The following is a 72,089-nucleotide window of genomic DNA, read 5'->3' as shown; positions in this document are numbered from 1 at the left end:
CGCTCTCTTCAAGCTCCGCGGGTCTCACTGCTTTTTTTTCTTCCACAAACTGCCATTCTCTCACTCGTCCTTTTTCCCCGCCTTTGTTTAATTTCTTCTGTAAGCACATGAAGATTAATTGGGCCTCCCTTTCAACTTTTCCCGGACACCTTTCCTCTCGCCCCGCTCTCTCTCGTAGGAATGTCTCTCATCATCTTTTCATTAGTGCTACCTCTGCCCTTATACATTATTCAGCCCGGAGTCTCAGTGCAGAGCTTGTCCTTTATTAGACCGTCGCCAGAGTGCATTCCACAAACTCATTAAAAAACTATTAAAGGCCGACGATTTCTTCTGATAAAGCGGAGTGGGCTTCAGGTTTGGTTTGCTGAGTGATCTGGTGATGGGATCAGACGATGTTGAGGCTCTGAGTCAAAAGGAACATCTGCACGACGGCTCGGGCTCACGCTTCTGTTTAACCTTTCCAAACAGACATTTAATCCAGGACGGATCTTTGAAGACAGTCACGACACCCACATACATTACCACCACCTCCCAGCGTACATGTACTGCAGACCTTTAAGTCCTTCCCTGCTGGTGGATCTCAATGAAACATAACAGGTAGCCAGGTTGTCAGTGAGTTCTGCTTTTGTTTCCACTGTTTCTGGAACTATATTTGGGCTTTGCTGTTTGCACCACAGCGACCAAACGACCTGTAGGCTGGAGCTTTACTGTAAAGCTTTAGGATGTTTTGAATGTACATCATAAGAAGCCCACTGTTATGCTAAATGCACTGTTTTATAACATTTTCTCATTATCCTAGCACTACCTCCACCTGTAATAATCACACCCCCATATACTCCTGAAGCTAACTAGCAGTACAATTCAAACCGGCAGTTAGATTCAGGGCCAATCAGAACAGACTGGGCTTTTTGGAAGGCGGAACTTAAAAGAGACAGTCTCTCAAAAGGAGTGTTTCAGACAGAGGCTGAAAAGAGGAGATTCAGCAATGGCGCTGTGAGAAATATGTTTTTTTTTGGACACTACACCATGAAAACAGTTGTTTTTTTCGTAGAGATCCAAATTAAGTTTTTGAACCTGAAAATGAGCATTAGCATATTTTTGTGTGCAGGCACTTTCTGTTATTCATCTGTACGCAACCTTTTGAATTGAATCCAGCAAATGAAGCCCCAGGACTGTGATGAAAAAGGTTCAAGAGCAGTAGCCATTTTATGTTGGTCTTTTTTTGGCGCTTGTGCAAAAAAGACTTGTTAACAGAAGCCTTCCAGCTTGGTTTGTGCACAATCTAAAATCCCTGTTTTTATTTGATATAATTGCATTTAAAGGTTCTTTAATGGTGTTACTGATACCTTTACTCACTCTCAGTGATAGATGGCAACCGTTCACAGTGAGGGCCCTTTATAGAAAATCCAATGAGAGATTGTGGAGCTGTTTTATTTCCACAGGGGGTATTGGAGTATTTTGGAGATACATACAGTTCTTCTACCTCATCTGACATGTTAATTGATGCTTTCTTTCTTTTTTTTTGGCGGTTCTGTTCTCTCAGCTCGTTCTCTGGGGAGTTGCTTCCTCTCTGTGATTTGCCGTGGGAGTTTAACAGCGACTGTGATCACAGGAGCACAGATAAGACGAGAGCACACGCACAACAATCAGGCTCGCGGGGCGCCGGCTGATTCATTTTCTCCAGTGAAAAACTAAGCGGAGGTGTCAAGTGTATGGAAGCCAAGCGGAGAGAGCATCTCTTCTTCCCCACTACAAACTGAAACATCTTTCGTTGCTTAAATCTTCTTAATGTATCCATTAAAATAACTGCTGCTGTTGCTTTAAACAGAAGACTTGGTCTCGTGGTTTTTGCAAGGAATTTTCTCATGTGTTTTATTCAAGTATTACGTCATTGCTTCATTAATTCTAAGTTGTTCAGTTTTAGGGCAACATCATAACTATGCATTCAACCAAACAAGATGTCCCAAATATGTTAACATCTAAACATTAAGTCACAAGTCAGTTGTAGGATTGAACTAAATGTATTGGTAAATTTAAGGACCGTGTGATGTCTACTCAAGTAAAATTCAAATGTGTTCATCCATGACTAAAACTCTTATAGGTGCAAATAAGGAACAGATGGATGCGAATGTGAGTTTATTCTAAGGCACCTGTGTTTGTGGAGGTAGTTGTTGGGTGTTTTGTGTTGCTGCTGAAAGCCTTTTTTTATGCACTAAGCTTCATATTATGTATATAGGAAACAGAAGGAAACTCGTCTTGACATGAAATTTCGAGCCGGCGGATGCATACAGTGCCGCGAGAAATAAGCGTCTGCTTGAGGTGTCAAATAAGAGGATTACCTCGTTTGCGGGCTTTCAAAAGATAAGTGGATGTCTGAGCGCTCATTCGGTCGCACCGTGTGAACCCTGACCTTTTTTGCAGATGGCGTGGGGGGCGGGGCCGGTAGTTGGTCCATCAAGGGAGATGACATTTCCTTTGTCCGAGAAAGATCCAACCCGCGGTCTCATTCATATGGAAAATTTGATGCTAACCTTTTCAGCTGGGCGCTAATCAAGACGACTCCGGATTATCTTTGTGTAATCACCTCGGCAGGTCCCATGCCTCAATGGAGACGGAAGTGTGGATCCATCTAATCTGTCGGCATTAAATGAGATCCATCACAGATGTGGATAATGGCCCCTGCAGATTGTGTGCAAAAATCTGCATTAATAATTCAACTCCGATTTTATTATTCAGGAGTGGGAGCATGAGAGGGGAGCGGTGCGGGGCGAGCTCTGAGGACTGGATGTAGATTCAACTGCTTCCACTTTATAGGAGCTGACTGCTACTTTAAGGCAGCAGCTGAACAAACCTGTTGCACCCATCCACACACACACACACACAGTAACAGGAGGGATTTCATGAAGAAAATGATAACAATGAGGTAATAAGATAAACAAATAACAAAAAACATACAAAAAACATGTAGTATAAAATGACTAATGCTGCAATATGGACAAATGACAATTGTCTGGTTTTGTTGTGACATATCAGCGGGGGCATGTAAACTGTGCTTCACAAGGAATTCTGTCCAGAGGAAGTATTTTAATGTGAAGCAACAGTAGCAGTGGGAAATGTTAGAATGTGTTGGATTCATACGTTATGGCATCCTAAGGGGGTATGCCAGGCCATCTCCCCCTCTCCCCCCCCCCCCTCAATACCAACCTTACTTAGCACTGCCTCCACTTATTATAAGCATAACCCCAGATACCACTGAATCTAACTGGCAATTAGATTCAAATTGATAGTTAGATTCAGGGCCAATCAGAGCAGGCTGGGCTTTTTGGAAGGGGGGTTTAAAGAGAAGAGAGGCTTTAAAACGGAGCATTTTAGACACAGGTTGAAAAGAGGAGATTTACCAATGGCACTGTGAGAAATAGAAAGGGATTTTGGGGTTCTACAACATTAAAACATTTTCATGAAACCGACATTTCAATTTTGTCCTGAAAATGAGCATAACATGTTATCTTTAACAAAGTAAAATAATGAGCATTGTTTTGCATAGAAAATGTTACAGATCCCAGGAAAGACTCCATAAACCCAATGCCCTTCCGAAGTAATTTCTCCAACTTTTTAGCTGTAATCTGCTGTCAAAAATTGTTCAGTCACCTCTGTTCTAGAGTTCCAGACACTGAACTAACCACAGGCACTGGACTCGCTCATGGACTTGGCAGCAAAACAACCTGCAGCGATCAACTGATCTCCATGTTTTGATGAGTCCGGAACCAGAAACACAGTGTTCTCATTACACACACAGACACAAACAGCTCATTTTTGAAAAAGCACGAGTCAGACCGGACAGCCAGCATGTAGGCATCAATGTTCCCTCGTCTCTTTGTTTTTTGTGGTCGGCCTGGCGACCGGTTAAGGGGGCGGGGCTGAGGGTCTGTGTTGTTGTTTCTGGAGGGCGCACTAGTTTGACTTAACGAGAGGCCGAGGAGGAACACACAGCCGGCTCATTAGGAGGGTGACAACAACAGGAAGTTGTTTCAGAAATCACCCGAGGATGGTTCTTACACCACCGCTGCTGCTACGAACAATAACAGAACAATAACATAGAAATCTAATGAGTAGATTTCCCCACAAACACTGGGCACAGAGGTGTAAACGGGACTGATGTGAGAATAGACTGTTTGTCTGGCGGTGTACGGGGAAACAGCTCGTCCTCTCCCAGTCCTGTCCGGAGGCAGCGATGGAGCTGGAGATGATAATCCTAGCCAGTTGTGTGGTCGAACCACACACACGCTCAGTGAAAGCCACATCACATCGCCACATCTTATGAAACCCATGTGTTGTTTTATCATGAGAGAGCTTCTTTGAAGGCCACAGCCTTTGAGAAAATACTGCTTTTTATCTTATTGTCTTTGGGCAACGTTTGATGTCAGTTCTCTTCCTGTTTCCTTTATGAACAGAATAAAAAGCTTGGCAAGTTTTGGCCTAATTAAAACTTTCTTCTTGGTGTACTTTCTGACTACAGGTGCATGGATGTTTAAAGACTGCCGAGTGGAACCGACAAAGGCAGAGCTATCTGGAAATCCGGCCCTCGGATTAAAACCATCACACCTAAGCGCAGAGGCAGAGAGTTGGTGTTAACTCGGTTTTAATGCTTTCTGTTTAATCTGTGTGGCAGCAGCCTCTCACCTTCATCTGCCTCCTGTGAAGTTTCTCCTTAAAATATTCAGAAAGCGAACTGAGGCAGGCACACGTCTGTGTTTAAACTTTAAAACCGGTGACTCTCAGCAAGATGTCAGCAAAACTCAAGTGAGAAGAGCCCCAGCTTTGAGGCTCAGATTCACAGAGCCGCATTTCAATGATATGACTTGTGTTATAAGACTGGCTGCGATGGAAAATGTCACTTATTGACAGAGATGGAAGTGTGTGTGTGTGTGTGTGTGTGTGTGTGTGTGTGTGTGTGTGTGTGTGTGTGTGTGTGTGTGTGTGTGTGTGTGTGTGTGTGTGTGTGTGTGTGTGTGTGTGTGCGTGTGTGTGTGCGTGCATGGATGTGTATGTTCTCTGGGAGGAGACCTTGAGAAACAACCTGTCACAGACAAACATTACAATTGCTGATCCTTCCTTTAAAAGGACCACACCTCTGTGTTTTCATGATTTATTAATTTTGTACTATTTAACTTTGATGCTGATCGTTCTCCAAACTCATTTTTTTAAGATCAGCATCAGACATTATTTCACCTTTCATGTAAGTCTCTTTCATGGTGTGTTCAAGGACTTTCCAATGACTTTCCAAGAACGTACACTGGGCTGCTATTTTTTGTCTCAAAATAAACTCCAGAAGACGAATGACAAGCAGACTCAAAAGCAGTAATAAGAAAAAGATTGGTTGTTGTTTTGTGCTGACTCTTAAATGTGTTATAAAGTGCTCTGAATGTGTTTCTGCAGGTGTATTTCCATAGAAACATACTGACATTCTGTTTGTCTAGATTTTCTGTTCATGAAAACTGAATTACAACTAGTTTGCTGGGGCCGCAATTATAAACGTGGCGTACGCCCAGAAGAGGGCACACGCCAATTTCTACGCAAACATTGGGATTTATAAAAAGCAAACTTGACGGGAAGATGTGCGGTCCTCCACGCAAACTCTGACCCATGCGTACACACAGAAAGTGGAGAAAGGAGAAACGGCGACTCCGTCGGCACATGTATGAAGTGCGAGAACGAATGTGTTTGTGTAAAATGAATCCAGATAGGCCTATTACAAGCCATGTAGGTCTATCATATAGGGAGTTCCTTTGCTAAACGGATGAAGCCATTCAAACAACTAATAAAAAAATGCCTCCACGGATTTTTCCATGGAGTGATACCAACAAAAAACAAAACGAATTAGGATCTTAAATAGCCTACAAAGCTAAGCTCTGCATGTTATTGGATTCATTCTGATAATGGAATACAACCTATTACTTTTACACTGACGCTGTTCTCGATGCCTCAGGGGCACTTTACACGACAACACGAAACGGTGCAAACGCGGAAAAATTCCCGCGGTTGCACTATATCATTTACAGGAAAACAGCAAACGCAGGCATGAAACCGCAGGTTTTTGAGATCACCTCCGAGGGAGGATTTGTTGGAAAACTTAACGGTTTTGGTTTCCTGTAAACACCGAAACCATTTCCCCTGATAACGCTGACGTCACGGCTCCACCCTCACACATGCGTAGTCTATAACATTTGCTGTCAAAATACCCACAAGCGAGTTATAAAGTTAGAAGACAACATGAACGGTGTCTCCACGGCACCATCACTGTGATCAGCGGAGAGTGTCGTGCAGCGCTAAAATATAGGCTAACACTCGCCAATTTAGTCCAAGCGATTACCGCAGTAAGTTATAGAGACCACCCGCCACTTTGGCTGGGGAAAGATTTGTGCTCTGCCAGTTTTTCTAGCTAAATAAACGTGTGTCACTTCTATATGCCAGGGACACGGCTCTCTCTACATTAAAAACACTATCAGCGTGCAGCGGTTAAGCTAGCGGCTACTGTTCAACAAAAGGAGCATTAAGGCTACGGCTTCAAAGTAAAAGCATTTCACTGGCTAAACATTAATAGCATTTCACTGGACACACGTGAGTTGACTTTTATTTTGAAGTACGCCTAACAGGAAGGTATCCGCTCACGAAGCCCCTTCACTATCAGCAAGTCTTCTGTTTTTACGAGTTCAATGCGGTGAAATAAGAGGACAGAAAGCTTGTCTTTTACAATATTTGTAACCCCAAGCTTACACCAACCGCTTTATGAACGTTAGTGGCATTAATTTTCGGTTACAGTAAGGTTTTATGCATCAAATTGTACCGGAAGAGCTATCTACTAGGCTGTGTCACCGCTGACTATTGGCTTGGCACTGCTGCTACAGCGATTTTAGTCCGTTTTATCTGTGTGTTTTTCTTTGTGTTTAAGCACGTCTGTGTTTTGAAAGGGACTGTGAAGTTTATTATTAACCCTCCGCCGCCCGTCACTGCACCGGGATGAGTGTCTTCCGCTCGTGGCACAAACACTGCCGTGTGAGGATATGCACTTTTTTGCGTCCACTTTTATGTCGGATCGCTTCTTTTTATTTCGACCCCAGCGTTCACAGAGATCTCCACAGGCTGCACTCTGACGCCTTTACCCTCACACTGTGCCACCAAACTAAATTTTCCCCGGTCGACACTTCTCCAACGGGTACTTCGGCGTGACCGCAGTGATCCACACCGTGTGGAGTCTATTTTTCCATTTCCCTTTCAGTCGGCGATTGCCACTACCGCCTTCATGCACTCAGTAAATTATATTAATTCGGGCGTGTCAATGAGTATGGGTAAATATGGGCGTTACGTGAAGCCCGCAAAGGCTGCGCCACATTTAGAGTTGATTGTGATTTATAAAGGGAAACAGGCGTAGGACGTGAGTGCGCACTGTTTTATGAATCAGAATATTTTTGTTCGCACGTACATCCTACATTTCTTCTGTGCGCCAGCTTCCACGTGAATCCCACGCAAAGCTTTATAAATGAGGCCCCTGGCCTTCAGCTCTGAATGAAGTCAAATCTTTCAAGCCACAACTTGTGATTCAAATTTAATCTTTAAAAAGTCAAACCTTTAGAGGGACGACTTGTTACAAAAAAAAACTAAAACTAAAGCTCCATCCAGCAAACCATACGGCCATACCATCCTTGGGATTTATCTCACCATACAGTACTTTGGGGTTATTTTTCTTTAACCAATAGCCGGTGAGGAGACAGTAACGTCCCTCACACTAATACGTCATACTTCCACCATGTTTCCCACAGGGTTTTCCACATTGAACTCTTTGACGTAAACTCATTTTGTTCCTTTCTTCTAAGAGTGTTCATTGGCTCTGTGACCAGCTGAACTGACATCATAACCATCTTAAAAAATACATTCATATCCTGTGGTCCTGGCCGTAACTTCAGAAATATATTGACTTATAGTCCTGTTGCATCTTTGTTATTGTCTTCTTGTTGCCCAGATACGTCTTCATACAATGTAAATACAGGTGAAGAAATGTACTGAATGTACTTTCAGCTCTTATTGGATTCCTCCACAGTGCACCTTCCTTTCCTCTGAGCTCGAGACGCTGAGATCCCGGGAGAGATATGTCCATCAGCCCAGGAAAGCACGGCTGGCGTGTGTGCAGAAAATATAATAAAGCTTTGGAGAGATTGAGAGGCTTTGGTAGGTTTGTGAGCCGCCGTCGTCCATATGTGAGTGACGGAGGAGGCGGCGTGGATCGAATGGAGGGATCTGAGGGTCCTCTGGGAAGATCACTGCTGCTGCCAAGCAAACCAGGTGGAAAAAAGGGTTTCAAAACCAAAAGATCTTCTCCTCCTTCGCCCATTTTTTCCCTAGTTTCCTTCACTCTCTCCTCCTTGTTCATCTCCTCTTGCTCTACCTTTTCTTCCTCTCCAACTGCAGAAATAGACCTGTGAGTCCATCTGCAGTTGGAGATTTTTTTTCAACTCTACCAAATACAGTGTACAAAAGGGGACATCAAAATAACTTGATTTAATTAAACGGATAACTTTACAAGTAACAAAGCACAATTGATATTATCATTTTTTAATAAACTGGGATACAATTGGTAAATAAATAAAAAATTTAATGTAATGGGTTTCTTTGAGTCATTATCTGATTATTGATAAAGAAACTTCTATTTCTGACAGAAAAGGAGGCAAATTGGTGGGAATTTATTTAATTTGCAGCAGTGAATGTATAATTTAGCAATCAAAATGTAAAAAGGGAAAATTACTGAGAAGAGTTATTCTTGTAATAGGAAAAATACACTGTGAGTTGAAGCATGAGTTGTGTTAATACAAAAGAAAATATGAGGAAAAAATGATCATGAGCAGTTTATTTCTGTTAATTAAAAATACAAATATCTGCTAGATCCACATGTTTCCAGATGAAAAACAAATACAGCATGGAGACAATTTCAAAAAGAAGGGCTTCTGAAAGAATACATTTACTAAACTAAAGGATTGCATTATGAAGGATAGATGTACACTGTCAAAGCTGCAATGCAAACTTATTCTCATTAAAACAGCCTTGCCCGTATCAATGACACGTGTAATCTAAATGTAACCACGCTCTACCTGTGATATCTTAGGACTTTGACTTTGACGGGGAGGGCCGCACATGCTTCCAGATCCTGTGGTGGCTTGTGGCCTTGAGATTGTTTTTGGCGATTCCAATAATGATGCTCATTTGTAGAAAACTTCTGAAACAAGAGTAGCTGCAGCAGCGGGAGGAAATTGAATTATCCAATCAGATTCTTAAAGACTGAATTTTTCTATGTTTTTTTTTTTGCAGTGATCACGTGACGTGGTTTCTGTTTGTTGTTATGAAACAGAATGTTGTAAGGTCACCTCCCTCTCTGGCTCTGCCTCCTGCATTGACTACAGCGTTTATAAAACTGATTGAGGTGCGTCTGACAGTGTTATCAGCAGGCAGAGAGCCAGCTCTGAATACCTGCAGATATGCTAATGAGCACATGCTCAATGCAGTTCTGCAGTTCTCTGATTGTTCTAAACCACTAACTTGCCCTAGTGCTTCCTGTCAGCGTCATCCTGGAGTTTCGGTTCATACTCCCGGATAAACTGAGGCTTGGAGCACCTTGTTGGCCAAGTGGTTACTGCACATGCCACGGAATTACAATTTGGCCAGGGTTAGTCCAGCCGGCAAGCTTTTTAGTTTTTTTCACACCCTCTCTTCCCATTAAAACAGCCGTGCCTGCCTCTAAGCTTTTAAACTGTACAATAGACGAGGAAATACTTTCAATAAAATATACAGGTTTGAACCTCCTGTCTTGAAAATATAACTATTATGATGGGGGTGTTCAACAGCACGTCCCATGAGTATCCAATTAACCTCCCAAGAAAAATGCCTGCAGGGATGATTTAACCTGTACGATCACAGAACCAAGAAAGAAATAGATATAAACATTTGTATGACTAAGTGGAAACGTAAGCCGTCTGACTTGACAAAAGCAACGCAATGGTTAAATTTATACCTGCACATTTGTATCAAAAACATACAATATTGACCTGACCTGAGTTCATTGACTACAACACCTGTTAGATGAATGTGTTGTTTGTCCTGCAGACAAAGACTGATCTCAGGTCAGAGTTTGATGCCTCGACTCTGTGCTTCCTGACTCTTTAGTATTCTTCTGAGTTACTGATTCTGGATGAAATAGACATTGTCAGAATCACACGTGCAGGTCCTCAAAGCTCTGACATGTTTTTCTCTCTCTCTTTTTGTCTTTAATTCCTACAGTGGTGAGACTACCGTATGACGACCTGAATACAAATGTCAGCACTGGTTCATTGTTACTGTGTGCTCTGATGATGTGTGAGGAAAGACAACAGGAAGCTTTTAAATATTTGGATTACCATGTGTGGCCACTAGATGGCCAGATACACGATATCTACCTGATTTTTATCCCGATTCAGCATTCGTAGTGCTTTGGGTCCTGTCGGTAACGAGAAAGGGCGACAATTCATTTTGGTATATGACACAGTGACCATCGGAACAGACGTAAACATTGTGTAGTCTGACCCAGTTGTATGGTTCTGGCTAACTTGTGAGTCCAATATTCATTCTTCTTTTAGGTCTGCTTTGGTCTGCAACAAATGCCTCTGAAAGATATCTCTTTAATGACTCTTCAGCTGCTAGATGTTCCTAACAGTGTCTGCCTTCTGTTTTGCAGCTGAACAGGTATTGTACAGTAATGTGTTTTTGAAACTGCTGCCTTTAATTGTATATGACAGACTAAAGAGAACCTCTGGGACTGATCTGTAAAGTGAATGTGCAGCTAGAGGACCCACAATAAAATCTAAAAGAGACAAGCTCTGTGGGTTTGGATCCACAAGACTCCAGTCAAGTCCATTTTATTTATTTAGCCCAATATCAAAAATAACAAATTGTTATCAGGGGACTTTACAGTCTGTACAGCAAACACCAACTTGTGTCCTTAGACCCTCAATTCAGATAATGAGAAACGTCCCCAAAAAGAACCTTTAATGTAGGAAAGAGTGGAGTGGAGGGATCCCTCTCTAAGGATGGACAGACAGGAAGTAGATGTCAAGACAAGCTTTGCCTTCACATCAGCTGAGTCAGTGTTGAGAAAAGTTGGCTGATGGAGCTTAAATGAACTTTGAACTTGCAGACTATGATCAAGGTAGTAAATATAACAGTCCCGCTCGTTCTCCATTGTAGATGTTCTATGATTTTTGAATGACACATATGATAAAATAATGCAACATGTACTGTAGGGTTTGTCACTCCGTCTATCTGAATTAAATCAACCAATTATGGTTTAGACTCTATTTCCTGTGACAAAGACCACACTGGCTGATACGTCCGGCTATTAACACAATGAAAGAGTTTCATATGTTCTGAAAGAGTCTCTTCTTGTTGTCGTCCTTCGTCCCATGAGTTTTATTTTAATCCTCCTTTCTGTGTGAAATACACATTAGCAGCTGCTCTTTGTTGGAGCTGAAATGAAGCTGAGTGAGTCAGACTAGAGGGGGGACATGAATTAAACATCCGTGAGAGACGGAGAGTTATGAGCAGTGTCCGGTCTAATAAGGCTGAGCATTAACGCCACAGTATCTCCACACTCGCTGACTGACTGTGACGTCCATTTTCTCTCTCTAAGGCTCCAATTGAAGAGTGTACCCTTGGGGAGAAGAGAGTGAATAATGTTCCTGAATGAATCGAGGATAAGGACCTTTCCTCCCTCTGCCATTAGTGGTGCTCATGTAGTGGTGCTCTGAGTGGACCGTAGGCGTGTAGTCTAAGGTATATCCAAACACTAATGTCACTAATAAAGTAAGGAGACGAGGACGAAGCAGGTCCTACAATATTATTATTCCTGGTAAATGTCATGTATGTGGGTGATATATTTAAAACGTTACAGCAATTAAAGGAAGAGTTTCATTATTCCTCTAAAGCACCTTTACTATTACCTTCAAAGAGTGTTGGAGGAATGACTCAGATCCTATAACTTAAGTAAAGGATTGTCAGTAGAACCATGAAAATAAAGTATTAAAGCAGGAAAATGTACCTGCGCCTGTTTCTAGAATTCTATATTATCTCATTCAATTAGTATTCCTTATCATTAATGTAAAAGCAGGATTTTACTGTTGGAGTTGGTTGAGGTGGAGCTCATTTTGAACTAGTTAGTATCAGAGTCCAATCTAACGATTATATTCGTTCTGGATTCATCTTCTGATTATCTGCCAAATCAATCGATTGATTGTTTGCTTTTAGCCAGAAACGACACATTCACATTATGCATGTCGTGTCCTCACAACAGTCCAACTGCTCAACATTATTACAAACACATTCATACTTTTCATATGTTTTGGGTGCATACATCCTAATTTGTCATGTAAATTGTAGCTAAACCTGAATGGAAAGAAGAAGGAGAAGAAGACATACTTGATTAATCCCTCAAGAGGAAATTCAATGTTCAGTCCGTTGGAATATTACACACACACAGGCCCGAAATAAATGCTTCTGTGAAGTACAACTTCCTTGAATTTGCACTGTGCTTTAATACGTGAATGTGCTTAGTTACACTGAACCACTTTTTGGCTTTTTAACACAACATCTGGTTATTTTTATTATCTACATCATGTATGTTAAAATATATAGATGGTTTGGCTGTAAAATATATGATTATACTGTGGACATTATCCAGTTCTTACAAATTCTGTTGTGGAAGGAGGGCTTAATTAACCCTTAAAAACACAACATTTCCAATTTTTCCAGAAACAAATCATATAATTTGAGGTGATAAATGAAGTCATTTGTAAGGACACAAGTGACTAAATAAAGGGAACAAAACGGCATTTTGACCACTACAATCAGCAAAGTGAATGAGGTGTAATATGTCTAAAATGTGACACTTATTTTTCCGATACAAAACATTTACGGTGTTTTTATTCTCCAGTTTCTATGCGCATTCAGAATAATGCATTAAACATGTGGCTTGGAACGTGTGTTCAGCTCAGAAACATCACTTTGTTGTTGAGCAGCAGCAGCAGCAGCAGCAGCAGCTCCAGGCAGCGTTTTGTGTTAGGAAATATGTGAAAGGAAGCGAGGTCAGAGGAACAGGCCCTCATTATGTCACTGCTTAAATGCATCTTTCTTTCTTTTCTTACAGATAAAATGGAAGATATACGCACACATACGCTGGAAACATATTGAGCTGGTCATGACTTCAGCAGATGCATCACACAAACCGAGAAAAGGATCCAATGGAGAGACATTGTTCCCAGTGGTGGTGACGGTCTTCCAGAACAAAACAGAAATATTTTATAGAACTTCTTTGAAGAAAAAACCGTTGATTCTGTAAAATTCTAGTTGATTCATGTTGGAAACGGGCAATGCAAATGACCAGGGTTGTTTGTCACAAAACAATGGCAGTGTGCTGTTAAAGCTATACTGTGTAACTTGTGTTGCCCCCATGGGGAATTCTTGGTCATTACTACAACACTGTCGGCTCATCTACATGAGGTTAGCCTTCGGTGATCGAGCATGGATTTTATACCCTCTGCTGTTAGTCTAGGATGTTTCTTAGCAGTAGAATCAACAACTGAAACATTTTCTTGGGCACATCTTTGAATGTGAGTTCCTACGCCAGTGTCAGGGGGCATCACCAGTTTGTAAACGCTGCCATACTGAGAAATAAAGAGAAAGTTTTGAGGAGCTGATCGGCTTAATCAACTTTGTGTCAACTGGTTTGGCAATGATGTGAATGTAGCCAACAATCATTCATATGAAAAAGTTAGTAGCTTTAAAGCAACATAAAACTTGTAGATAGGAGGTTATAATGTAGTGATATAGTCAAAAAGAGACAATTGAGTTGCCTTCACCACTTTAGCTGCATTTTTGGACATACATTGTTTCATAAACCTTTCCACTTTAACTCCCCGTATGGCATTTTTTATACCCACATCATATACAGTAAGTTCTGTATTACCTGCCTCTCCTCCAAACTTCGGTCTCTACCAACTCCCAAAGCAAAGCCACCGTCTCTAGGCTGAGCCGCGGTGATAGCAGCAGGACGTGTTATGTGAGATGAAAGCCACACGCCGAGCAGCTGCTGCTCAGTTCAGAGTCCTGACACCTTTCACCTCCACTGGCTGATTCCCCATTCTTTTTCCTCTGCTTTTAAGAAAATCAGACTTTGAACAACGTATTCAGATTGATATTTTTCATCAGCTCTCAGTGTCTTTTTTTTTTCTTTGTTTGAGTGATTGACAGGATGATCTCTCTCCCCCCCCCTCTCTCTCTCTCTCTCCCTCTCTCTCTCTCTCTATCTATCCATCTTTCTCTGTCTGTCCGTTCATGAGGGCTCCAGCATCTGTGTCATCATTAGTATCATAACCCCTGTAAATGTGCATCTTCCTCCAGCGTTTCTCTCTCTGAATGATCGCATACATTATGGATGCTCTCCGGGCCTCTTCCTCCTCCACCTCCTCATTCTCACTCTTCTCTTTTTTTGTTCTTCTCTTTTTTTACCACATTTCATGACAAATGCGGTCTGCTTTTTCCTCTGGCTCCTAACACGGTTGAATTGCGATGCTTCACTGCCATCAAGTGGCTGCACATTTGAGATCCTCGTGGTAGGCTGCTAAAGTAACTGGTCTTGTCCCTTCCGATCTGATTCGTTCTTGAAGCTCTGCTAATCTCTGGTGGCTCAGTTTTAAACATGCATGCTCTGCAGCAATGTCTTGTTCCAACACTACAACATACTGTACATACAGATGATACATACAGTTTTAATTCTGGCTGATTTGAACTCTCACAGTTGCTGGTAATGTAGGCTATCATTGTATCTAATGTTACACTGAAATACCAACTTCTGTTATATGCACATGGGGATTTTTAGTAAGGCTACTGTAGTAGTAAAAATACTTCATGATATCATAAAAACCTGAAAAAAGTACAGGTTGGACAAAATGCTCCCTTTGACACACACACACACACACACACACACAGATCCCTGCATCTTCTACACCTCTGTCTCTATACCCACTCAGCTTGGTCTCTCATCATCCCTCTTGTACTACTGTTGACAGTACATTAGAATATGATTTCAGGCTACTTCATTTGTTAGTTTTTTTCCTTTTTTTCTTTGTTGCCTGCGCTGCTGTAAACATAAATCACAGTGAGCCGAGCCCAGAGCTCATATAAATGTCAGGATAGACAGCGGAGCTCATAAACCTCTAATTTGATCTTTATTCTTCTGGGACAAGGCATGAATAAAAGCTCACCTAGTAAATCATCATTTTCTGCTTTCTGTCAACACAGCGGAGAGACGAGAGAGAGAGAGAGAGACACATCCGTCCATCTGTCTCTGCTATAGCCCCGCCTCCTGCTGCTCGTTGGGCAGCTTCACTTCTGATTGGCCGGTTCAGCCTCCAAACTTGTTAAGAATATAGTGCTAAAGTGCTAAAGACAATTTTGCACATTAATTATGATTACTGACTAATATGATATGATTTTGAAAATGATTTATAATGCTATTAATTGACCTTGTCTTTAAATGATGGAATTACAATATATTGTGAAATGTGCCAATGAATGATTGTATTTAATTATTCTGTCTTTAATTGATCATAAACCTTGTTGACAGGAAAAACACATTGCTGCAGCTTCCTCCTCCTCTTATTTTGTCTTTCCCTGCATTCCAATCGCCATACTTCCATTTAGTATGCCTGAATGTCAAATTATGGCTCCGTTCCAATACCCATACTTTCTGCTATTTAGTATGGTAGAAAAAGATTTAGGATGTCCCAATTTGTGTGGCTGTTTTAGTAGCGTAAAAATGCCAGGATGCCTATTAGATCCGGACGAGATTTTTAGTTTTGAAAACAGCATCCTATTTGGGCAATTCTGACCCACAATCCAGTTCGTACCAGAAGTGACGTCACATATACTGAGCCTCCGTATGAAACCAACCGGGGGTCCGACGGATATAAAAGCAAGAGGCAAGATCAAGGCGCAATGTTATGATGAAATAAATTAGTAAAAGTATGTCCCAAGTGTATGCCGCATCCTAACTAGATTATTTTTATGATCAGATGCAGTATGTAGAAAAAAAGAAAGAGTGTGTGATTTGGAACGCAGGGCATGTAAGCCTATATGCCTAAAGATACCTGGAGGCCCTTATACATCCAATTGCAGTTTGCAGTATGGAAACCAGCATGTTTTAATACTGTATGTATTATAGTAGAAATAAAAAGTATGTGATTTGGTACTCAGTGTTTCTTTCACTCTCCTCTCTTCTTTTCCACACCTCTTCTTCCTGTCTTACTTTACATGGTTTATTATATACCTCCTCCTGCTCCTGCTTTCTCTATCATTTCCATGTCCTCCTCATCTCTGTCAGCTCTCCTTAAGCTTGAAGGGTTAACAGGTGTTCCTGATGGAGCGGATCTGACTGATGGATCTTCACTGACATCTACTGGTGTGCTCACAGAACTGCAGCTGAACAGGAGACTATACGTACTGAGAAAACCATGAGAGGTTTCGCAGCAGACACAGCAAGGGTGTTGGTTAAAAGCAACTCAAAGCTTTACAACAAATGAGTTATTCACCCTTAATTCTACCTGAATATGTGTGGAGAAAGGGGGGGCAGCATATATAGATGAGTGCTTCCCAACCTGTATTCTCCCACTTCATGCTTTGGTCTCACTCAGTAATGTGAGTGTCACAGTCATCACAATTCACACTCTGTCTGATGAGTTCTGCTGATGTACAGCTCTTTAGAGTAACACTTAAAGACAACTTGATTTTAGCTCACCACCATTGTGTTATCCTGTGGCATTATTTATCGCTGGATGTATATAATACATAGATATACATGTATTTGATATGTGTTTTTATTGTACATGCATGCTTAATTTTTATCCTAGGCATGGACCAATTCTGGATCAAATTAAGTGATTCAATGACACATCACAATCCTCATCAAAGTATATGGAGAGGGAGTTGATGTTTGAAAAGTAGACAACAGAACTTTAGCTGCTGAATTGTTCCTCTTTTGTCTCCGTAGTTTGTCTGCTGTGGCTCTCACAGTTTAAAACCCTCAACATACAAATTTATCCCAAAAAAAATCAAGCTGTATCGTTTCAATCAAATCCTTCAACACATCCCACAGAAATATGTTTGTCAGTGCCTTGTTTCGTAATCAGATATACTGTCATATTTTCACTCCAATGTATACACTTACAAATTGTGTTCTAATCTTGACTCTGTCTACATGATATTGCATTGTCCTGTAGCTCCTTTTGCTGCCAAATATGACCTGAAACACCGAGAGTTAAAAAAAAATTGAAGTTCCCTCAAGCCTTAGGAAAATATGTAAAAATGTAAATCACATGGTGTCCATTGTGACTTTTTTAAGAGGTTTTTGGCGCAGACTGGCAGCTGTAGACTCACAGAGATGAAACTGGAGTTATGAGCAGAGGTCGGTGTTCAACAAAGTGGCACAATTTAATTTGTGTGGCAGGAGCTGCACGGCTGCGATAGACTCAGTAATGAAACCTCTCAGCTTTAAGTTCTGTCTACTTTATATTCACAAAGGGAAACGAGCGAAGGCAGCCATTGTGGAGACATGCAAATACACTGATCTCTTTAATACGGGCTTCACCCAATTGGACGCTGACTTTGACAAGCAGAACAAATGCTGTGCGAGCACAAACATGAGCAGGTCAGGAGGAGCGGCGCTGATGGTCGAGGCAGAATTCAACTTTCTTTATCCTCTTTTCAACGTCACCAGTCACATTCTGCCTGTTCGCCTACTGTTAAATTAGTCATCTGAGATTAGAGACGGCTTAAGGAAGTAAAGTTTTCCCCCTCAAAAGTTGATAAAGCTCTGCAACTTTATGTATACTGATTAAACATATGCAAAAAAACAAAATGTTGAGTTGTTAGTTTGTCTTTGTTGTAAAGTCTAATAAGGTCATGCCAAAATTGAATTAAACAACTGAAATCATTCAAAGATGGTAGCCATCCAAGGATGAAAATAAGTACACTAGGCCTATTAGCTATTGAAGTTTATTTGAGGAGGGCATACTACACCCTCCTCAAATAATAAAATAAATAAATAATATTAAACGACAAAAAGCTCAATAGGCCGGTACACACCTATTGAGCTTTTTATTGTTTAATATTATTTGGGAGCTATTCGATTCACAAATTAGGTTACCTTTAACATTAGCTTTTCGGTCAAATGCAACAACCTGCAACTGTATTCCTCATGTCGGTGTGTAGCCTTTAAGCCACTAGTCCTAATAATCTTGAATTGTTTGTGTAGCATAAAGTAGAGTAAAAGGAGTTGTAGCCTAGTTGTTATGACAAGAACACCATCAGTGCCCTACAATAATATATGTTTGAGTTGATATTTCATAACTTATTTTGTAGTAAAACTGTGTGGAAAATGTGTGTATCAAAATAGATACAGCAGGTATACAACACAAATCCCCAACTTTGTCAATCGTAATTTTTTTTATTTCATACATTATGCATCTCATAAAGCAGCAAACAGTATTTTTATCATTATCAAGTAAACCAATTAAAGGTTGAAATGACATAAGTAGGTATATTAAGAGTAGAACCCTTGTTTTATTTTTACATAAGCATAATTAATAGCAAAATAAAGTGGTTGTGATACAAAAAAGTTGCCAAACTAACTGAAATCCTCTCTGAAATCCTCTTCCAACATACTGGTTCCATCTGTGGGTTTTGTATTGCTGCGTGATAGCTTCATACATATCCTGTATTCTGTATAATGTTGTCATACTCCATTAAAACTGGTATTTTCCTTGTATTAAATACTCAAACAGGTTTTTAAAGTAACTCAAAGTTGAATGTGTTAATGATGATGTCTTTAATATCATGTTATTTTTAGTTTTTTACATAAAACAAAACTGTGACCAATAAATTGCGAAAATGGCGGATGTATCACGTATCACAAATGATACAAATTAAAACTCATATATGGAAATTGCTATTTATTTGTGTAGCCTATTTAGAAGGTCCAATAAGAACTCCAGTTTCAAATAATTAAATGTTCTGTTGTTTATTGTATGGTTCAGGCTTCATGGGGTTAACTTTAAACCAGGAGAGGCTTCCACTTGTAGTTTTTTATTTTAACAGCTGACTGACTGCAACACCCGAGCAGATCTCGCCTCCGCGAAAAGTCTGTAGCAGCCAGAACATGGCGTGTGTCAGACGGATGCATGTATTTGTGTTGACAGTTTTACTTCTCAATTCTTTAAATGTCGTCTCTTCGTTGTACTTTCACATGGGAGAGACCGAGGAGAAATGTTTCATACAGGAGCTCCCGAAAAGCGTAGTGCTAAGCGGTAAGTTTCTTCTGACCGGGTAAGCGCAACAACTTTAGCTAGCTGTACCTTTCTTTATAGGTCCATGACAACTTCCACTTCCGCAAACGAGCGAACGTGTCACGACTTTCTGTGAGAACCAGACAGATTAACAACAACAACAGCAAAGTGTAACTACCCGGCAGCTTCTTTGTAGCCAGGTAGCCTACAATAGTGTTACTCATTTGCTTAATGAGAGTTGCTGAGTTAGCCTAAACAGAATAAACGCAATGATGTTGTAACGTTTACACAAACGTATGTCATACATTTGTCACATGATAGAATCACTGGGTGTGTCTTGTCATAGTCAAATGTTTGATTATTCGTTGAATTTGAAGTAGCCTAGCTTAATGCAGAGTTGCACATTTATTCTTCATGTGTGTGCCTTACTTGGTATTGTGTTGTGTTGAAAATGCTTTAGGTAAAACTTATGCAAGTATAATCATGAACAAATTACTTTTACTGTAAAAGTAATTTGTACAAGTAGGCCTACTGAATTACTCCGGATTTATTTTTTAAATATACAGAGCAACACAAACGGTACAGAATAGACACGAACATAATATAAAACAGCAATGTTCAAATAAAGATATGTTAAATAACATAATTTTAAATAAAACAATAAATAAGGTATTTAAAAATCAAATGAATAACCCTTGAACTCAAACAATAATAAATTAATTATCTGCCCAATTAAATACATCACCCTTCAAATAAAATGATAATAAATTAGGCTTGTCCAAAATTATATTAATTAAAACCAATACACTTATAACACTGTTGCAATTGTTTTGCACATACACATTTTAAAACAAATTCCTACAATATGTCACTGGCCCTGAGAAAATTATCTAGGTTGTGTTTAGCCCAAAAAATATAAAACACACAAAATTAAACTTCGTTACACATCAAAACCTGACTGGCACACTCACTCGACGTATGAAACTACAGAGTGGCTGAACAAAGAGACCACTCTCAGACTGTCACACAGCCAGACTGGGGCATGCGAAGTGAGTAGGCTACAGGGAGAACAGGACATGTGTCAAATAAGAACAGTTTCTCTGTAATTGCGAGTGTGTGGGAGTCTGTGTCACTGTGATTGTGTGATTGTTATTTTGTGAGTTAGTGTGATTGAGAGCTTGTGAGTGTGTGAGTTTGTATTTGAGGCCAGGGGTGTGGCTATTGCTCCTCGGAATCAGCGGTTTCTTCCATTTTCTCGACTCACCCAGATAGTCTGTAAAATCTGCATGGAGCCTACATGGCACGGCCACGGACACAACATCGGTGCGGAACCGCAGCCTTTAAAAAAGTCCGCGGACATTGTTGAGCCCTATGACAACATGACAACACTTGTCATGTGACTGAAGTGGCTGCATTTGATTGGCAAGCTTTTGTAATGTGGTTTTTATTGGTTGAAATAGTCACGTGATAGAGATGTTGGCTGAAGACGTCCCGGGGGAGAGAAATCATGAGAGAAATAGCTCTCGCATGTAATAAATAAAATATATAAAAAAATAAGGTAACGACCGTCACGTAGCCAAATGGAACGGCGTAAAAGTACCGTTCTTTCTTCAAATATTTACTCAAGTAAAAGTAAAAGTATGTTGCAATAAAACTACTCCTAAAATTACAATTTATTCAAAAAGTTACTCAAGTATTTGTAACGGAGTAAATGTAGCGCGTTACGACCCACCTCTGCTTTTACATATAAATGGCAATTGTATTTATAGAGCATATTCCATGCAAAATGAAGACACAATATGATTGACACAAAACGAAAGAACACTAAAAGAACATTACATTTATACATTCTGATACATGAACAATAGCCTACACATGTGCATCCAAAGTATTATTAAGTCATGTTTTTCATTTCTATGTATCAATTGATTGATTGCTTGGTCTGTAGCAGCTAGACTCTGCTAGAGCATTACTAAAACCATTTGGACTAGAGTTTAGTTTAAAATGTGGTTCGACTGTTACGCTTTGTGAAAGGGGCTCACAGAGGTACCAATGTCAAAATGCACAACCTTGCCAAAGTCATGGTTTCTCGTGTGTATGTCTGTGTATTAACATCATGATGCAGGGGAGATTCAACTGAAGCTCGACTAAATAGTACATTTAAAAAGAAAAATACAGTTGCATGATTTCCACAAATCATTCAGCTCTACTTATTGGTGCTTCAAAACATAAGATTATAATATTACACATGACTGCAACTTAAACCTATCAACATCAATTGCCAATTAACCGGAGATTATATGTATGTATTGCTTTATTTAAATGTAAAGTTTAACACCCAATTGAAGACACTGAGGAATAACTCCCCATGCACCTTTTTTAGAAGAACAAAAAAGGCAAATCAAACTATTCCAGGAGGGAAGACTGTATAGCATGTTGCTCAGTCTCCTTCATAGCAACCACACATGTAGTATTCTCCTGTTCTTGCTGGTCCAGTTTAGCCAGACAGCAGGCTCTAAATGTCCAGGGCTCGTGCCTCTAGCAGACCCTTTGACTTTTCCAGGGCAGCTGTGATCTTGCTACTCTCCCCTCTGTGTTCAATGGTAACACCTGGCGTCTTTCCACATTTCCTAGCTTCCTCCTTGGCGTTGGAGGTTGGCTGCTGGAGATCATTTTGAAATGTTCATGCTGAGATTTCAGATCCTCCATCTTTAGCCTGAGCCTTATACAGATATAGGCTTTTCAGGCTGCATGACTGCCTCTGTGTCTCTTTCTCTCCTCGCTTTATCTAATGATGTGCACCTTCCATTGTAACTGCAATAGCCTACTTGTCTGAACCAAACTTGGGTCTGAGTATTTAAAGATTCCCAACACTTGACTAGAATCCTCCGTTGGGATCCAAAGGGCTGGTGCTCTCTCTCTTTCTCTCTCTGCAATGCTAATGTCAATACTTGCCTTGAGAAGCATTAATTAATATATTCAAACAGGTTTTGGTAAATGACTGAATCAATAAATATAGATTTCAAACTTTAAATGTCATCATCTCCCTTATATTTTTTCCAAAATAAATGCAAAACAACAACAGACCAATGTTTTCGACATCTAGTGCAATTTCAAATCCAGGACCTAACATTTTTAAAATTGTCCTCAATTCCTCTATTTCTCCAAAAACTTTTTAGTAGCTACACACCTTTGGACAAAAGCGATGGTGTATTAACGACCAAGCCTGGCACATGCCAGCGACGTGTGCAGTTGTTTAGGCAGCAAGTGAAAGGAAGACTGCACACACACACACACACACACACACACACACACACACACACACACACACACACACACACACACACATATATATATATATATATATATATATATATATATATATATATATATATATATATATATATATATATATATATATATACACACACAGTGCAACAGTACTGTTACACTGGTGTTTATATATATATTTTATTTTATTTATTTTTAACTACGTTGCCTGCAAGTGAGAAAAGTTTCTCACAAGGGACAGAAGTGTGGAGCGCTGGGTATGCTGCAGTAGATGGGGCCCCAGCATGAGTTGCACTGTGCTTTACAGTAGCTCAGACACCTATGTGGCACCATTTCGTCATCTGAGTCTGAATCCACCAGCAGGAGGCTCCTCTTCTTCTCTGCTTGCTCTGAAGTAGCTTCACTGGGTTCTTCTTGGATCAGTGCCTCACGGCTGCTTCACACCTTTCTCTCTCTCTTTCCTCTTTGTAGATACCTAAAGTATGTGAGAAGAAGCCATGTTCAGTCATCCATTATTGATGATAGCTTGCCATTTGCATAGGACCTCTTTTTTTTAAGGCAGTTTTGAACCTCTCCATGTAGACTGGGTCCTCATTGGAGACCTATATGGCTGAATGTCTTTAGCATAGTGAATGCCAATGACTGAAGTTGTGTAACACAAATGACAATATTGGGGGGAAAATTACCCCATAAAAAGCTAACGGTGAGATGATGATTCATGCAACAGAGTCTTACCCTATTAGAATTGGGAATCATTTTACCGAATATGCCACTACTACTTGTGGTACACACTGGTGACACTTTTCATTGTCTACAGGTCATTTTCAGACTCAGCTGTTGGATAAACAACAGAGACCAATGCCGGACACTCAGGACACCGAGATATTAATTGTAGCCAGTGATCCTGATAAGGTTGGTAGAATAATTGAAAAAAAACAAGACACTGGACTGTGTGTTATTTGTTGATATTAGTTAACTATTGATTTGAAAAAAAAATAATTGTCTTTTTGTTTTAAATAAGAAAAAAGGTCTCTAAAGACAATTTATCTCTGTGCTCTGCAGGTGGTTCTGTTTCGACTTTACGCCTCAGAGGGAAGTTTCAATTTCACATCAGAGATACCAGGAGAACACCAGATCTGCCTGCAGTCAAAATCCTCCGCCAGAGGCTTACTGGTTTGAAGACACACATTTCTGCTTGATGTTGTTGCTTTATAGTTGTACTTTTATGCAGTTATTTATTAAATGTCACGTTGCCAACCTCAGCTGGCTGCTGAAAGATACATGTCCTTGCTAATGAACTTCCTTTGTTGTCCTGGTCTAACGGCGCAGACAGTTCACCTGGATCTCAGAGTAGGCAATTACACAAACAAGCTGACCGAGCTGCAGCAGAGATTCCATGATCTGACCAAGTTGGTCCTAAAGATCCAGAGAGAGCACAACCACAAGAAGGTGTGTGTGTGTGTGTGTGTGTGTGTGTGTGTGTGTGTGTGTGTGTGTGTGTGTGTGTGTGTGTGTGTGTGTGTGTGTGTGTGTGTGTGTGTGTGTGTGTGTGTGTGTGTGTGTGTGTGTGTGTGTGTGTGTGTGTGTGTGTGTGTGTGTGTGTGTGTGTGTGTGTGTGTGTGTGGTCACGGCCCGTTTACTTGATCTATTTTTTAGCTTTCCTACACCATCTCTCAGTCGTCATCACTGTAGTTTTCACAGCACAGATGCTGAGACCTAAAACTGAAAAGCTCTGCTGAGGAAGAAATTCTAAAGTGAAAATTGCATGTTCATCTTCATTTTTACCACACCAGAAAGTTGAAAACAAGGTCCAAGGTCAATAACTAATTGACTAACTAAGAACGTTCACACTGGGGCATCACCAAACTGTGATCTACAGTATACAAATAAATAGTTACAATATGTCAGTTACACAAAGAAGAGATATTGGAAAATGGATGTAGGTAAATAACATCAAGAATTGTCCCCTTCAGAAAAAATTATTGGGTAATAAATATGGTGAGATAAATATCTAGGGCTATTTTCTTTCCTTGAATTAGCTTGGACTTTGAGAATAGAGAGATGGAAAAGTGAACCCTGCAAACTGTGGTTAGGCTAGTGAGGATAGAAGGATCTGAATGTAACCCAGCCATTGTTTGTGTTGAAGTTCTATGTCTGTTTGATTCACAGCTCAGGGAGGAATATTTCATTGAGGTGATGCACAACACCGATATGTGGATCTTCTGGTGGCCCGTCATCCGCTCTCTCTACGTGGTGGGCTTCATCATGTGGTTCACCAAATCCTGGTAACATGTCTTATTGTGTTTTATTTAAAAAAGGTTGGGTGGTCCTCTCTTAAAGAAAGACGTGACGCACATTTGCACATTTTTATTTATAAAGCCCTGACCGGGAAGCTACCCCAGTGTTTGACTACAATTCTGCAAATTTCAGATGGGCTTTATCAGACCCGCTCCACTGACATGCTCATGTTATATGTTCCATACGCCCGGTCTGAGCTTGGTAAAACAGCTTTTAGCTTCAGTGCTCCTGACTCCTGGAACAACTTACAACTTCAAATTAAAATAAATACATTCTTATCTTTCAACAAATTTAGAGATATTATTTTGAATCTGCCCCACAATACCTGTTACTGTTTTGGTTTGGCAATGTTCTTCTCCACCCATTTTTGCTCAGAATGTTTTAATTGTGTTTGTCTCTTTGTACGCTTGTTGTGTATTTGTATTGTAATACCGCGAAGTCATTGAAAAAGAGGGTCACCCCTCAATTGATCTTTCGAGGTTAATAAAGGAAAATGAAAATGAAATGTCCCATTCTTCTGCTGACTGTGTTGGACTAAAAGTTTGACCATTCTTGTCTGTCATGTACAGCCCTCAGTAGGATAGTGGTGTCTGTATGCAAACTGTCATGTACCTTCTAATAATTATAGTTATAGGACTAACTTCTGCAGGTTCACATGGTAATTTTTTTCAATTCCCCATTGAAAGACATCCATTTCTGAATCAGGCTGGTCAAAGTACAAAAGTAGAATTATTTTTAAGTTTTTACTCAAATATCCACTTGTCCATTCTAAAAGAACAATAAAGGACTGACAGCCCCCTGTAAGACATTTTATGTCTGACATCACTGCCTGCAGCAACCAAGAGAAAAGATTAAAGACTGCTGTTACAACCGACACCTTTTAACACTAAATCCTCTCTCCATTCTGTTATATATGAGGGCCTTTTCAATAAACATTTGATTACAGAATGTAAATGTACGTTATATTTCCGATGCTCCATTAAAGGAAAATTCCTGTTTATTTCAACTTAGGTCTTATTTACATAGTCTGTACATCATAATCATTTGTAATCAACTAGCATTTATTAACAAAAAAATCCATGATCTCAGGGTTGAGACATTCTTCATACGAACAGTTTGTATAAAACCAACAATAAAAAATATTTGGTGTCGAAACAGATTTACATCTTGACATCACATTTAGCAAAATAGACTTTGTTTTATATTTACAAAATGGCATCTAAAAAAAAAAAAGGATTTGTACATTTTCCTGCATCGGTCCACTGTTGATCCGCCCTGCTGCTCTGTGTTTCAGGTGAAGCCACAAATGGTTCTCCTTCAGTACACCTTGGACCTACAAGAGGGAATCACAAAAGGGATAAACTGAGAATGAACTGAATATTTCCAGAAGTATTATAAAAGATTATATTTTGTACTAAGAATCAAAAGACGAATCAACAGATGAGAGCCTGAGTGGTCACCTGGAGAAGGCGGATATGGAGAGGAGCCCGAGCAGGAACTCGAGGCTGTAGAAGCAGAGCAGGACGGCACAGAGCACAAACTCCAGCCGCAGGACGAAGGTCTGCAGCAGCAGGTAGTAAACAGCCAACGCAGCACAGGGGAACAGGGTGAAGAGAGACACACACGAGGCCAAGGAGCGCTCACACAGGTTCCCCTTCCATCCTGACCAAAGACAGCACTTTACGTTTATATCCAATTCAAATATGCAATAAAACACGGATACATTTTTTTACGATTTAAATAATCCGCAGCTATTGTCTACAGTGAGGCAGCAAAAAAACTAACAGGAAGTAGTGGCCTTACTTCAAATCAAATATGTATATGTGTGCTAATTATGTGCATCCTCATTGTATGCAGTTCAGTTACTTAATAGGCAGAAAAGACCTGGGTCTGTGTTTTCTGCCAGTCAGAATATTTTGTCACCGTAAAAGATCCTGAGAGTCTCCAGGCCGAGGAAGAGCAGCAGCAGCACCACATCCAGAACCAGATTATCAGCCGGGTAGGGGAGTAAAAGCCCTGCACAAAACAACAAAAGAAATACAAGTTTGTTTTACTACATCCCCAAAAAACGGACATCTTACATCTAACAATTAAGATGATATTTGACATTTGTTAAATGTAAGAAGTACTTCTGGAAATGATTGGTCACGCAACTCTACTGTACCTTTGACCTTCTTCACTCAGCCTCTTGTATCTCATTTTCAACAACACACAAAAGTTTGATTGTGAAGGAATACATTTGTGAAATGAGTTGGACCCTGTGATGACATCTGAAGATGTCGGTGCTGCACACTTTACACGTCGTCTAATCTGTCAAAGATTTGTATCAATTTCTGCTGTATGCACTTTGTTTTGTACCATGTACCTCTTGTTGATTTACTTTAATAAATAAAAACTGATTTTTTTTTATAATGCTTGAAACTGCAGTTGGTTTCACACATGAACCAATTTTTGGCCAATGAGATTTCAGTCATGTTTTTTGTAATAACCTTCATCATTACACTAGTAAAGCCCTTAGTGGAACCAGGTGATCCAGAAACATGAGCTCTCACAATATAACACCAAAGGTTAAGAAAAAAAAATTGTTTTGAAGAACTGGTGATAAGAAAAAAAATAATAAAAATCACATACTAAAGTTAGGAATGTTTGTGTAGAAGTTTGGATAAGTATTGGAACAAGAACCGTTTTGTCTATGATTGGTCTAATTCAACTAATCATCTTTTTTTTTTTTGATGGATGGATTAAGTGACTTGGTTACAGTAAGTGTTCTGCATTTCTTAAATCTCATACACAATATACCTGGATGTATCACTATGAGGGAAGGGCCTGCCCTGGATGTATCACTAATAATGAGGGAAGGGCGTGCATCTTCTTACAAACCTTTATAGACAAACATGAGAATCTCTGCCAGGTAGAAGGCAGCAAAGTACCAGCTGTTCAGGTAGAGGAGGACCTGCAGAGGGGTGGACGAGAGCTGAAGAAGACAGAGTTAAGGACAACAGAGGGACACATCAGAAACACACACACTCAGCACTCTGAATCAGTTCCATGTGAAGGATACGATTGGTTGACTCCCTGGAGAAAAGAAGAGTAAATACAGCTGTTAGGGGCAAGCTGTATAGCAAGGTTGCTTAACCTACAAACAGTACGTAGGCATACATGTAATTAGTTAGATTGCAGCACTGATTAACAACAGATCAAAACAGTAGCGTGTTGTTTTAGCTAGCTTTTTATAACAGTAATGTTAGTTTCTGGTTAAAGATTCGGCGTTTCTAGATAACAATGCAAAGTTCCAGGCATGAAAGTGTGCGTGTTATGATAAATACATGTAACTCTGCCTACATTAAAAGCTAAACTTAGCTTACTCAACACGACCGTTATCATCCCAACAGCTTCTGTCACACAGTTTACTCTGGACAGTCACAGCATTTAAATACTTAAAATATTACAACTGTGTAAATTAAATATCTAAAGGTTTATTTGGTTCAAAGAAATGTGACTTACCAGGCGCCATCTTAGATTGCCATGGAAACAGCTTGTGGGGAAATGCCTCTTCTTCTGTTCTTAGCTTAACCGAAGCGGTTTTAACTTTCTGCCCCCTACAGGCTTTATGTGGTGGTACTACTACTGCTACATGTCAATGATGATAGAATTTATGTTGCGATTTTTTTTAAATTGCCTCATTGAAATCCTTTTTAAGTTCAGCACACATGGTTAGAACTCATCCATTCCAACCCTCTGCCACTATACAACAATATTTAACATCAGATGTAATCTTTTATTTCATTTTCTGAAATGACAGTGTTGGAAAACATGTTCAAATTCAAAAAGCACCCAGATGTGTAAATGCAAATTTCCATCTCGTTTTTAGACCATTATATGAAGACATAGGCTAAACATAAATGGCAACGGAATACAACTAACATATGACTCATTACAATTTAGTCTGTTGCAGTTAGCTATATCTTGACATTCTTGTTTACATCAACAGCACAACAGGACAATGTCGAGAAACGAGTTGACGTCTATTCTTATATCGTTAACAAAGGCCTGTAATAAGAGAGCTGAATAGTTTGATCTATGTTGCATTTCATGATTTGATAAAGGGTTTTCTGTTATTTAGGCCTAGGCCTAATTGTATTTATTGGAAAATAAAATGTTGACAAGCTGGCAATTTACCAAGCAGAACCAGTCTGTAGCCTGCGAAGACATCAGAAATCAAAAGAAATGTTAGGAGTGAGTATTTTAGTTCTGTTTAGGTAAATAAATAGTCAAATCCAAAGAAATTAGAACTACAACACCCAGCTGACTTATACAGCGCGCTGATTGGCTAGAGCTGAGCGATGGCTTACGTGGCATTGCTGTCCGCGCAGACTCAGTCGAGTTCTCTCCCGGCAGGAAGATGGTGTCTGTCAGGATGCAGTCGTGTGTGTTGTCAGTTTTACTCCTGAACGTTTTCTACAGCGTTGTCTCTTCTTTGTACTTTCACATCGGAGAGACCGAGAAGAAATGCTTCATAGAGGAAATCCCCGACGAGACTATGATTATCGGTGAGTGTCTGCGACGAAAGGAAGTCATTAGCTAATGCTAACTGCTAGCTCACCAACTTCGGCTAGTTAGCTAACCGGCTAACTGAGCTGAAGTTGGGTGTTTCGTGTCTCTTGAGAAAGTAACACAGAGGGTTCTGCTCTGCTGATGTGTTAATTTACAGATTACTAATAAACATACACAAACACACGCTCTGAGTAACTAGTCACTAACTATTCAAGCACCTCATATATGTATTTTATCTCATTGTATCTTAAAGAGAATGCAGTAGTACTGGTAACATACATACAGCTATGGTATTAGATATCGCACATGACCGAAAGAAAAACGCCTGCCTATTGTAATTGTGTGTGCAAGTACAGCACGGCCTGTATGAATGACACATGGTGACACCTGTCTTATATAGTACCGTCTATGGTTGACAATGACAGGAAGTGACTGGAGTATCTCGCCTTGTGGCGGAGCTTTCAGACAAACAGCTGCTCCGACCGTACACCAGTCGTGTGGTTCGTTGTTGTTGTTCATGAGAGGACAAACAGTACTTTTTAACTTTGGTTATGATTTGAAAGGGTCAATGCATCATTAGTACTGTCACACTTAGTACACGTGTATTTAAGATCATGTCAGCTGCTGTGCGACATAGCTGTGATTGGCCCCAGGGCAAATATGTTTCTTGTGACCCCTCCACCCCAAACACAAGCGCTCGCTAGTGCACAAATAGGCACACAAAGCAGACGATCGCTACGTCAACATGTCACCATGCAATTCCATTCTGGGAAAACAAACAGCGCTGACTATAAGCCAAAGCATCACATTTATCAACAGCTGTCATGAACTTATACCACCACAACCCATTGTATCTAACTAACAAACATCCAAGATAGCATTTGCCAGCCAAGCTTACACTAACAAATCAAGTCAACAGTAACGTATACAGTATGTTCACCCATCAAGAAAAGCACAGCAATTAATTATAAGCCTCCAACGTGAATGTCAAAATCAGTAAATATCTCCTCATGACTCGCTACCTTTCGTCTTCTTACTAACTCAAACCTTCTCAACACTGGCAAACACAAATTATTAACTGATGAGTAGACTGCGGAATGATAAAACCAGGACACGTCTGTCTCTCTCTCTGCAGGTAACTATCGGACTCAGCTGTATGATAAGCAGAGAGAAGAATACCTGCCGGCCACTCAGGGTCTGGGGATGTTTGTGGAAGTCAAAGATCCTGATGACAAGGTGAACAAAAAGAACAAGAACATCAGTTATCATGAGCAGCAGACACATCTGTGTGCAGCCCATCCTGGTTTCTGCAGGACCTAACTGGTTTGTGTGTTGTTGTGTGTTTCCCTTAGGTGATTCTGTCTCGGCAGTACGGCTCGGAGGGAAGGTTCACCTTCACATCACACACACCTGGAGAGCACCAGATCTGCCTGCACTCCAACTCCTCCAAGTTCGCCCTGTTCGCTGGAGGCATGCTGGTGAGGGGACGCTGCATTATGTTTTGTGGAACTCCGTTATTCTCCATCTTTTCCTCCAATCCGTCTCCTTTTTACTCCTTAACAGTCTCTACAATCAAATACATTCATAACCACGAGATATTTGCTGTAATTGAAATATTTTTAGTTGAAACTGTTTGGCTGAAGCCAATTTCTCTACTTAATTAAATGTAATAATGTCCATTGTTGTTTTTTGAAAGAAGCATCTGTCAATGTGTGTGTTATTATCAGTCTGCTGTGTCAGACTGTTAAAATAATGAGATGGGTCCACTTTATTACTTACTACTGAGTTTGTGTTGCAGAGGGTTCACCTGGATATCCAGGTAGGAGAACATGCAAACAACTACGCTGAGATCGCCGCCAAAGACAAACTGACAGAGCTGCAGCTGAGAGTCAGACAGCTGGTGGAGCAGGTCGACCAGATCCAGAAGGAACAGAATTATCAGCGGGTCAGTCTTGTTCTTTAAACGGAGTGCATGTACAGCGAAGGACAAATCTTTTCAGTCATTTCATATGTTCATCATCTTAGATAAATATAAAGGCGTTTTGGGAACATGTCAGAAATCTGATGGGTCAAAAACATTGTTGTTCCCCCCCCCTCCAAACGCATGTTGGGAGTCATTGTGTTAGTGTTTCTAAACCAAGTGAAACCAACACATTTGGTTGGGTGTGCTGGAGTAGAGAGCGGTCAAAGACCCAGCCCGAATTTTAGGTCGAAATAGATGTGCAGACTTGCTGTTTGTATGTTTTTGCCCCATTCATTTTAAAGTGGAAATATATATATATTGATTTTGCATTTAAACATCACAAAATGACACAACCAAATTTTATAAATATTTTCGAGGCAACACACACAAAAAACATGTTTCCATCCATTTTGGAAATCAGAAAATTATACATTTTAATGAAAGTGATGCACCTTTTCACTCACCTGTCAAATGTGTGTGTGTCCTCCTTCAGTACCGCGAGGAGCGTTTCCGTCAGACCAGCGAGAGCACCAACCAGCGCGTCCTCTGGTGGTCCATCGTCCAGACACTCATCCTGGTGGCCATCGGAATCTGGCAGATGAGACACCTCAAGAGTTTCTTTGAAGCCAAGAAACTGGTGTAACTTTTCTGCTGTGTGTGAGTGGGTGTAAGTGTGTGTGTGTGTGTGTGTGTGTGTGTGTGTGTGTGTGTGTGTGTGTGTGTGGTCTCTACTGATTGATGCAGTACTGAGCGTTGAGGGTCACTGCTGTCAGAGGATACACTGCAGAAGAGACGGGAAGCAGAGGAGTCCAGCTGCACGATTCGGTCTGAAAACATCTTTAGATTAACATTATGACAGTTTGCCCCACCAACCATGTTTGTAATGAGCCCCTCTTGTTTGCAGTAAGCTATGAGGTAAAGTGTGACAACTCTATTTATTACACAGATAAGTTGTGTTCTGCATATACAGTTCTTAGTTGTCCTGTTGCCTCCACACATCTAGGTGTCACAGCACTGGGGCAAATTAACTACACCAGGCTACATCCACCAAGCGTATAGAGCCGTGTTTTGTTTTCTTTTTGAATTAATTTCCCCTTTTTTCTGCCTCCTTACTCACTGTGCTGAGTACGTGATATGTTACTGGCCACTAGAGATGTCGAGCATGAAGAAACAACATATTGGTTGATAAAATGTCAGGCAACAGTTTAAAGCTCTGAAAGATGGAATAAATAATGATCTAGACAAATCTGTAAAATAACTGGTTTGTGATACATATTACACATTTTACATGACATACAAACAATTGCTGATTTCTGAGGACACACGTTACTAACGCTAGCACCACAGGATTCATGTGGTGGCCATTATACCCACATTAACTTTTAGTTTAAAAGTATCGAAGGTATAAATTGTGCCAGCAGCTGTTAATTATTGCTACTGTCAAGTGCCCAGACTTATTTCCGGCCTCTGTACAGCTTGTTTTTCACATTACCTAAACTTTGACACAGATACTTGATTGGAAGGCCTAAAGAAGCGGATGCTGCTGCTGCTACGATTGAACAATGAGCAGGAAACGGCTAGTAATTCTACATGGGGTGTCTGCGTACATGGACATGTTTGCACAAAGTATAATTTGGCATGTAGTGAAAATATTCATCAGGTTAAAGGTGAAATGATCAAAGCAAATTCGAGATTGATCATTTTGGTATTTGTGACTCAGCTGTCGAGCCTATCAGATATGTCTCTCTTCTTCACTCAGTGATATCAACCAAATGTGTTAGGTTTCTGCTTGTTACTGTGTGAGAAATAATCTACGTTTTTAATGTGTGTCCAAACTGAATGTATGTTTGTGTTCATCTGATTCTGGCTCGTCGTTGGTTTGCTGGTGGAGGCATAGGAAGAATATTCCTAGGATTGTTTGATTTGTGTCTCTCCTGTTTGAAAAGGGGATTTCAGTGACTAAAACTGAGGACTGGTCAAATTTAAATAAAAAGCTTGAAAGCCAACTGAGTGGATCAGGTGAGGAAAAACCTTACATTTAAAAAAAAAAAAAAAAAAAAAAAAAATGGAACAGGACTGTCATCACTAGCTCCTTAAACTGATAGGATGATCTTTTTTCCACTGTTCACATTTAGAATGACAAGCAGGTGGGCCATTCAACTGGTATTGGATATATATTCCTTTTTTTCCTCCTTGATTTCCTGGTGGTTTGTCTGAAACAGTTTTATGTTGCTGGTAGATTACAGAATGTTTATTTTTTTTCTGGGTTACAATTTGATTTGGAGGGTTTAGGCTGGAAGTGGGGCTTGAAGTTATTTAATTTTTTAGAGAGATTCTGTCCATTTGAAATCTGTCTAAAATTGCACTCGAAATAAAGTTTTGTCACATTTGGTTTAAAAGACAGAGTGAATGATTGACTGTTTATTTTATTCTTGTAATATTATCCGAAAAATATCAGTTAAATTAGTATTACTAAAATAAATGGTAATAATATAGCCTACGTTAATTATTCAACACTTTCCAAAACTTGGTAAAGATAATTAAAAGAATACAAAAATTGTAATAAAATACCCAACAATAATGTAAGATAAAACAGTAATACAAGTCACATTAATACACGGTTTGTTTTCTTCTTTTTTCATTGTAGGCTACACTACCATACTTTAATAATGTGCATTTTAAACGTTTTTATTTTGCACAATATCCCCAGGCTCTGAAATCGGTAGGAACCTTCACTGCTCATTGCCACCGTTGCCGTTCGGACTCATTTACAGGTAGCACAGCATTGCAATTGGCTTGTGTTTGTTATCTCGCAGCGTGAAACGATCGTAAAATAATCCGACAGTCGGTTACCTGTTGCTTTAACGTTTATTTTTCACTGAAGACAAACGTTAGTGGAATCTCGGTGGGACGCGGAACAAGGAAAAGGTGAAAATGTTGAACCCGGAGCGGCGCCGGGTATGAACCGCTATACGCTACGTGTACAGTAACGGAGAGGGAGGCTTTACCTGTACGACCACAGACCCCGACCCAGAGCAAACCGGTACCAGATATGGATGATTTAACTTTGTAATTTCCTCACTGTATCCAGGCTGTAGAAGAAGTGACGTGTCGGAGGGTTTATGCGGTTAAAATAGTTGGCATGGTGATGGAGGACAGTTTGCTCTCCACATGAAAAAAGGATGGAGCAGTGAGAAACAACCTTTAGACTTTATGTAACCTATGGGAACATCAAGCTGCTTCGCCTTCATTTAATCTGAACGAACCCGGCGGCAAACATGATGTATTCGTCGAGAAGAAAGCCTGTCCTCTACTTCAAAGAGGAGAGGAGGTAAGATAGAGATCTGTTTGTATTTCTGTTGGTTTTAAATCGATGTTTTAGCCTGTAACTGTTTGTTCCCTTTTCTCCCGTAAGTTCACACAGTAATAATAGCACTCTTTAAATGGAAGTGAAAGGTAAGAAGTATTCGTATCTTAGTTTTAAGTGACACATTCTGTTTCTTTTGGCCTTCCAAGAAATGAGATCTCTAAGGTTCCCCATCCAGAGGAGAAGTGAGTAGTTACTGAACCTAAATGTGGTTCCCAAACTATGGTCCGTGGACATCAAGAGGTCGTTGAATTCGATGATTTATTTGATGGAATAATGCAGCCATGGAATATAAATCCGAGTCTAAGGTTCACTCAGTAGTAACATCAGACTGTTTCAATGAAAATGATGAACAGGACACAATAAGCTACTTCGTTATAGAAACATTTGGTTTGATTAGATTATTTCATTTATATCGAACAATCAACATGCTGTAAAAGAAGAACAAGAATAACAGTAAACACGATAAAACGCAAACGTAGATAAATCCTTCCTGTGGATAACTGGCCAAATAAATCAAATTATAGAAATAAAATATCCTGCATTCTGAATCTAAAACCACAACCTTCAGCTAGACCAGTTAGGTTTGAAAAGTTCACATACTAGTGTTGATACAGATACCAAAACCGTACTTTACTTGATACTGTACTTTGATAAAATAACTACGTTGTTTTCCAAAGCTGTGCAATGTATACCATTTTCTAACCACAAGCCGTAGCACTGGAACTTTCTCTTAAAAAAAGTGTGTGAGACACAGTTTGGGAACCTCTATTGCTGTCTGGTTTGTCTCAATCACATACTGACTGACTGTGTTGTTGTTTGAGTTCTAACCCTCTGACTACTGCTGGCCTGATGCTGTGTTCATGTCGCATCGTTTGTACCTCAGTTCCGAGCAGAAACTGTCTGCAGTGTGGTGCCACACATTTGTGTGAATTTGTGACAGCTCCGATATCTCCCACTTGGTGTGAAGAGCAACAGAACAAAATGACGGCCACAAATAATCCATATCCAGCTAAATCAATTTCAACAGTGTGTTAATGAACTGCTTGCTCACACGATACAAAAGCTGATGTATCGGGTGCTAATACAAACCTGGCAGTTTGGGCAACCATGGCTACATCGAAGCACATGAACTCTCCCTATAGTGTCGGAATAAAACACTATTTTCTTCCGGGGTTTTTTTCACGTATGGCATGCATGCAGCATTAGCTCTTGTTTGTGTCTCTCATGTAATCATTGGCTTTAGGTGTGAGATGTAATCCACAGAATCACACTGTGGCTTTAATAACAGTATCATGCAAGTAAAAATATATAAAGCAGCACATTTTTAAAGACGTTGTGATGTGTTGGGTAACCAAAACTATGAGCGCACGCAGAGATGCTAAAAGCTGCACAGTAAGTGTCAGTTCTCCTTTGTGTTCATTCATTCATGTAACAGTCTCGCTGGTCACAGGAGAGAGACACTGAATAACACTGACTGTTGCGTCTCGTAAAACGGCCACTTACTCAATTCAATCACATTCCATCACAACTGACACAACTGAACTGTGCTTACCCCCACGGAGGAGACGGGTCTCTTTCTAGACATGAAATGGAGTTGAAGTACAAACAATGATCCATCTGACAGCTGAGTAGCCTACACACATAGGGGGGAAAAAATCAAATGTATATGAATTATGATGATTAAGTCAATTAAGCCTAAAACATGTCGAAAAGTTGTGTCAAATACCCCTCACATTTAACATTACGATGATATGTGTGAAAAGTGTTTAGGATGTTTCCCACTCAGGATGCATGGTGGTGTGTGAGCCTGTATAACCACATATTTGACATGCGTCAAACTTGGCGAGTGTGTTGCTGAGGCCTTGGGGGAGTGCAGTGCATTGTGGGAAGTTATTTGGATCAGCGGTTCTACAGAAAACTGCAACACCTTGGTGACGCTTTTTCCATGTTATTAACAGCACCAGCACTTTGAGCCTCTACCGTAATCAATCAAAATTCCCCTGTGTCTGTGTGTGTTTGTGCAGGTTCCTGTCTAGTAAATGTACGGTCTACAAGCTGTTTGGCCTGTGCATGGTGCTGCTGCTGGTGTCTCTGGTGTGGCTGCAGCTCAGTTGTTCAGGAGACCTCTCCTCCATACCTGAAGACAGAGGGCCGGCCCAGCAGCCTCCACCCTGCCCCGCTGACCACCAGGCGTCCACAGCAGACGAGCCGTCCTGGGGCCCTCACAAACTGGCTCTCATCGTCCCCTTCAGAGAACGCTTTGAGGAGCTGCTGGTGTTTGTTCCCTTCATGCACACCTTTCTCAACAAGAAGAAGATCAGACACAAGATCATCATCATCAACCAGGTGGATCACTACAGGTAAAGAAACCCTTTTAGGATGCTTTCACATTTGGGGACCCAGGACCATTGACGAGCACAATTGCACACCAAATGTCAACTCTGACTCAAATATGAACTGAATAGATTTTGGCGATCAAAACTTTAGGTCACAGTGACCTTCTACCGTATTTTCGCTTCTAATGAGCTTTACCTTCTTTAATTCATTGTCTACCAGCAATGTACTTTCGCCGTTAGGCAATTCTAAGCCTTGCAGAGGCATATAACCGCCAAGCGGTATTTCTGTTTTTTTTTCTACAACTATTTTGAGTTTCTTGTTTCAATTCTGATTTTAGAGTCCTCCTTTTTAAATCAGCTTTGTATCCAAAAAGTGAAATCACTTTAATATTGTTGTTGGCCTACTACGTCTTTATCAGGTTTAACCGAGCGTCCCTCATCAACGTGGGCTACCTGGAGAGCGGTAATGACACAGACTACCTGGCCATGCACGACGTGGACCTGCTGCCTCTGAATGAAGCTCTGGACTACGGCTTCCCTCAAGACGGGCCCTTCCACGTGGCCTCGCCTGAGCTGCACCCGCTCTACCACTACAAGACCTATGTGGGAGGAATCCTGCTGCTCACCAAGAGACATTACAAAATGGTACGGAGCAGCTTCTCCTATGGGCTTTGAAAGGGTCTGTGAATGTTGTTCACTGATAATAACCCTTTCCATCAAGTCATAACGTACTTAAAAGTAAGCAGATGATTTTTTGCAATAACATTCCCCATTGAGATTTCACTGGGACTCAAATGAACTAAGAACACATAGGGTAAACTATACCAATGTAGTATGCTGAAATATGCATAGAGATGGATACATTTTACATTTTTTTTTGTGGACAATGCATTTCTTTAAATGTAAAAAAAAAAAAAAACGTTTCAATTCTGAATTTCTGAACTAAACTTCTGATTGGATCAAATCAAAGAGGTGTTGCTGTGTCCGGCCACCAGATGTCACTGTGTAGCTGCGTTTAATAAAATGAGTTGATTTTTTTTGTTGTGAATTGGAAAATAAAGTGGTTAACTTTTTTGTGTTGCAGTGTAACGGGATGTCCAACCGGTTCTGGGGTTGGGGAAGAGAGGATGACGAGTTCTACAGAAGACTGAGAAAAGCAGAGTTACAGGTACGGGTCTCACAAGCAAAGAATGGCATCGAAGTCAAGGCAAAATAAAATTACCTGTGTAATTCATTAGCTTCATCAATGGCCAAAAAAAGCTGTAACTAGGACCATTTTTGGACTCCAGGCTTGAATAATGTATTCAAATTATCAGAATTACAATCTGAAAAAACTAATTTAAGTGTTTTGTGATACGCAATGATTTTTAATTTCCACTACTTGATCAGTTAGCTATATATGATGTATGTATTTCCTGACCCCATTGGTGTTTGCTGTGTTTGTATGCAGCTGTTCAGGCCGAGTGGAATCACCACAGGATATAAAACCTTCCAACACATCCACGACCCGGCCTGGAGGAAGAGAGACCAGAAGAGGGTCGCAACTCAGAAACAGGTACGCTTCAGAAAGACATTAAGTTGAATCCAGGCTAAACTATGAATAAAGTAGACATTTTTAAACAAAACATATCTATTAGGGCTGAGTGGTATCTAAGTGTTGTAAATGTTTAAGCCTTCCCCAAATTATACCCTGGCAATTGTTATTACCGTCCAGTAATTCCTATTTCTACTTCATCTGTAGCCTATTTGTTTTAGTTTCTTGCCTCTACTTGGAAAGCGTTTGAACACATCAAGATGTGACTCAATACAACTTATGTTCCAAGCGAACAACATCACTGCATGTGATTTACTTGTAAAGTATTTTAAGCTGCATTCTTCTACCTCTGAACTCGACCAAAAGTGCATCCTCTCAGTGATGTGCGGGTTCTGAGATGGGCACGTAGATATCGAAGTATTTCCATCTCTTGCCGTCACCTCCTTCATGCCAATGTTGCAAACGGCCTCGGCTGGTTCTCACTTGCCATTTGGTCGAAACCCAAAATGCTCCTGAACTGCAGCAGTTGTATTTCTTTGGGAGGGGGGGGACCAATGAATATGTCAAATAGAAACAGCCACGGCCAGCTGTAAAAGTCAAGCAAAACAGCTGTACTTTTTTAGGGGAAATACCCTATTCACAACACAACCTCCATTGTCAACCCCTAGAACGTTTGATCATTTGACAAACCATTTGATTTCCTGTAGGAGCAGTTTAAAGTGGATCCCGAGGGGGGGCTGAGTAACCTTGGTTACCAGGTGGAGTCCAGACAGGAGTTGAGCATCAGTGGCGCTCCATGCTCCGTCATCAACACCAAGCTGGAGTGTGACCAGAACCAGACGCCATGGTGTCTAATGGCCTAGAGACGGCTGTGGATTCACTTCTGAGTCCCTGTGATTTAACATGGAGGCCACAGACAGATCTGCAGCTGGAATAAACTTCAGTGAAATCACATGTGGCTGCGCTGAGAAGGCTAAATGGTACAGACACACATAGAGAAATACAGAACCGTGTGTGTAGAGTCAAATAGACTACTGTTCCCTATGATAAGGCACATCGCTACAATAACACTGCTGTCTAACGGTTAAGCTGGGAAGTGTATTCAAATCCAATGATGGTTCCCAACAGCCAAACTAGTCAGTTCAATAACAGAACTTTTAAATGTATCAACATGAAGTGGGAGACTTACTGTTGGACAGTTTGGTGTTTGATGGACTGTGGCACCAAACCAGACTAACATGGCCGAACCTGAGCTGATTTAAATTATAAACTTTTAGTTTTTTGTTGGTACCTGCTGGCATGCTGTGAATGCAAACTAGAAGCCTATTTTTAATTTTTACTCTGGGATTGTGCAAATGTAGCAGGCCAGATATGATAGAGGGAAGGCCCCTCTTCACCAGATATCATCAGGGTTTGGTTTATCTCTCTATCCATGTTGGAGAAAATGATCCATTTTAAAATAATACTTCACAAACAAAAGGATTTTGAAACAGTCTTGACTACTAATATTTAGGTATCATGATATTTTTTTCCTGCTGTTGAACAAAGGTCTAAAAGCTGATTGAAACTCTTACAATATAACAAGCGTATTCATTGATTAAATATTTGCATTTGGATGTCCCTCTAATAGAGGCATGTTGCATTCACCAAATAATTCACTTTTTTCTAATAATTACAAGAAAAGCTGTTATGCAATTTGAATTTTCTAATTATTCTAAAACCCCAGATTTATTTTCTTTGATGGATACAATGCGTAAAGCTGAGCCAAACCAGCCTGAACTGAACTGTAGCATATTCAACATTGAGATGGTTTGTGGTCAGCAGGACCTTCGTATGAACCATAAGCGTGAAACTCTAGTGAACACTTTGAGAAAGTATCAGATTTAAATTAAACAGAAACATTTAGACTTGGAAGAAGCCAAAGTGTCCTACATTTTACTCAGTCACTTGTAGAGCAAGACGACTGCAAACGAAGAATATGTTAATTATCAATTAATTAATCCAATGATGATGATAACAAAAATGAACCTATCATAATAGTGCCAAAACATATGGTGACACTTCACATGGCCTTCCGCAGCAGTGTTTTTCAGTACTGACGTCATTTCCATTTTGGCATTACAAACTAAACTACCAAGCTAAGTTTAGGCCTTGAAAATGACTTGTTTTGTTTGATCAACAGGCAGCGGAGCATCCTCACGTGTACAACTTTTAAAGTTTAAAATGTACCCATACCTCCAAGTATTTCTAATGTAGAAAGAGAGTATAGTGCACTGTCAAGCATTTACCAAAAAGCTAAAAGATGTCTTACAACTTTACCTAATAATGATTTCCTGTTATCACAACAAGAGTTTGGATTTACAAGAGCAGCGAGGTGATGATGCTGATTACTGTATCTGTTATCCTTACATTTTATTGGTCGACTCGTGGTATGACCTCACACCCAGAGAGAAGCAAGCCGGAAATGTATTTATGTTATGTTTTCTGTTTTTCTAAATGAACTGCCTCAGCTGTCTGATCCACATACAGTATGAAGATGACTTGACCTCAACGTAAGTCATCTCAACGTTAGTATAGTTAACGTATACTATATAGTTAAATATACTTGTTTATTTCTAAAGGTTTCCAAGTCTTCAGATAAGTCACCAAATTATTGTTCATGTCGGGATGGAAATGAGTGGGGTTTAAGTTTTTATTTTTTTCATAAAAAGCACTTGAAAATGTCCTATTAGGTAAAAGAAATGCCATCTTTATCCTACTCAAAGTTATATGACAAGTTTACGGTAAATTCTCTTCAGATCGTATTGTGATGAGGTTATTGCAAAAAAAGGGTGTTCCAAATAAATGTGTAATTCCTGTAAATGTAGCCTACACCAGCAGACATCCCTATGGGCCTTACCTCCCATGTTGGGAGCTTAAAGGGCTGGTTGGAAAAAAGTGTGAAAATGAGATATACAAATTTTTGGGGGTTTGCATCTCTTTTCACTGAATTATTTGTTGTGCTGGTTTGTGACACCCTTCATTATGATGTATTTCTGTTCAGTTATCCAATAACAATCCTGACTAAAAACTGGAACAGGTTCGGCAGGTATTGTCATTGAGAATTCCTTGAAACAGATCAATGCCAAACCCTTTGAGTTCTTCTGACTCAGTTAATACAATATACACTTAGCTGATGCTAGCTAATGGATCTCTGTTACACTCTGGCTTTTTAGTTATCTATTCAGAGAGCAGCTGACCCTGTCTTGTTCTCTGCTATTGTTAGGTGCCGTGCAACCTTCCAGGGGGCGCTCTGGAGGGGTTTATAGAGCCATACACAACGGTGTTAGGCAGTCTGTGCATTACAGGCCCTAGTGTCATACTGATTTTATTTTCCAGAGACATTGGTACCATGTATTTGTACAATATTCAGTATTTATATAAATTAAAATATACAAAAAACTTACCTGTTTTTCTTTCTGTGTGTGTGTGTGTGTGTGTGCGTGCGTGCGTGCGTGCGTGCGTGCGTGCGTGTGTGTGTGTGTGGTAATTGAGTTGGGAAAGCATTGACTGCCCTGAGCCTATTATCTTGGCTAATGCTGTCTTCACTTTTCGCCTATACTTTTCTACCTTCCTTTTCTCTCCTCATTTGCGTGTTCAGTTTTTTTTTCTGGTGTGACTTTTAACAGTACAACAGGAGTGTGCAGAGGGAGGAATGCAGGTAAATGAAGGTGTGCAGTTACCTGGGCGACGCATCAGAGGTTAGCGGAGCCATTAGCGGGTTAAAACAGCAGACATTTACAGCCAGTTAGTCTGTCATCCTGCGTCTCTAAATGAGCCTCTGCAGAGCCGCTAATGAAAGCTCTCCGCTAATGTCAGTCTTCATTTACCTCTGTCACAAACTACTCTTTGACAGAGAACTACACTTCCCACACACAGAGATGACTTTAAATTCACATCGAATACTTCTTGCCATAAGTGTTGTTGGGTGTTTGATAGCATTGTATTGAATCTGAACCATCCTGTGTTTCCCGAACGGTACTAAATCAGAGTTTACTTTGCTTCACCATGGTCATATTACCATTATTAATCCTACATGGTCACATAAATACTGTCATAAATACATTACCTCATGGCGATGCATCCTCCCGTCTCTCTTACAGCCACTTCCTAAACAAATATAATTTCATAATACTGGTTTCTCATTAAAATATCATTTATTGCAATTATGAATACTATTATGCCTAATGTCATGAGAATGGGACTTGGACAGATGTTGAGCTGTGACCAATGTTTCCATCTTAAGACATTGGATAGTAGATTATTCTCACAGACATGTTAGCTCGTTCTTTCAGTAACAGTTTGTTTTTCCCTCTTCCTGTTTGCTGTTGGTGTCCTTGCCTGTGTGTTCAGTGTGAAGGCATGCTGACGTGGGTCATCAGGATATCAGCAGCCTGTGTTTTCCCCCGGAGGCCCCTGAAGTTGTACAGCCTGTCTCTGCCACTAAAGCAGCTCTGATTGTACAGGTGTGGGTGTTTGGGGACGAGCCAAAGCAGGCGACAGAGGATGGGGGGAAAATATACAACCCTCCCCCTCAAACCTGTTGAGCCCCCTAGGGTGCAATTTTCACCTTTTCTTGGAGGTGACTGCGATAGAAAGAAAAAAAAACACACCTCTCCGCTGCCACAAATAGACACCGGCACATACTCCTGCGCCACAGTTTTCTGCTAATTTTTTAATTCTTCACTTGGTGATTATGATGCTTTATCTCAGCATTAATATAGGATCATGAAAAATGTTTTGTAAAAACTAGAGAGAGAGAGAGACAAGCTGCGCTGTTCACACATATTTACAGACGCCTAGGGCTCTGGAGCAGATGTGGTGCCAACACTTAATTTTCAGCTTTTCTTAATGAATGTGGAGGGAATTACTGTATGCTTCTATTATACAGCAATTAGCAAAACATAACAGATAAACTGGAGGAATCATAGCATTTAATCATATAGAATACTTGGCTAATATAACGCAGAGGGACCAGGTGGAGTGAAAACACAAGCAAATGTCTCATCTTGGAATAAATACAGATCTTATAAATCATACTTGTGCATGATTAGGCTGATTTAATTTGATTATTAAATGATTTTCAAATACACTTTATATATAATATACTAATATACAAAACCTAGACCATACACACACAGGTAAAGCAGGGTGGCTGAAGTTCAAGTACTGTAAACTTGAACTTCATTTGAGTATTTCAGTGGTAGAATTCTACTACAACTCCGCTACATAAATATAAAGGTACTAGTTACTTTTCAGGGGGTGGGGGATGTTTATGCGCCTACAATGGGGGAGCCGGTAAAAAGTTAGCTAAAAGTACCATTTCGCTTACTGAACCTTTAATACTCTACATTTTATGGACATATTTTTGTTGGTGGTGGTGTGTGTTTGTTTAACTGTGTATGTGTGTGAGTCTTGCTGTATCGGCATCAGTCCACCTACAGATGGTCAGACTGTCGCTCGTCTGTCACACTCTGATTGGCTGCTTCACTGCTGCCGCTGCTGGAAGCTTCTGAACCAAACCTGACAGACATATCACAGGATAACACACACACACACACACACACACACACACACACACACACACACGATATGACATATAAAGAAAAGACAGTATATCAATAATGTATAACGTAAAATACCAGATTGGAGATTTGATGGATTCACTATAAACACCTTACAGAATATCACAGCTGCTAAAAAAAGCTGTCCAGGCTAAAGTAGAATATTACAGAAACAATAGGATATTAATTGAAATGAGGAGGAAGTATCATATCCTGCAATAAAAATCTATGATAAAATCCTGCCTATAGTTAAGGCAGGATATTACTATTGGAGTTGCTTGAGGAGGAACTCATTTTGATCTTATCAGACTCACATGCCAATTAATCGAGTAATTGATTAATCTATTGATAGTTCAGTAGTGGTATAAACTGTTGGACTGTTAATTTTTTATTATTGAACATCATATTTTTAAACTAACTAGCTAAACTCTAAAGTATTCAGATCTGTGTAGTATGTAGAGTGTAATAAGAAGAAAATACTTGAGTAAAGTTCATACCTCACATATTTAACACAGAGACTACCTATATAGGTTGTCACGCAATAGCTAGACAGGACGTAACACTGATATTTCTGTTAATAAAGCGTGAAACTCTAGTCCAATTAGTGAAGAGCTGTTCTTTACCATCTATATAACTGTCTATTGTTTGAAATAATGAACCTGATCCTGAGAACCAAATGACAGAGGGCACAGAGAGCTCAGTACAGAGAAAATAGAATTAAGCTCATAGTGCAAGCAGGTATACAGAGTGAGAGATACAGGGCAGAATATTTTCCCCAAAATCTACGAGACACAGTTATAGATTGAACTAACCTACTAATCAGTATGGAAAAGTTACAATGATCTTTTGGGTTGACAAATTGTTTATTCAGACATAAAAAAAAGACCATGAAAGGGCACATTATTCATCAAGTACTTTCATTTTGATATGTTAATGTAATTTTGTATTAGGAACATTTATACACTGGTTTTGCTGCTTTTACTTCTGTAAATGCTAGTCTGGAGACTTTATGAAGCGCTGATACAGAAACAGGCTGTGACTAAGCATCAGTCCACTTGGGGGCGCTGTGCTATTTGTCATGAGCAGGAGAGGCGCCCCGTCCCAACAGAAGAACAATTCGTCTTTGTCTAACACACGCACACACACGCACACACACACACACACACACTCACGCACGCACGCACACACACACACACGCACACACACAAATCCACATCCACATCGTAATGGATTCTTTTCACAGCAGACAGACGTGGAAGGAAACAAATTTAAACTAATTTGTCATGTGCAGAAAAAACAGGTAAGCCTACAATTACTGACGGCAAGAACGGGAAAGAATCGGTAACTATGGATAATTTGAATACCATTATCTCTAAAAAATTCCTTGAAAACAATTATTTATGTTTCTGGTTCTGCACCAGATAATGTCCAGTTTGTTTATTTGACAGAACTTTTTCCTGTTCAAACGAACACAAAATACTAATATATTACATTAATATAAGATTAACCTTTATTACCTTTATAAATACCTGTATAAATAGAGAAAAACAAATTGTACAAGAGTAATTAAACACAAAATACCCACAGCCAGTGTTGCACTTAAACTAATAATGCAGTGAGTAGCCAAATGTTTCAAGGGAAGTGACACAGTGATGTGATTGGTAGGCCTAAATGTAATAGTAAGATGTCATTTATCAAAATAGCAAACAACATAAATCACTGTAATATTATAAAATAGTAACATGGCACTGTATAATATTGTATGGTTAGTATGACTAGGCCTATAGTAAAATATAAAATAAATGTGTCATATACTGTATATTACACTATGATGAATATATGAATTAAGTTTATATTAATATTCACCTGTTATTTACAGTCAATATTTATGAACATGAAATGTGCCAATTCAACATTTTCCCAACCTGTCTCTGTAGGAAGGTAAGAAACGATGGGACCTTTAGAAATTAAAGATTTCTGGATAACTTAAAAAACTATTCCTATGGGTGAATATATTAATCTTTTTTCCATAGCCTTTGTTATTAAAGGTTTAGAAATAGACCAGATGAGATCAGACGGATCACTGATGCCAGAGATCAGAGTTACACATTGTGCCTCATGTAGTCGCATGTGTTTGGGTTCAAAGATGGAACCATTAGTTTCTGATGTTGGAAAAACATAGGTAATTAAGGTGTGAATATCAATGTCTGAATGATCACACTAGCATTGTGAAATAGATTCATGGGGGTGACGTCCTAGTCAAATTGTACGCATTCTTCAGTTCAACTTTTGAGAACTCTGACATGCAAATGTGTACCGTTGACCAAATCATCCTGCCAGAGCTGATCTTTGAGTGAAAGCAAAGCTGGAGAGTTCAACATGGAGGAAGCTGGCATAGCCTACCAATATAGCCCGTCAAACGAATCTACTGGATCTTTAAATGAACTGTCTGATTAATAACCAAACTAACAGGCTTGCTTCCATCTTTAATAACGAAATAATGAACGATCCTGCGAACACAATGTCAGAGGGAGTAAATGGCTTAGTGCAATGAAAATACAGAGAAGCTCAGAGAGCTGTTGGGACTGATTAGTACTAGCTCAAATGTCATCCCAATGTCCAGAAAAGCGGCTTGTGCATGTCTCCATCCACAGTTGCAGAGTGATAATTAGTTATGATGGGTTGATGGGGACAATGAATTTGTGGTGCTCATTCTCCAGTTGGTGCTATTAAACCACTGAAGAAGAAGAACTAATAAAACAATGAATCGGTTTACAAAACAAGATGCAGTGTATAACCTGAAGTACAGAAAGAATTTAAAATGAGCTCTACCTCAACCTTTAAACATCAGAAAAATGTCCAGTAATACAATGATGTAACACTGACAAACAAATAGTTATACCTCTGATGGTTTGAATACATGTTGATAAAATATTAATTTTACTGGATTGTTGGTTTCACTATTTTACTTACTATAATTGTATTTGTGTGTGTGTGTGTGTGTGTGTGTGTGTGCGTGTGTGTGTGTGTGTGTGTGTGTGTGCGTTACTTGGTGTTTTAACGTACATGAATGCATGAATGCCCGGTTTATGAGTGTGTATGATCTCTGACAGTGTGGTGTATCATTAAACCTCTACCCCCCCTCTCCTTCCTCCTATAAAGCCTGTGTCTGAGGCCGCCGCTGGCCCGGCGCTGAGTTATGACATATTTGGCATAGCTGTGCTTGCAGGTGAAAACACGTCGCTGTAAAATGCAGTTTAGCTAATGGTGCACCTCCTGCAGCAATTTGTCCTCCACAACAACACATAAATTACCGTTTAGCAGATGACTGGAGGCTCCCGGCGCTCCGAAACGCTGAGTGACAGTTTGGGCGAGTACAGAGGAGGTTCTCAAACTGAGGTCTGGAGACTCCCTGGGGTCCTCCAGGGGATCCAAGGGAGTCCCCCGTTTACATTTCAACTTTGATATATACAAGAATTTCCCCAATTGCAGACGGAGAGGAGTTTTAAGATTTTACTCATAAATATTTCATGCAACTGGTCTGATCATGTCTGTTAGTTCATGGTGTATTTCCACACCATTCCACTTGTCCATGGAAGGACGTTTGAACAAAAATGTTTTCAAATAAATTTAGTGAACTTTCTTTATCAGTAGCAGCACACATAGAAAGTACACCTGAGACACAAAAAATATGAATATGTTGATATATAAAGTGTGACCACTAGTGAGTTAGAAAAATACAAACAGTAACAGGCCATAGCCTAATATAAAAGTGTTAGGGGCAATACAGTCTAAATATTAGAAGAGAAAGTCATAATATTGCAACAGTAAAGTAGTAATATTAAATCACCAATGTAATTTAACTCTTCTTTAAAATCCATGTTTGCTTGACATCACTTCAGGGGCTGATGGGATTGGTTGACAATGGGTATCAGGAGGTGTGTAAGGAATGTGATTGGACGACGGAAGCTTTCAGGTTTCTGATGAAACCATCCTGGTGTTTCAAAGGTTAAAGGTATTTAAAATGTAAACAGATGTTTATTTTAATTGCATAATTAATATAATAAACATAACAAGTATAAAAGCACAAGTTGTAGGCACTTTAAGGAATCATTTTTAATTGTTTATACTACTTTATATACTGCTACTCAACTTTAAAAGGTTTTCATAAAATTAGCTCCAGCTACAACATTTCAATTGAATAATTATAATCAATAATATGGTATATTAGATTTTATTCTGAAATCAGCCATTTCACATGCTGTAACTTTGTGTACTTGACAACTTGTGCTTTCAGACTTTTACATGAGTACATTTTGGAGTATTTGTGGTATTGCCACCTTTACTTAACTAAAGGATATGAGCAATCAACCAATCAATCAACATGTATTTATATAGTCCTTTACAACAACCAGCATGTTTCCAAAGTGCTTTACATCAAGGAAACAATAAGATGTTACAAACCGTAAAATCAGATAATATATGATACATTCGTTCACCATGCAGTAGATATGCATTACCTTTTACTTATTTAAAAAAAAACTAAGGTTATTAATATACACCACCCTCGCGGACAGCAAATTACCTCTTCAGAAAAACTTGAGACAGCTTCTGAGGGTTCCTCTGTCATCACTTCACTTCTGTTTCCATCATTTCTTCACAGTGAAAAATCACAAAGCGCGTGTCAGTGTCAGAGGAAACTAACCGAGTCAGTCAGTGTTTCATCAGTGGTGAGGAAACGCTAAGTGACAGGATGAAATGACTGGAAGCACAATGAAGTCTGTTTAGAACTTCTGACGGAACCGTCTCTGAGATCAGAGGAGCTGACAGACGGCCAGCCACAGAGGCTTTGCTACAGTGGGAATGTCATCCGACCACGTCTGAATGCAGGAATGAACTTAACCTATCGAGGGCTTGGAGCAAAAGGGGCGTAAGTGACATATTTTGCGAAAATGACTTTTATATATCATTTTAAAGGTCTTGATAAGTTCTATCAAATGGTAAAAGAATAACGTCACTTAACATTTTACTTTTTGAAATAAAGGCTGAAAACATAAAGGCATAAGTGAAAACCTTCGGTTGAGTTTGGAGCAAAAAAGGCGTAAGTGCACCAGGCTTGGCGCACAAAAGGCGTAAGTGCATCATAAATAGGCTAAAAGAGCTGACAATATGGAGGGATTGCAGAAAAGACCAACATTTATACTACAGAAAAAGTGTTTTGAATATGTTTGGAGAACCTGATATACCCACATATGATGGAGAAAATATGGACACTAAAATAAACACTTTATTTTAGATTTTTTTTTACAAATATGAATTCCTTGAAGCCTAATCTCTATTTAAGTAGAGATTGCTTCAATATGCTGTTTTTTATTAAATATTTACAATAAATAAAAAGTTTGTTTTTGCTCTCCTGTAAAATTCTGAAATTGTCACTTACGCCCCTTTTGCGCCAAGCCCTCGCTATATACAGTAGCACAAGCACTTATATTATAAAGCACACAGTCACCCTGCTGTTCACTCTGTGTTCGTTTAACAATGGTGACACGTACATTCAGTTCATATCCATGATGCAGATCATGTTGAACTTTTCAAAACCGAAAATGATGAAGTCGTTTCTTTCCTTTCTTCGGTTTTATTTCCCTCCATTCTTCCTCATAATTTTAATCCCCCCTCTCTACTTACCACTTTACTTTTTTTTTCATATCGCATTTCCTTGTATCCCTATACTCCTTCCTTTCTTCCTTCTTTCTACTTTAACTTTGGTCAACTTGAAACTCATTTCCTCCTCGGGGCTGACTGGAATCAAAACGTACGACCTGATTATTGAACAACACCTCATATATTCATGTGAGACATTTACACATCACACAGGCAGTGAAGGAGACTCAGCAGGAGTTTACAGGGACCCTGATGGGTAATGTGTCTCAGCACGACCTCGGCCCGTCACCTGGCTCTCTGTGCAAATGGCCTCTACTTCTCAGTGCTAAAAATGAACTTTTCAATGTGTAGCCGAGGTCCTCACAGACAAGCCCGCGGATGTCTGAATGTCCTGGAGGGTTTGGTGAAGTTAAAGTCCCAAATGAGAAGCATGTGGAATGATCCGAGGGTATGTCTCTTTTCTGCAGTCCTTTCTTTTGTTCTCTTTTGTCCAGCTGACTGACTCGAACTTGTGTGCAAATCTTGTGATTCCTTTCATAAATGACTTGTTTTAAAAGTGAGTGCTCTGACCACTACACCACGAGCGCTCCCAGAATCTTATCGTTTTAACCTCATTACTTTGTTGATCTTAAAGCAGCTCTGAAGGAAAAAGGGCTCCAACTCAGCACTAGCAAGATATACTAAAGTGGATGGTGAGTTTATATACTGTTTTATTATGGATAAAGAGAAGATTGCATGGATCCCTTTGTGAAATGTACAAGCAGTATAGTATAGAAAGTCCACCTATACTTATTGCAACACCCATGTTCTTCTGCAGACTTATTACTGGTAATACTTATTCAGTAAATTCCACTGCAGGACTTGTAATGGTGTTTTCTGTTGTAGTTTGACTGAAGCTTCTTAAATAAATCCAGTATCTTACATACTCTTTATGCCATCTTCGAGTTTCAGAAAAACAAACAAGAAAAGATAGTTTGACAAAAATTCACAAAGAGTGAGCAAAAAGCTGTTTGTCCTTGAAAGGATCTAAATTCACTTAACTATGCTTTTGTTTCTAAATGTATGCTGCTACTTAATACTCAATGTGGTACTCCTGGTTATCCCAGCTATCGTATCATATCAGCAGAAGATCATACAGTATACACAGCAACAGGTTGAAACGTCATTGCTCTTTTTCTATTTATAGCAGATTAACGCAAACACAAAACTCTTACCCCCCCCCCCCCCCCCCAAAGCAATAGCCTTTATTGTGAAAACAGGAAAACATAAGTGAAGCTACAGTGTTACTGATGCATTAAGAAACCAACAGCTCTGACAGGGAATGTTTGGCCTAAAAGATTCTGATGCGTTCGTGTCATTACATCAACAAACGTGTTTTTCTTTCTTTTCTTCTTCTCTCACTCTCTGGATGTCCCTGTCAGCTCTGCGCCTTTGCAGTTAAACACGATCGGGGACAAAAAAGCAAACAAGCCAGCGACATGGCGGGCTGAGGGGCGCGTAAACAAACAGCGGCGAGCAGGGAGGCGTTTAGCAGCTAATTGTCTTCACTGGGGAGCTGTTATGGCCTCAGTTAAAGCCTGTAAAGTCCCCAGGCCTGGGGGGTGAAACATATACGGCTACAGGAAGAGCCCAGGGGCACAGAGGAGGATCCATACCCCTAACACACACACATACACACACCTTCACCTGGACGCATGCACACACACTGATGCAAAACGAGAAGAAATGCATGAGTGCAACGCACACACCTGCATACAAAGGGAGTGTCTATCACCATACACACACACATTCCCCTGTGCAGTCTCCCCCCACCTGTCAACACTTTAGGTGTGGAATAAACATCCTCTGAGCTCATCCAGCAGGTAAGATCAGCAGATCAAAGAGAAACACTGACAGGACAGAGCTCAGATCAGCTTGAAGACCAGAGCTAACGATGGACAGAGTCAGAGCATAAACTAAATTAAACAATGGTGACGATCATATATTGCTTATACCAAACAATGGAAATGACCAATACTCATATGAAACCAGACAAGTTGAATTTCTTGAATTCTCTTGTGTGTTCTTCCTTCGTCTTTTTTGTATGCTGCATTGTATGAGGGAGACATCATACTTCCATCAAAGACTATTTATTGTGCACATGAAACTTGAAGTTAATCAGTGATAATTGGGACAGTAGGCGTCAAATGTACTAATCATGGCCTGGTATCTGAGACCATTTAAAAAGCAAATAACAAATGGAAATGTTGCATCAAGATGTCTAGATGTGGCTTCTTTCCAATAATAAAACCCCCACAAAGGCCAAATGTCCTGAACTGAAATTGACTAGACTTCTCTTTCAATTGAATAGAAATAGTATAGTCTTAACCCTGAACTACAAATCCAACTATGTATAAATGTTTTGTTATCCTTCATTGTGTTGGTTTCATTTGCTCTTTCCTGCAGTCAGGACAGCTGTGAGTTATGAGAGGAATGCAAGCTTTAACTTTCAGAACCAACAATAAGGTAAACATTTCTTTCTTTAAATACTTAGCAGCCATACTATAGTATGGATGAACTCAGCTATGCAACAGAGCAAAAGAACTGGACACGGTTGCTTTTAAAGTCATTTTAAAGTAATTGATGAGAATTAGCCGGATAAAGAAGAAGCTTTGTTCAACTTAATTGGATGAAGTGAATTCCAGCAGTTGTTTTTACTTCCTGTCATGCTTTCTTTTTCTCTCTCATCATTCTTGATGATTGTGAACCTGATCACCATCGCTGTCTGATCTTCCTGCTTGTTAAAATCTCGCCGTTTCACCACTCCATAAATAAAAGGCGTTCCCAGCCTGTCGCCTTCACTTCCTGCCTGCAGCTGTCTGACAGCTCTGCCCACCTCCGACACTAGACCTAAGGGCGGGTTTACGGCTACTTAGGTGGTAATATATCGTTCCGGATACCACAGGTGTCTTCCTAAAGTGGTCTAGATCAGATAAGAAGAGACCCTCCTCCCCTTTTCCCCTCTCCCACACTTCAGCCCTCCAACCCTCCTTTCCATCCCACTGCATACACTGAACCTTAAGGAGCTCCTGATCACCTTTAGAAGATTTATCCTTTCACGTTTTCATTTAATGGGCTACAATTCCAGACATCAAGGATCACATTATAACGAAACCTGACAAAGATCCATGTGTATAACAGGTGATATACGTAGCATTACTGTTGCTGTGTTTAAACTGCATCCACTCAGGATCTCATTGCTGTCATTAATTGCCCAAATTTTCATATTTAGGTAAAGTGATGTCAACTCTCTATGACAACGCAGGATGCTCTGGCCAAAGAAATGTAGGTTCATCCATGAACTTTACTCAGGTTGTGCTACAACAGGACACAATTCAATGCATCAGTACAATTCTGATGTTATTTAACCTCTTCCAGGCCTGTATATTATGGTCATTGCACCGTGCGTCGACACGTAACAGATCTACACAGGTAAACCTTTATTATTCAGAGTGTAGCGCAGACAACTTCTGAAAGGAAATGTGAAAATAATGATATAGCAGACAGAAGAAGTCTGGTAGTAAATTTACAGAGAGACATATGGAAAGAGAGACAGACATAAGTCTATACCTCGAGCTAGTACAGCATGGTGGTATGTTGCCTAACATGAATAGAGGGAAACTGGGTTGTAGGTCTTCATACCTGTCGGGGATAATAACAGGTATTTCAGCAGCAAGATGAGTCGACGACTGCAGCAGAAGGCAGGAGGGAAGCTTTGGCATTTAAAAGTGTAAACTAGTCGTGACAAGTGTCCATAAATTACTCTGTAAAACATCCATTAAAACTCATCTGACACAAATAGTCACTGATGCCATCCATCAACATACCTGAATGACAGGGACGTGATGAATGTGGCACATAGAAACATGTGAGCCAGTGATTCAATCAGAAAAATGAATGTTGTAAGTGACGCATTGTTTACACAACCACATCATAGATAGATAGATAGATAGATAGATAGATAGATAGATAGATAGATAGATAGATAGATAGATAGATAGACTTTTCCACCAAGGCAGTTCATCGGGCCAGTGAACCAACTGCAAACCTGCACTAGCACCTAACCAGGGCTAGAACCTGAACTATTTTGAAACCCAGAAATTGGGCTGTAGTTCACCATGAGTGTTTTCATCAGGATGGTGGACAATTATTCCAGTGTTTAACTTGGCACGAGAACTTTTGAACACCCTGGATGCCATGAACAAGGCATTTGTGTTGAAGAATAGAATAGGCCCATTTGACCAAGGAACAGGGTTAGCCTCCTGAAGCTTATTAGGAAAGATTAACTTTCTCTTCTGAATGACAGCTAACCGTTAGCATAGTGACAGCTTACAATTAGCTTACTGACAGATAACCGTTAGCATACTGACAGGTTCTGTGAGAAAGAGTCTATGACTCTGACTCATATTTGGTTAGATAAGATTAAGTGGAACAGAAGATGATAAACATCCATGTAAGCACAACAAAATATATAATTAGATTCATCATTTTTCATGTGGGTCAAAACCTGCGGAATTAAAAGAATCAATCAATTTCTTAGTAAATGGGTAATAGATATGTGTCTGTACTCAGGACAAGCAGCTTGCATTTAATAAACAAGTGTATTGTGTCTGTACTTTCTCAATATGTGCATGATTTAATGTGAATTCTTACAGCAGTAGAGTAATTGTGTGGCAAAGAAATATGTGGTGGTGAAAGTGTTGTGACACAGACAGCAGGCTAATGGCTACTGTAACTAGCAAGCTCACATTAACTTTAGCTGTAGCCAGCCACAATAACCTGCCAAGATGGCCTTTGATGGCCAGTAAGCAGAGTATGCCAGAAAATACAGTAAATTAGCAAGTTTAGTTAAATTAGTTCTAACAAATATATGTCATGCTGATGCTGTTAACCGTCTATCGTAAAACTACCTCGCTTTATGTTTGCCTTGGATTCTCTTGGTTACATTTAAACTGTGTGAGGCGTGTGTGAGTGTTTGTGTGTTTGTATGTGTATGTTTGTGTGTATAGTCCTTTTAGCAGAAGCTACAGTAGTCTACATACCAAAGGCCAATCATTTATCTGTTTGGTATGTAAACACTGACGTAGGCCTACACACCTTGTTTGTTCTGGACTCGACCCAGCAATCAATCTGTGAAGAATAAGGGTGTGGCTTTTCTTTATATGCCTGTCCATCAATATACCCAAGGTTTAATAACATTAATTATATGGTAAGCCAACCCCCATACTTCAGTACAAGTAGCCTACCCTAAAATGGTAGACCGACTTCAGTACAGTAGGCTACTGAATTACTTTCTAGTTAATTTCCACCACTTCTGAGATTTTTTAATCTTAAAATTGAAAACATGCTTAAAAATAATGAGGTCAAACACTGTAGAAATATAAAGTATATTATTGTACATTTGCGTTTATTTCTTACTGCTTGTGCATCTGCTCTGACTTTGTGTGTGTGTGTGTCTGCTATGTTTGTGTGTCCCAGCCAGAATCACGCAGTCTAAATCACAGATGTGCGAGCAACTAGCGACTTGATACCCTCCTTAACTCAATATGTGTTTGAGAGAGAACACAAAAAACAGAGCAGGAGAGAAAGTGAGAAAGTGTGTGTGTGGGGGGGTTAGACCTATATACATCCTTATGAATATTGCAGTGGCAGCATCCTCGGGTGTCACTTGGGACAGACGAAGTGTGTGCGTGTGTATAGGTGGTGGTGGGTGGGGGCTAAAGAAAGAGCTCCGCCTTCGGCCGTTGGAGGTGAGAAGAGCTAATCCAGAGTTAAATGATCTGGCACTTTACAAAATACACGCCAATTACACAGATAATTATACTAAGACTTCACACAGAGCCAACAGGTCACAATTAACATGGGCTTCTTTCGCGCGCGCGCACACACACACACACACACACACACACGCACAGCCTCCTGCCAGGTGTGGCTCAGACCTACTGCTGAGCTGAAGTGTATATGCACTGATTTGTCTGCATATATTATACACAGTAGGAATGTATGCAGAGCGAAATGTAAAGTTTGTAGAATTGTACCGTAATTATGTGTTTACAAAGTAAGAGTGCTCCCTCTTACTAATAACCATTTTCAGTAAATTCCAAATTGCATTGCATTAATGGATATTTTGGCCACTTTTGATGTGCAATATGACATAATATTATCTCATAAAGTAGCTGTGTCTGATGTGAATAAACAGCTGTCTACTTCCACACCCAGACGACACAGATCAACATGATCGTCCCTTTGGAGTGGTCTCGCGTGATGAATCCTTTTAGCTCTGCTTTGGTCCCCCACCAAAATCTAGAATTGTGCTGTGCTGGTCGTTGGCAACTGTTAGTTGGATGCATCTCTATGAAAGAAAGAATGTGCAGTCCCATTTTTTTTAATTTTGTCTCATGACAAGTTTAATTTACACTATTGTATGTATTATTTGAAATGTAATGAGAGAAACAGTAGACCAATCCTGCATGTCCAAACTAACTCCTGAGACATTGTTGATTGTTGTCGTCATGCCTGTCGGTAGCTACGAGACCAAATAACATTCATACACAGTTTCTTGTCCTGCCTCCTCCTCAATTTTGATTGGTTGTTCGAAAAAAGTAAAGTTGAAGAGCAGCACTTTGGCAAAAATGACCAGCCTACCTTTATCTCTCCAGATGCTCTTGATGCAGACCTCGTCACAATTCCTTTTTAATGTTTATTTTCTCTAATGAATGTTGTTTCTGGCAGGAGTGAGACTTGTGCTGATTTATTCATGCCTAATACATTTTGTTACAACTTGCATTTTTACATTGCCATCCCGAGTAAACAGGTGATGTCTTCAACCTTTATTGAAAGTGTATTGAGCTCCCTTTAAGCATAGTGAGGACAGACGAATAGAACTGTTGCACTCATGATGATTTCCTTATGTGTGTGTGTGTGTGTGTGTGTGTGTGTGTGTGAGAGAGAGAGAGAGAGAGAGGCTTATTCCCATCAAACAGCAGCTACTGCATTGTTTTCTCAAATTGCTGTTTGTTTTCTTAGTTTAGCGACTTACAGTGAGATGGACTAATGATGGCTGCAACTAATTCCCCCGAGCTGACAGTTAACTAGCTCCCAGCGTGCTTTAAAAACAACTAATACACTCCTAAGGGGACATAGTTGCCTGCCTGTGTGTGTCATACATATTTGCAAATGTCCACTGTACATGAGGACATACAGTACACTATATATATATATATATTTGTGGTAGTGTACCTTTTCCCGTGGCTTGATCGCGTGTTTTTTGTGTGTGTGTGTGTGTGTGTGTGTGTGTGTGTGTGTGTGTGTGTGTGAGTGTGTGTGAGGCTGGTAACTGTCTCCTCTAGGCCATCTGTACCTGTAGCTTGGCTTCCATCATTAACTAAACCACGGCGATGTCATCAGGGACTGTCAGACAGCAGCTGCTTTAACCCACATACGTACATACACACAATGTCAACTGATAATTAAGTCATGTGATACTGGACTCTACGCCAACTGACAAACAGCCAAATGGTTTTAGTGTAAATGTGCACTAATCACATTAATGCGGGTCTGACCAAAAACCTTAAGCTTTATCCTTTCAGCATACACTGTCTGCACCATATAGAAGGTTGTGATGCCTTCATGTTTCCCCTGAGAACACTTAAAATCACATTGACAGATAAATGAATTATACTTTGCTAGAGATGTGGTGTTATTCAGTTATATGTCATGCCGGCATGTTTTAGTTTGCAGAATACAGTGGATACAAGGTACACCCTGCAGGTTCCCCCAGGTTGGGGCACACAAGAGCTTATAAGTAGAAAAGTGCTATTTGTCAGGAGCTTCTGTGTTTACTCTGTTGACTCACAGTCACAGTGATTTCAACAGATCTGGGTTCAGCCTGTGGTTTAAAGCTGTTTTTCTTCCTTTCAAACAAAGTTGAAGTGGGTGTTAACAGCTTAAATAAACAGTCTCACAGTCTGAGAGGTCGTCCAGCTGATTGTTGCCTGGAGACAAATCGGGTGCTTGCTGTTGAGCTGAGAGTGCGAAATCAATACACATTTCATCTGTAAGGTTTGTAAAAGATGACAGAATGATTTTACACCGGCCAAACCAATAGATATCCAAGTATTTACAATCTGCCAAAAGGTGGCTAGTACTGAAGTTAGCATTTACAGTAAGGCTTCATGTATAGATGTACTGTATGTGCAGGGACAGACAGAGAACTAATGTGCAGATGATAAGGACAATGAGGAGAGAGATGTGTTCGCCGTTCAAGTGATTCCTGCGGCTAGATTGCATGCAGATTTATGACAAATGTAGAGCGACATGGAGAAGCATTAGTTTTGATATGTGTGTTAAGACTGAGGATGCATTTCAAAACATCATACCTTTATCAGATTTATGCCTCGTTTCCACCGAGTAGAGCGGGTCGGAGCGGTTCGGTTCGATTATTTTCCGTTCGCCAAAAGTTGGGTAGGTATAATATAAGATATTAGCGAGCCTAACCCCTCTAAGCCGCTCCCATTTTCGGTACTCCTCCGTTGGGGTACCAGCCGAAATAATCATTTCCGCCGTGTAGTCACCTCGGCAAGAGTGAAGAGAGTCTTGTGTTTTGGCGAAAAATGTGAGCGCAGCACTGTTTATTGTGTGGTGTTTTTCCTTGTCATTAAATTAATCAGTGGGCTACACTGTGTCCCACTGCTATAATGTCACATAGCTGCCACAACCAGCACTGTTCGCACACTGTCTCTGTCGGCTTGCACCGAGCCGTCTCTGTGCATTTACCGGTGTAATACGCTCACAACACAGGGGGAATGAATAAAGAAGCGGCTGGTTTGACCAAGCAAAAACGAGAGACCGCTGGCTTGACCACAGTTGTTCCACAGCCTGATAGTTTGACCCATATTCTGGCGCCGGCTATTGCAGTCCAGCCTAAAAACCACCCTACCAGTCAACCCGATCTCACGCCTCGGCGTGATACCGGGTTGTACCAGTTCAAGTATAGGGTCGGCGATGGAAACACCATCGAGATTCTTAAAAGCGAGCTGTCCCGCTCTGACCCGACCCGCTCTACATGGTGGAAACAAGGCATTAGACGACACATGAAAGTGGCCCAAATCAGAATTGGAAAAGAACAGAATTCATGTGACTTGAGACGTTCACCCTGACATGACAAAAATTAAAAATATACACCTGAGTGAGTCAGATATGTGCAAAAACATTGGAATTTTGTCTTAAGTATTAATGTAGCCTAAGTGTTTTACGCTTTACAACAACAAAGTTAATTGAGTCAAATGAAGAAATACATTTTTAGTACATTGAAACAGTCTTTAAGAAACAAATGAATACAAAAGTAGGATTAACACTTTGCAGAAATAAAAATAAAAACAATGTCCTGATATAATATAGAGATTTAACAAATGTTTGTGAGCATATGTCAAGTGTGAACCGAGTGAACAGTAACGGGTCCTGATTCAGTCTGAGGATATGTGAAGCTGCAGCAGACGAACAGAAACAAGTTGTTGATTGTAATTGGGCCTAAATATGAATGTGTCAGCATGTGTGAGCATATCTGTGCATGCATCTCTACATGTCTGTTAATGTGTGTGTGTGCGTGTTTGTGTGTGTGTGTGTGTGTGTGTGTGTGTGTGTGTGTGACTTCCTCATGTGGTTGTGAGCTGTAGACAGTTTTTTTTTCATGTGTGTATCACTTGTGATTAATTTGCAGCTTACGCGCGCTGTGAGAACCGGAGGCGTCGACTTCACTTCCACTCCGCGACCGAACATATTTCACCGCACAGTAGTGCCAAGCAGGCGCAGGCACACAAGGCGTCCATTGTTTCTCCATGCTGCATGTTTTTTTTTTCAAAGTGGTGTTGTTGTTTGCTAAAGTTATTTGCAGGACAGCAGCTCTTCGCGCTCCTCCGTGTGTAACGTGACATATGCTACTGAACGCCATTTTTGTTTCAGATTGCCGGCTGTTAGAAAGATGGAGATTCAAATTTAGAGTTCATGTAACAGGAAGCGGTTTAGTGTCATTTCCATTGATACTTAATTATGATTGAACCTGTGAGCTTTAAAGGTAACATATTTTACTAAATTGATTGTTTTTTTTTAATTAATATGGGTCTCTACTAGAGCAGAGCCGGCCCAAGCCGTCAGGGGGCCCTAAGCGAAATATGATTGGGGGCCCCTCTCCAATATTAACGCTGCTGAAACTATAGATCTTTGTTAAATATCATTCACACACCCAGTGTTTTCCGCTAGTGCCTCCACTGTGCAGCTGTGCGAAAATATTAGACAGTCGAGATTCCCCCCCCCCCCCCCGGGAGATTTTTTTAACCTTTTTAAAGTGAAATGCATGAATCTGGTGCACTTTGAGAGGAAAATTAAGAGGCTAAATCTGAGAAATGTTGTGTGAACAAATCATTTGGACACACTGGGTCAGATGAGTTAGAAGCTATTGAAGAAGGACACATGGATTTTCCATAAAAATATTAATATAAAATAAAATATTATGGAGGGTCCTCTGGGTTGGGCTTGGAGCTCTTTTTCTTTTACGGGACATATTTCTCTGTAATATAATGAATGCATTTAAATGCAGTGAGAGGAACGAAGCAGAATAACTCTGTTGTCCAGATACTGTATCTTTTTTTCCACAGACTTGGCTGAAATAGGCTATAGACTATACACAGTGCATGGGCAAATGAGGGCAGCCCCATTTCCAATTGTTTTCAAATAAACTCAATACACACTGTGCATGGATGTGAACGTGACATGATCAGATAATTTCGGATTACCTCCCAGATGAACTGATTACATTTTTAGGCTATTAATTATCTAGACCAAAACATTGTATTCCTTTTTTTGTATGACAACTCACATTTGCATAATATGATAATATCAAACACACAAAAAAAACAAAAAAAAGGGGGGGGGGCCCTTTGGAGGTTTGTTTTTTATTGTACTTTCTGAGTTTCTAGAGCAGAGCCGGCCCGAGGCACTTATGCCTCGGGCCGGCTCTGCTCTAGAAACTCAGAAAGTACAATGAAAAACAAACCTCCATCTTTTTCTCCGCCTCCATCCATCTGAAAACCTGTGTTCAAAAACCCTAGTCAGATTGAATTTATGAGGTCATAAGGGGAGAAGCCACTCCCCTTCATTACCACCCTAACCTAGAATTGTCTGCACCTGTGATAAGCATGCCCCCGGATAACCATGCCAATCAGAGCAGACTGGGCTTTTTTGGAAGGTGGGACTTAAAGAGACAGGCTCTAAAGTGGAGCATTTCAGACAGAGGCTGGAAAAGAGGAGAATCAGCAATGGCACTGCGAGAAATATAAAGGGTTACAGTTGATCATTTTCAGAATCATAACTTAAGATTTGTTTGGATCACAAAGATGGAGAGAACATTTGTGGAACCTTTAAATGTATCAATCTGAAAGAATTTTCACTTCTGAGCTATAATCCCAACACAGACACTCCGCTGAGAACTCACACTAAGATAATGTTAGCCTGTGCGTTGTGCCCATTGATTTATAAGAAGGAAATGTCACCTATCTCACAACTGTGTGTTTTTCATGGTGCCGGACTCTGACTTGAATGTTTGGGACAGCCGTATCGTCAGGATGCCAAAGGCAAACGTGTAGTTGGCCGTCACGTTCCACGCTAATGAGTCTACATATCACCTAATTGTCCAACAAACTGTTCCTTTCAGATCCGCCAGAGTGAGTGTAAAGTCTGTGTGTGTGTGTGTGTGTGTGTGTGTGTGTGTGTGTGCGTGTGTGCGTGTGATGCTTCCTTAATTTATTCGGGGTAATACAAGACGCCTTCTGCTGAGCTGTTTCTTCTCTCCACAATAACACACATTTTCACTCCTCCTCTTTCTTTTTCGCTTCAACCTTCTGTTCTCCTCCTCCTTCCTCATTTCCTCTCACTTTTTCTCTCCCCTCTCTCTCTCTTTGTTCTCTCTCCCAGACAACTGTGACTGTTTTAATTCTGACCACTGATTAGCCCCGAATCAATTAAGTCCTCCACGCTGAGTCCAACGGCGGAGCAGCATGGGGTATTTAGACTATTTAGACTGCCATTCATCAAGCTCCAGCCTCGTAATCACCCTTTAATTACAGACTACGACTCTGGGAGCTCAAGTGGGACATTAGGCACGGCTGCTTTCTCTGCAGAGGATTTTGAAATGTGCTTTGGAGTGGACGCGGGAACAAATTCAGGCAATTGCTCTCGAGTTATTGCGGTCTCTATGGCGTCCTGTTGGCTGATTGCACACAAAATGTCCCCCATAGGTTTTTAAGAGGACACACCAGCAGGAGTCAATAATTGTAATTATTAAGAGGGACGTTTGAATTAATTTAATAGTAATGCATTTTTATAAATATTAATAATGAAAAGGGGTAAACATTATCGTATTATGTAAAATTGAAGTAAAGTCTGAAAGAACTTACCGAAAACTCTGACATTTAGCAATTCCTGACAGACGTTTGATTAAAATCCTGTTTATAACTCAAGGGGCTAAATCCCTAACTTTCCCTTTAAAGCCACTACGAGTAACATGGCACGTTGGCGTCCCCTTTGGACAAAAGCGGTAGTATTTTTACAACGCCCGCTGTCGCAAAGCTGTTTTCTAGCTCGTGCCAGGTGTGCGAGTTTTAACTGAGAAGGGCAGACCCGTCGCCAGACCTCAGTCTTAAGGGGGGCATATGAAATGCATAGGGGGGCACAATTATTATTAGCCTACAGTACGTATATTTTTAATAGTCCTATTCGCGCAGCACATAATCATCACGTTAAACTAACCAACAGCGGTACAAGATCAGTCCTCATAATTCATCATTTAAAGCAATACATTACATAGAAGCAATGTTATGAATATCCATAAAACACTTGACTATTCAACATATTAGATGTAGCCTAACACCAGACGCATATCTCAAACATTGCATCTTAAAGCAGTCAACAGAGGGATATGCATTGCCATTACACACACACACACACACACACACACACACACACACACACACACACACACACACACACACACACACACACACACACACACACACACACACACACACAAGGTAGCCTACTTTGAGTGGAGGCAGGGCTGTGCTCTCTCCAGTCCCTTCTATCAGTACAGCGGGAGGCGGCGTTTCTCCGAGCTCAACCTCCTCATCAACATATCTTTCGGCCTCCGGGTTCAAAGCAGCCAGTGCGCCAATGAGCTCGCTACTGCGCTCTCCAAAACGTGCATCCATCTCTCCTTGCAAAGCATCAATAACACTGTAAAATACTCTTGAACTCAGTCTTTTCGTCTATGTCACTTTGTGACGGACCAACTGTTTCCTCAACTGCAAATCCGCGTAGGTTCTTGTAAATTGTGCGTCTTCTCTTGCTTGGACCGGGTTCGGTCCGGGATCGGTCTCCGGCACAGCCTCGATGGCCGTGGCTGGAGGAGCGCAGAGTTCCCACAGTGCAAAACTGTGGCTTCACGCAATCAGAAGTGTCACCGCGCTGAACAAGTCCATAATTTCGGATTGTAGTCTGTCATGCGGCTCGAAAAGTGACAACAGTTTGACGATCCGATTTGGCAGAGGAGACTGTTGGTGGGCTTTTCAACCGTTACCGAATATTGATTATGATGATTGAACTAGAAATGAAATAGTAAGCCGGCGAAAACTCATCCAGCTTCACTTTAAAAAATGCGCGGTAACTGTTGAGCGGCTGCATTGACGTATACGTAGGCCTACCTAGCCTTACTTTCTTTTCAGTTAGGCCGTGATAGGCTGTTGCAGTGTAGATAGACTCCCATCAATCAAACAAAATCACACCATTGTTTATTTATATTTTAAATGTTTTGATGATAAAGAATGCAACATTAGTATTTATCAACACAAAATTAGCTACTATGATAGTATAAAATAAAAATGAAAGTACTTTTTTTTTTAGAGATCTGTGCCCCAAGCCATAGGGTATGGAGAAGGGCGCAATATAGTGCATGTCCGTGTGTTGAAAGTGTGAGGACTCTTTTCGGCTCCGTGAGAGTGGTTTTGACACTGCATCAACTAATGCCAGTCAGTGCTACACACACCTGATTGCAATGAGTTGATGCAGCAGCGTCACCTAACTACTCTCTCTCACGGAGCTGAAAGATTACGTGTCCTCACAGAAAGCGAATGAACGAGAGACGGCAGTTAGTATGGATCACGATGAGGTAATGTGTTTGTGTTGTTGATGTAAATAATGACTATTTCAGATAATGGTTATCTGATGATGGTGAAGCAAAGCAAACGTTGTGTTAGTACCAACCGCTCATTCATTTAGGAGTAAACACTGCAGTCTAGTTTCGCTCTCGTGAAATTGTATACACGTTGCTTGGCAACGCCCTCGTCCCGCCCGTAGCCTATATCACTCTCCCTTTTAGCTTTTCTTCATTGCATTCTCTTTTTTTTTCTTTGATGGTTCTGCCCCGTTATCAGTCATTATGACGACAAATAACTGTCTCAAACAAGGCTCCCGCTCCCCTTCCCTTACCTGGAGGGATAGGCTTCACAAATCGCGTTGCAGCGCCACACTGAAATCTGCGTAGCCGCTTTAATGTGTGAGAACTACAGGAAGTAGACAAAATTAGCGCATAGTATGGACAGAAGGCTCTGTCCGTGTTCTATTTGTGTATATAGAGCATAATGAGCGTTTTAGGCTACAGCTTAGCAGAAACCTTAAAGGTGCAGTGTGTAATATGACATCATCAAGAAAGTTCTACAAAGTTCTAGGATGCAAAGCTTCCTGGGTAACCCCAACCCTTTAGAATAATAACAGAAGCTACAGTGGCCTTCAAGGACAAGAACAATTCTAAATTTTAAACAATGCACCTGATGACATTCCAACTATGACACTTTCAAGATGGTGGCACTAGGCCTTGGTCCAAAATATGCAGAAATATGGACATATATGAGACCCTTTCTAAGGGAAAAAAAATAATTCAAAACATTTTTTTCAGCTAGTATGCACTAAATTAAATGTACTTATGGATATTATAATCACTTTCTACAAAATCTGCTAGGAAATAAAACCCCAAATTCTACACACTGCAGGTTTAACTTGAAGAGTTCTTATTGTATTGATAAAAAATGCAATTCTGACAGAAATACGTTTCTGTCAAACATGTTGGCTGTTGGTAGTATACACATAAGCTTTATAGAGGACAAGGTTGTTGATGTTTTGTCGATGACTCAGACCAGAAAGTGAGCAAAGGTATGCAGAATTAAACAAATTCTACACTAAGTCGGTAAATGATTAATATGATTATTTATTCAAAATGGTGGAAGGTGGACTATTGGCTTAGCAGAAACTTCTGTAGTCTGAGCCTTTATCCAGTCCTTAAATATCTTCATTTAAGTGAAACTTCTGAGGAGGAAGTTAACCTGTCGTCTTTTTTTCCCTCACAGCTATCAGCGTTACTAATCCTTTTTGTGCCTCTCTTGTTCTGCTGTTCAAAGCGACTGCGGGGATAACATCACTTCATTGACATCGGCAGTCCTGGTTCCTCAATTAGACCTTGTAGTGGGCTAATCTCCTGCAGGACTGCTCAGGGTTTCTTACTCGTATGGAGGGAGAGAAAAGAGGAGCGCTTTAATGCCGTCTAATGACGTTATGGGAGGAATAGCCCCATGCCGTTGGGAACCGGATAATCCCACTTTGTTCCTTTTGGATTTGTTCAAAAAGCCCAACCTCCTCCCCCCTCCCAGTTGCCTGATCCCCTTTCGTGTTGCGCCGACACAATGGGGCCCCCTCGTTGGGCCCTGTCCACCTCTGGCTCTCTAACCACCTCTCTCATTTGTCGGGCCAAGGCCGGGGGGTGAGCACCGTATTATTTTCTCCTCAATTAGCAGAAAGGGCTTGTGTTGATCACTTCCTCTGCAAAGGTGAGCGAACATTCCTGCATGCACGACTGCATTCACGCGTGTCATTAGGGGAAGGTTATCAATGGTGAGCTGCACTGGATAAGTATACCCCACTTTACAAATATACTGTACGCGGTCAACACAAGGTGGAAATAAGATTTCAACACTCATCTTGAGTCACGAGTGGAGTCGTTCCAGAACCCCACAAACTGCCGCCTCAGAAAGCCCCAATAACAGTTCCATGTCACGTCTGTTTGGCGGTGTGGGACACAGGCCGACAGTTGCCCAGCCCCTCCAGAGCTCCTCCCTCCTCTTTCAGCCCCATTATGGAGCCCTTTGATAAACCTATCCTCCCATTTCCGCTGGACTCTCAGAGACTAAACTCTGCCAAATCCTTCAATCCCAGAACCGCCCTGCCTCTATAGTGTCAGAGAGCAGAGGATGATGGCTGACAGGAAAGGTGAGAGCTGAGATTAGGATCAGGGATTCACTCCAGTTGTCAAAATATGATACTAACAAAACAAATAATAAAGGCACAGTGGCTGAAGAGGTGAGAAAAACATGCAGCTGGAAAAAGCTGAGAAAGCTTACAGGCGTATTAGAGCAACTGTGGAACAACAGCAAATAAAAAGGGAACGGGGTGACTACGGGTTGAAATTTTCAACATTATTCACTAAGAAAAAAGTTGGATATTCTCCATTTCAGGTGTAGGTCTGTAGTTTGATGATGAAAAAAGGTATCTCTACAGTATCTCACAAAAGTGAGTACACCCCTCACATTTCTTCAAATATTTCATTATATCTTTCCATGGGACAACACTGAATAAATGACACTTTGATACAATGTTAAGTTGTCAGTGTACAGCTTGTATGAGTGTAAATGTACTGTCCCCTTGAAATAACTCGACACACAGCCAATAATGTCTAAACTGCTGGCAACAAAAGTGAGTACACCCCTAAGTGAAAATGTCCAAATTGGGCCCAAAGTGTCAATATTTTGTGTTGCCATCATTATTTCCAGCACTGCCTTAACTCTGTTGGGCATGGAGTTCACCAGAGCTTCACAGGTTGCCACTGGAATCCTCTTCCACCCATTCATGACGACATCAAGGAGCTGGTGGATATTAGAGACCTTGCGCTCCTCCATCTACCGTTTGAGGATGCCCCAAAGATGCTCAATAGGGTTTAGGTGCACTCATGCAGCCCCAGATCAAGACACTCCCAACACCATGCTTGACTATAGGCAAGACACACTTGTCTTTGTACTCCTCACCTGGTTGCTGCCCCACACTCTTAACACCATCTGAACCAAATAAATGTATCTTGGTCTCATCAGACCACAGGACATGGTTGCAGTAATCCATGTCCGTAGTCTGCTTGTCTTCAGCAAACTGTTTGTGGGGTTTCTTGTGCATCATCTTTAGAATAGGCTTTCTTCTGGGAGAACAGCCATGCAGACCAGTATGATGCAGAGTGCGGCGTATGGTCTGAGCACTGACAGGTTGACCCCCCACCCCTTCAAGCCATTCAGCGATGCTGGCAGCACTCATACGTCTATTTTCCAAAGCCAACCTCTGTGTATGACGCTGAGCACGTGCACTCAACCTTCGTAAACTGGGCCGCAGGGCAGTATTGCAACATGGTAACGACCCCAACACACACCTCCAAGACGACCAGTGGCTTGCTAAAATAGCTTAGGGTAGAGGTTATGGCATGTCTCCAGACTTAAACCCTATTGAGCATCTTTGGGGCATCCTCAAATAGTGGACGCACAAAATATTGACACTTTGGGCCCAATTTGGACATTTTTTCTTAGGGGTGTACTCACTTTTGTTGCCTGCAGTTTAGACATTAATGGCTGTGTGTCGAGTAGTTTGAGGGGACAGTAAATTTACACTGTTATACAAGCTGTACACTGACTACTTTACATTGTATCAAAGTGTCATTTATTCAGTGTTGTCCCATGGAAAGATATAATGAAATATTTGAAGAAATGTGAGGGGTGTACTCACTTTTGTGAGATACTGTATGTGAGACACTATGGTCGCTGATAACGTGGGCCTGGTCTCTGCGGGGACGGTTGAATGAGCAAATGTCTTGCTTTCTCTTTGGAGACTCTTTTGTTCCAGCATGTCGAAGGAGAGGGCGACTCATCTGCCCCCCCCCCCCAACCCCCTCTCTCTATCTTGGCTGCACCCTCGGGTGCCAAGAGAAGAGAAAGACAGATGGCCGCTCGCTTTTAAAATCAGTCCTCTGCGGCCCGAGACACCATCCATGAGCGTACACTGTCCTGCCGGAGTTACATGAAGCAGATGCACGTACATATGCTTTCCCCTCAAGTCAAGGCACACGGACCAGGGTGCTCAGTTCTGATCCCTAAGGTCTGCCCACTCTGATCTGTGTTTTAGTTGATATGATACTCCACAACAGAGGTGAGGAATAGACTGTACCAGTACAGTCCAGTAAGTATACCCGTACAAAGCAGGTCTTGATCGTGTTCCTAAATCCGTTCGGGCTTAAAGTCCAGTGTTGCAAGATGTATTCAGATTTTTTTAAACTCCACCTCCTCTAAAATCTAGCTCCCATGAATCAGCAGCTGTATTAGGGATAGAAGAAGAGACATGTTGTTACTGGAGTGTGTACTGGAGCCTAGGCTGTCCCTGAGTTCCGAATCGCATACTTTCTACTATATATGTAGAAAAAAGATTTAGGATGTCCCGATTCTTGTGGCCAGATTTAGGATGGTTAAGTTAAAATAACAATATTACACTGTGAAAAGTGTACTTAAAGGGACTACGAGGAACTTTTAAATGTTCATGAAACAGCTTAATTGTTTCCTCTGATTATCATACATGACCTGTAACAGCAAAGGAGACCATCAGTGAACAAAATACATTTTGGTTCCAAATCACCACAAAATCAGACGAAACAATTTACAGCAGGCAGGCCGGAAAGTGTTTTCAAAATCAAAGTTTGTTTTGCTTTACCATTGTCATATTACCTTTAATAGTCTTATAGTCACATGTATGTAAATGTATCGCAAATACATGCGATACATCTTGCGGTCTCTCTTTTACTCGCTTCCAAAACAAATGCATGCATGCATTGCTGTTGTCATGAGATGTTGAGGGCCTGAGGTTTTGGAAACTGTGTGGATCCTTACTGTAAATAAACTAACTCAGTTCATCCCTCTGTTTTTCTTTCTTTCTCTTTACGTTTTTTTTCTTTTCTCTAACTGGCTCCTTCTCATCTCAAACACCTGCAGCGCCTCAGGGCCAATCTGTCGTCCATCACTAACTCCAAACACACTGGCATGTCACACACACACGCACACACACACACACACACACACACACACACACACACACACACACACACACACACACACACGCACATGCACACACACTCAGCAGGAGGAAGTGAAGAGGTGTGACACCTGAAGTGTTTTTCCAAAGGTCCAAACATGTTAAAAGATCCCTCTCTGTCCCTCCAGGAATCAACACCGACAGGTAAAGTTAACCATCAGCCCCTCCTAGATGCACTCACAGCTTTACAGATATCACATTTTATTTTAGTTTTAGGGTTTCAATTCTGTGACCTACACAATTCATTTTACTACCTGATTTGCCAAATACTTTTTTGCATGACAATGTATACTTGATCAGAACAACTATGAGTGATCTGGCAGAGGTGGAACAAGTGGTCATCAAGTTGCAATGGCACAAATACTTAAGCGAAAGTACAAGTATTTGCATCAAAATATACTCAAAGTGTTCAAAGTGAAAGTACTCATTTTGCAGAAATAATTACTTTTTGCAGGCTCATTTCATAATTATATATATTAAAAAAAAAATCAACACCTTAAAGGTCCTCTGAGGAACTTTCAGTTCGTGTTAATTCTAGCGGCTCCATTGGACAAAGGTGGTAGTGTTTTTACTACGCCAGCTTTTGTTCCTCGGTTTACGCTCACCGAGGAACACAAGCTGGCGTAGTAAAAACACTACCACTACCATGACAACGGCATTAAGAAAAACTATATAAAAATAGCATTATTTGCACTGATGGTCTCGTTTGCTGTTACATGTCATTTATGATCATCAGAGGAAAAATTAGACTGTTTCAGAAATATTTAAAAGTTCCTCGTAGCACCTTTAATATTGCAACAGGTAAAGGTATAGAGCTCCTAGTATTGGCTTTACTGCTGGACAGCTTATCCTATTATAATATATCATAATGTATAAGTCGAACAGAAAGATTTAAAATAAACACAACGCAAACACAATCAAAACCATGCGATCCTTTCTTGATATTTGATCCAAGTATTGAACTGAAAATCCAACTGACAGATGATCTAATCTAATCTAATCTAATCTAATCTAATAATATCAATAAACTATGCAGTTCTATAGGTGTGTGTGGGAGAGTCCATTCCAAACTATGCAGTTCTATAGGTGTGTGTGGGAGAGTCCATTCCAAACTGGTCTGGTTATGTTGATGGGAACCGAACCCTGCTCAGTTACGTCCATCAGCACCACCCTAACACCATCTTCCTCCTCCCCTTCATTGCCTTGTTTAGCTTTGACACCTCAGCTGTTCAGCAGGCTGCGCAGAGGAAGGTGTGGGGAGAGAGAGGAGGGGAGAGAGGAAAGAAAGAGAGAGAGGGGGAGAAAGAGTTGATAATGAAGGTAACATGTTGTCACCACAGATTGTTGCCCAGGGCCTTCTGTGCGTGCATGTTAAGAGTGTGTGTGTGTGTGTTTTCTTCTAGGAGGGGTTCGGGAGGTGAACTCCGCCCAACATGGACTCCATTTACCCCCCACATTTATTAGTCCTGATGATTGATCAGTTTCATTGTACAACTCAACCAGGGATCATGATCATGACACATTTAGTGTCAGTTGGAGGATTCTTTGCTTTCACATTAAATAGTGCACAATAAGTACAGTTGCATCAAAATAAAGGGAGGGACTGTGTAGACTACTTGTGTTTCATCATAGATCAGGTTGCATGACCAGGTCAAGTCAGGCAGAACCAGATTTTCCTTGAAGATAATCGTACACTACACATAAATGTTCAATGTTCATACATAAGGCTTTCACTTAATACAACGCAGGACTTCCTGTCATTTGTCACATTTTAAACACAACAGCTGTGTGTGTGTGTGCGTGTGCGTGTGTGTGTGTGTGTTGAAATTGAGCGGATATATAGACTGTGTGTAAGTGAATGTGTGAGGACCAGAGGGGTTGGTGGGCGGGGTGATAGGTGTGTGTGCTTGTTTTGTTTTTGTATTTTAGGATGTATATTTCAATCTGTTCATTATTTTGCGTCTTTTCGTTGTATGTTTTGCACATTTATGTGTATGTGTGATAGTGTGTGTGTGTAACATGTTGATGTGCGTGTACATGCATAAATGTTTTTAGTGTGTTTTATTATCCATTGGAAAATGGTAAACATGTGTACACCATCCATCATTGTTAGACAATAACCACTACAGATACTTTCTTAAATGATCAGAATTACAAAATACTGTTTCAGTTCTATTTGAACTGAAACAGTTTGCTCTACAGTCTGCCTCTGTGTCCTTTGCAGCTTTATTTTCTCACATGTTCATTTTCTCTACTTGTCGCTGTGTTACCAAATCACAGATGCAGAGCAATGAGCTAAAATGAAATGCCCCCCCCTCCCCACCCCCCTCCAGTAATCCTAATGCTGATGATTGTGTTATGACTACACCCCTGTCCCACCAACCCCACAGGCTATTTATCTATTCAAATGCTTTGATTTCTGTTCCCTGCAGACAGTGCTGCACTGCACGTTCATTTGCAAACGATGATTCACATGTTCATAAGTTAAAACGAGAAATCATATTAATATCCCTCCATCCAAAAACAAACAAACAAACAAGAAAAAAAAACTTGCTAATGATACCAACCAGGCTCTGCTTGGCTGCAGATCTGCAGCCGTTTGCCACCAGTGTTTCTCATGGTACTATTTGCACCACTCTCTAGCTCTCTCTGAAAGTGAGAAGTTGATTGGCTGTCAACAACTTTCCACATTTCTCTCTTTTTTTTCCATCCACACAGTTCTCCAGCATGCTAATTAACACCGAATGTGTCACCGGGCA

The 72,089-nt window shown here is 40.5% G+C and overlaps 4 protein-coding genes across 4 annotated transcripts; 3 read left to right on the top strand and 1 right to left on the bottom strand.

The window, feature by feature from the left end:
* Nucleotides 1-19,273: 19,273 nt before the first annotated feature.
* On the top strand, nucleotides 19,274-26,451 carry LOC307256272 (transmembrane emp24 domain-containing protein 9-like). The gene is made up of 6 exons (XM_080035182.1): nucleotides 19,274-19,433; nucleotides 23,521-23,615; nucleotides 23,766-23,876; nucleotides 24,033-24,152; nucleotides 24,873-24,988; nucleotides 26,296-26,451. Exons 1-6 carry the CDS (start codon nucleotides 19,286-19,288, stop codon nucleotides 26,297-26,299), a joined length of 594 nt encoding a protein of 197 aa, XP_079891308.1. The 5' UTR covers nucleotides 19,274-19,285; the 3' UTR covers nucleotides 26,300-26,451.
* tmem216 (transmembrane protein 216) lies at nucleotides 26,101-28,515 on the bottom strand (the record flags this gene model as incomplete). Its single annotated transcript, XM_080036097.1, has 6 exons — nucleotides 26,101-26,334; nucleotides 26,462-26,663; nucleotides 26,925-27,017; nucleotides 27,882-27,975; nucleotides 28,063-28,076; nucleotides 28,506-28,515. 6 exons carry the CDS (start codon nucleotides 28,513-28,515, stop codon nucleotides 26,319-26,321), a joined length of 429 nt encoding a protein of 142 aa, XP_079892223.1. The 3' UTR covers nucleotides 26,101-26,318.
* An 875-nt stretch (nucleotides 28,516-29,390) lies between these two features.
* Nucleotides 29,391-33,917, top strand: LOC307256737 (transmembrane emp24 domain-containing protein 9). Its single transcript, XM_080035824.1, has 5 exons — nucleotides 29,391-29,551; nucleotides 30,691-30,791; nucleotides 30,908-31,033; nucleotides 31,354-31,500; nucleotides 32,012-33,917. The coding sequence occupies exons 1-5, from the start codon at nucleotides 29,404-29,406 to the stop codon at nucleotides 32,159-32,161; spliced, it is 672 nt and encodes a 223-aa protein (XP_079891950.1). The 5' UTR covers nucleotides 29,391-29,403; the 3' UTR covers nucleotides 32,162-33,917.
* A 387-nt stretch (nucleotides 33,918-34,304) lies between these two features.
* On the top strand, nucleotides 34,305-42,146 carry b4galt7 (xylosylprotein beta 1,4-galactosyltransferase, polypeptide 7 (galactosyltransferase I)). Its single transcript, XM_080035092.1, has 6 exons — nucleotides 34,305-34,849; nucleotides 36,913-37,248; nucleotides 37,644-37,869; nucleotides 38,309-38,392; nucleotides 38,675-38,779; nucleotides 39,466-42,146. Exons 1-6 carry the CDS (start codon nucleotides 34,797-34,799, stop codon nucleotides 39,619-39,621), a joined length of 960 nt encoding a protein of 319 aa, XP_079891218.1. The 5' UTR covers nucleotides 34,305-34,796; the 3' UTR covers nucleotides 39,622-42,146.
* The last annotated feature ends 29,943 nt before the right edge of the window (nucleotides 42,147-72,089 follow it).

This window comes from Ammodytes marinus (genome assembly GCF_949987685.1).
Source record: "Ammodytes marinus genome assembly, chromosome: 10".
NCBI lineage: Eukaryota > Metazoa > Chordata > Actinopteri > Uranoscopiformes > Ammodytidae > Ammodytes > Ammodytes marinus.
This window is presented reverse-complemented; position numbering and strand designations above follow the sequence as displayed.

Coding starts and splice junctions, on each gene's coding strand:
- LOC307256272 (XM_080035182.1), top strand. CDS start 19,286: ATGGCGTGTGTCAGACGGATGCATGTATTTGTGTTGACAGTTTTACTT. Junction 19,434..23,520: donor GAAAAGCGTAGTGCTAAGCG/GTAAGTTTCTTC, acceptor CATTGTCTACAG/GTCATTTTCAGACTCAGCTG. Junction 23,877..24,032: donor CCTCCGCCAGAGGCTTACTG/GTTTGAAGACAC, acceptor CTAACGGCGCAG/ACAGTTCACCTGGATCTCAG.
- LOC307256737 (XM_080035824.1), top strand. CDS start 29,404: ATGGTGTCTGTCAGGATGCAGTCGTGTGTGTTGTCAGTTTTACTCCTG. Junction 30,792..30,907: donor TCAAAGATCCTGATGACAAG/GTGAACAAAAAG, acceptor TGTTTCCCTTAG/GTGATTCTGTCTCGGCAGTA. Junction 31,501..32,011: donor AGGAACAGAATTATCAGCGG/GTCAGTCTTGTT, acceptor GTCCTCCTTCAG/TACCGCGAGGAGCGTTTCCG.
- b4galt7 (XM_080035092.1), top strand. CDS start 34,797: ATGATGTATTCGTCGAGAAGAAAGCCTGTCCTCTACTTCAAAGAGGAG. Junction 37,249..37,643: donor AACCAGGTGGATCACTACAG/GTAAAGAAACCC, acceptor CGTCTTTATCAG/GTTTAACCGAGCGTCCCTCA. Junction 37,870..38,308: donor CCAAGAGACATTACAAAATG/GTACGGAGCAGC, acceptor TTTGTGTTGCAG/TGTAACGGGATGTCCAACCG.